This window comes from Arachis ipaensis, chromosome B9, assembly GCF_059453495.1.
Source record: "Arachis ipaensis isolate K30076 ecotype BB chromosome B9, ASM5945349v1, whole genome shotgun sequence".
NCBI classification, from domain to species: Eukaryota; Viridiplantae; Streptophyta; class Magnoliopsida; order Fabales; family Fabaceae; genus Arachis; species Arachis ipaensis.
Genome location: NC_142444.1, coordinates 159370758 through 159441523, shown reverse-complemented (window position 1 = coordinate 159441523; position 70766 = coordinate 159370758). Strand labels below are relative to the sequence as shown.

Here is a 70766-nt window from a genome sequence, read left to right as displayed (position 1 = left end):
AAGCTTTTCTTTGTTCCCTCTCCTCTCTCTTTCGGTCATGTCTAGCAGGAAAGGAGGGTTGAAGCAAGCTATCAGTAAAAATCACAAAGAAGCTAGAAGTAAGGAAATGGCCATTGTGATGATGCCGTTATCAGAAAGAAGATCCACATTAGGGTGTGGCAGAGATCTTTGCCACTAATGGTAAGATGTGGTAAAGAAGTCTCAAACTCTCCATACCCGAAAATGGAAGAGATCCAATTCGGTCAGAGAAGAAGATCCGTTAGGCATGGCTCGTCTCTACTTTTGATCAACCATCACAGAAAGTAGCTACTGTAGCTACGTGGAGGAAGAGGCAGAAGATAGAGCAGATGGAGCTGTCAAGCATCAAGGACTCATTAAGGGTCAGGAATCCTTCTTGGGGAGCAAGTCAAGATGGAAGGCCCGAATTGATGAAGCTTGGTGAGAAGGGATGAGGAAGAGGTAATTGCATGTTGGATTTTGCATTTTGCATTCGGTTCTCTCTCTTCTCTCTCTGACCGAACCGGTTTGGTATTGAAGAAGAAGAAGATTAGCTCGGTTCAACCGTTTCAACTTTGGAGGCTTCTCCTTCTATAATAAGGGTGAACAGCCAAGGCTTGAAAAAAGGAAAAAGGAGTGTAAAGCACATAGTTCTCATAGTTACCCAAGCTAACAGAAGTTCTTCTCCTTCAATGTTCTTCATGTTGTATTTTTCTGTTTAGTTTTATCTGTCTTGAGTCTCATGGTGAAAAAGGCAAACAGTGTGAGGTTTGTAAGAAAAAGTCAGTGAGTGAAAAAAGGCAGAGGATACAAAATTTAAAAAAAAAGTCATAGGTGTTTTAGAGGTCCTTTGTACATCTGTGTTGTGTATCATGGTTCTGTGGAAATCCCCTTGTAAGTTGGGTTAGCACTTAGCAATTGAAAGTTTGGTAGGTGATCAAGTCAAGTTTAGGATTGGGGATAGATTCTGGACTTGTCCCGAATAGGAAGGGTAGTTGCTAGGGAGAATTGGTGTCTGTAATCAAGATGATTATAGTGAAATTCCATCATGGTTGTGAGACTAAATGTAGGCTGCATTGCACTTAGCAGCTGAACCATGATACTTCTGGGTGTGATTCTCTCCCTCTTATACTCAATTTCTGATTCTGTTCGTAGGAGACAAAATTGAAAAATATCTCATCATTGGTTACGAGGCAAAAAGAAAATATCTATTGACTAGTGACGAGACGAAAAGAAGAAATATCTCCTCAAAGCATTTTAAAAGGGCAGCAAGTGTTATTCAACAAAAAAGGGCTAAGATTTAACCCCCATTCTCTTAGCCACTGATAACCATCATAGTTTAATAGCTAATTTTTTTTAGAGTAATGTTATATGACCAGCAAATATTATTATTTTTTACTAGTAATAATTTGTACTCATATTTACAGATATTTTGCACACAAAAAGCATATAATTTACACCTATATTTATCACAATTTTGCACATATGAATTAATACAGTTTGCACCCACATTTTTTGAGTTTGCACACATAAATTAATAAATTTTATTTATTAAAAATAATTTAATCTTTATGTTGGACAAATAATGACAAAAAATACTAAAAATTGTTGCCCCAAATTTTTTTTAATAGAAAGTATTGGTTTTGATAAGCAATAGTTAACAATACTAAAAAATATTTGTTAAAAGTCGGATATATGACTACTAGCTAAAAGTATTGGTCAATATAAACTAAAATTACTTAGTCTTAAATTCTTTTATATATACACGAGTTAGCATGGTTGCATATTTTAATTAGGGGTGTTAATGTGTATACTTTAAAGAGCAAGCACTAAGCAGGAGTAGTGTTTAATGTGTGAAAATAGAGACAATAATTGAGGTACGAAAATAGAAATAATGGAAAAGAAGGAGAGTGATGATGAGAATTATTGGAGATGGGGATGGATGACATAATAAGAGATATGATATGAGTGCTGGAATGGTTGGTTCGATGAGATGATTATAAGGGTTTGGTCCAAAAAAGAGCAGAGGAGACGCACGAGGGGGTGAAGGCCTTTTCTCTGTTGAAGAGATCAGAGATACACAGTAGTTTCTATGGCTTCTTGGGTACCTAGCTAGCAATCCATCCAGCCTAGGGTATGTGTTTTCTTTGTGTCACAGTGTCAGTGTTGCCTGTGTCAAATGTGGTAAAAGGTTAAAATCAAAAACACTGCCACAAAGAAAGCCTCCACTCTCAAACAACAATAAGTCACCACTAATATCACTAGTCTGTTTGCATTCATTTATTAGTTACTAATTGCCTCTATAATACCCTCCATTAGTAGGGGTGAGCATGGTAGCGGGTACCCGATTACCTGTCCAAATCTGAACCGAACTAATTAAATTGGTTCTGGAACCAACGGGTAATCGGGTTCAACTTGAACCAAATTAATGATTTTTGTTAGTGATTGGTTCGGGTATCGATTTTGGAAGTGCGGAATCCGAACCAACCTGTAAATCCAATCATATATTAATTAAATAAAAAAATAAAAATATATATATGACTTTTAGTGATTTTTAGTGAGATTATTCACTATTAATATGTTTGGATTTTAATGAGTTTAGTTTTTAATATATTTAGTGTTTAACATGTTTAGATTATTTATATTAATGTTACATGTTTATTGTACTTGTTGAATTTTTAAGATAAAAATTTGATTTTTTATGAATTTTAAAGTCATTGGGTACCCAATTACCCGAACTAAACCAATCCGTTTTTAATCAGTTTGGTTTGGTTCGGGTACATACACAAAAAAATGCAGATCCAAACCAAACCAAACCAATTATATTTTGATCAGTTCGATTCTAATTTCACGTTAAATCCAAACCAAACCGACCCGTGCTCACCCCTATCCATTAGCAAATAGCAAGGGAATTAAGTCAATTAACCAATGCCATGACTCATTGACTCATATAGAGAGAGAAAGAGTATTTGTATTTAAGTATTTATTGTTTGAATTTGAAAAATAAAATAGCTGGCACGTATGTACAGTCTGCTTTTTCACGAGGCGTGGCAGTGTTGTTGTTTTTCAATTGTTTGTATGTGGTTTGATGCAATTATAATAAGTCACAGTCGTATTCCCACAGAAAAATATGCGTATAGTGGTGTTATTATTCAGTATTTGATAAGACACATTGACATAAAATGACTAATAAGGGGTGGTGGGCCGCTGCTACTACCTAGTGCGTGCCTCTCATTCTCAATTCAAACTTGTGAATCCACTCAGCCTAATTCATTTCAACTAACAAAGTTTCTGAATATTTGGTGTGATTTGACAGTGTTGTTGCCATTGCTGCTCATGAACTCAGATAACTATAAGACCCAGCATTCACCATCACCACTTTAATTTGGTTCTTTATTCCCATCCATCAAACCTCTTTTCATCTTATATATAATGACTAATTTTAATTATATACATATAAATTCTTGTAAATGGATATGGATCATTTTCATCAATTTAACCAGTACTAAATAGCAAGCATGTACATTATTCTAGGTCACACACAAATATGGGGGTAACTTGGATTAGAAATTTTGCCTATTATGCATTTTATTTAGAGAAAAGAACAATGCTGCATAATACTTTTATGGTCTTATCATTTATGAACAGTGTGTGCAGAACCCTTTTTGTTAAAAAATAAATATATAAAAAGAAATACTAATTTCATTGAGATAATATACGAAAACAAACCCCTCTCTCCAGGGGTCTGGGGTCTTTTTCAACCTGCAATGCGGCAAAATATTCTAGTTGCAGTTTTTAATGGAATTCTGTTCAGATGGCTCTATGTCCAGATTCCTTTTTGGCTTCTTTTTCTTTATTTCTTTTACATTTCAATTTTAATTTTTAATAGGGTAATAAAGTAATGATTGCCTTGTTTAATTAATTTGTTGAAGCTAATTAAGAAATGGATGTAGTAATAAGGCGGATTTGGTCAAATGAATTGTGTGCATTCAAAGAACAAAAACTTGGACTGGTATCTAGAAAGTAGAAACAGCCATGAATAATAATATCTTGATTAATGATTAGTGATAACTGTTTACATAGGATACGAGTGAAAGTGATGGAAGTGTGTTAAGAAACATGCAACGTTGTTTGTGTAAGCATATGGGGGATAGGGAATCTCTGACATTCTGAATAGCATCACATTGCACCCACCACCATTCCACACTCCACACTCTTTCTTGGAACAACTAACAAGTAATAATAAGTAATGTAACACTTGTACTAATTACAGCTCGGTATGGCTTCATTATAATTATGGAATTCGTGACCCACTTCCCCTGCTTCCTGTCTCATCCCCCCCAAATTAAACACACCTTCTCCCTTTTCTAAACATGATTGCCAGAGTTAGAAATGAATGGTAACTTTTTACTAGTGTCATTATAATGTACACAGCCTAATCTGATAATTATCTTCATGATTTAAATTTGTTACACATTTAATATGTTAAAGCAACTAAATTTTTGTTCCAAATATCTTCTCCCACGAGGCCACAACAAACAATACGTCTTGTCTTGTCCATCACATTTTATTCATCATGAATGAGGGGATGGGTTACTGAGATTTTTACCAAAACTTAGTCACCAATTGAAGCCTTTCAGAGCCATATTCCAGTGTGCATTTTCATCATTGTTTCACACTGCTATCGCTGATCATATGGTACATTTGTATCATGTCATCTTAAAAGCAATTTATTCTTGAAAAAGTAGGTTCTTTCAAGTAGAGGATTATTGATGTCATATATTTAACCATTAAGATTTAGATTTTCAATGTCAAATTAACGTAACACTATATATACACATAAACACTTTCCTCGTCTTAATTTGTTAGATGCCGCTGAAATAGCTTGTATTTTTTTTTTTACTTTAATCCCGTTTAAATATTCCCCAAAAAAAAAAAGAAAAAAGAAAAACTATCATACATATATTTTTTCCGACAAATCAATGGCTAATTCGTCGCAGATCTGAGTTGAGCTCCATTTAAAGGTCTGCCGCTGGCCAATAGGTTGCTGAATCCCAACACTTACTTAAGCGGACGAGTGAACTGACCACTTGACCAACCCAAGTTGGTTGTCAGTCATATATTTTTGGTCATGAAGTAAGTCACATTTTATGAGAGCATACAAATAGTTTCTTTTCTTCTCTTTTTTGTTGGGCTGAGATTCTTCGTTTTACAAGGTGTGAAGCACAGAGTGGACAACGGAGGAGAATAAATAAACCAAAGCCCGAAGCCTGCTTCGTTGTTCCTCCAAATTTGGGCCCAAAACAAAATAGTGCTTGTGAGTTACATAATGACCAGAAAAAAGGAAAAGAATTTTCTGTGACGTAGAAAAGAAAGCATTAGCTTCTTTTTTTTTTTGGGCTTGAGCATTAGCTTACTTACTTGCATGGTTGCTCTTTTCTTAGCTTTTCTTCACAGGCCGTATTATCCCACTTTTTGTGGGCTATAATGATGGGCTTTATCTCCTTTACTACCGAGACAAGGTTAAGATTTTGGGCCAACTAGCCCATCTTCACATCAAGGATTTTCCACCTTTTGTCATCATTTATTTTGTTTACTATCACACACAGCTTTGGGTTTCATCAAAGTAAATAACAATGTTTAACCAAGATTCGCGTTGAGAGTTTTGAATTGCCTCTTTTTAATCAATCAAAATGTTAAACACATGAATTAGATTAAGTGAAAGCTAAATTAGGGTGTTAAATGGCTGTGGTGGCAAAGGGTGTCACAAGTATCAATCAAGTTTGCTAATAGTCAAAATCAAAGGAGCAATAGATGAGTTTGATCTCCCTTGTCTATTTCACCGACTATAGGTCCACTCCTATTAATGCTGAAAACTATAGCATATTGGTGCTACATGATTTTCTTAGCCCAACATGGTATGGTACCACTAACTACCAAAAAACTTTGATTTCTTACTGTTCCTGCAGATCTACTGAATCTCATTACTTGTATTCAGGTCCAACTACCCTGCCTAACCAACCCAACATGATTCACCGTAATATGGAACTCAATACATTTATATGCAATTTTATTAAAACGGAAAAGACGAAACAGTGTCGTACTCACGGAGTAAACATAATTGACGAGGACATATATGGAATAATGGTTTTCTTTTTGGTTAAATTGTTTTCGAATATTTCTTTTTTTCCCAACAGGGCATTCAAAGTAATTGTGTCAAAGAGGGGCCGGGACATATGGATAATGGCCTTATTGTAATGTATACATTAATGTTTGCCATCTCTTGCTCTAGAATTCAGTACGAGACACGTTGCTAACCGTAACATGAGCGATAGGACTCGACTATTAATATCACTGAAAGTGACAATTCAGTGTTTTGTAGCAACTGCAATATCCAAATGCACAACATTGGTAACTGATGAAAGGTACAAAGAAAGTGAAAGAGGTTCCAGTAACATTTTGTGCTAGAATGATGAACCTCAATACTAAATATCCATTTTCCACTAAGACTAATACATATAAATTTCTCAAATAACTTTTAAGGAGTAAGGGCAAATAAACATAACAGTCACATTAGCTTTTTACATTTGATTATATAAAAAATAAAAAAAGGCAGGGCTTACTCCTTAGTCCATGCTGCGAAGCATTTAATCAAGACAAGTAGAATCCGAAGGCAATGATGACTCTCTAAGTGGAAGAAACAGTTACTAAGAATTTTAGAGAATTAGAGATCCAATCCATCAATCATAGCTCAGACATTTTTTTTTAATTGTATTTAGTCACATGGAAATCTAGGATTATGTTCACTTTCTCTTAATATATCCAAACCACATGTACAAACACCTAAGATAAAATAATAAGGATTAAGGCCTAAGGGGGTAGGTGTCTTTGTCTTCAATATATATATTAAACCTTCTCTCCTCCAATGTGATCCTTGCCTTTTTGACTGCCCCCACAGTCCAAGAGACTCATTTTTTCTTTCCAGAACAGTGTAAAAACCAAAAAAGACCAGGCTTCACATGGTGATCACTCACCAAGGTTCCAATAACTTTCACTTTCCTCATTCAGAAAACCCAAAAAACATCCAAATCCCCATAACGTATAATATATTTTTCCAAAGACTAAAGTCACCCCATCTAGCATTTTACTTTGCCTTTAGTTTCTCCCTTTTTACAATGATCAAAACCCCACCACCATGTATACCAAAAGATCCTACTATAACGTTAACACTAATAACCCCACACAATCAAGTCATAACTGAAGCAGGATCATATTCTGTTTCTGCTGTTCTTTTCTGCAGCAATAGAGAGAAGCCTTGTGACACCTTGAGTCCAAACATCATATTCCCTCTGATTTCTGCACTCAAATTCAACAACACCGCGCATTACAGTTTTCAACCCGAAGTAGCGGCGGTTCTCGCCACCTTCGAGTAAATGGCGGCCAGGCCAGGCAGGCATATCCTTGATTACTTCAAGCACCACATCTGTTAAAGGCAAGAGATGGAATTAAAGAACACCACTTTAGATCTTTAGATCCTTTTATCAACCCTTTAGTGCGCTATGGCCTTTCACAAATCCCCAAAATGGAATAAGACCCACCTCCGAATCTGATATCAAATAATTAGTTAAGAGCAAGACAAAAAAGGAATGAAAACTCACTCTTTTTCTTTTTTGTAATGGTCCCAGCAACATGCCTGCTCTTCATCTTCAGAATAACCTTCAACACAAGTAAATAAAAAGATTTTTAGAAAAAACTTCCAAAGAGGTAAAGGTTACAGTTTTCTATGAAACGAAAGTAAATCCATCCGTTCACTGCTTCATATCATCCTAATTGCCCCAACTCACAACTTCATATCATTAAAACTTAATTGAATCTTGACTAATTTAGTGATTACTTGTCCTCTAGAATTTAAAGTACAGTATCTAAATTGTAAAACAGAAAAGGGGGGAAACAAAACCCACCTGATTCATGCTGTTGATATACACAGATACAACTTTCCAATGAAGATCACCTGCATATAATTTTCAATCCATATTCACTTCAAACATAAAACAAGAAAAAGTATGTAAAATAAGAGAGTAAATTTTAGGGAAAATACCTTTGCGAGTGCGCTTAAGGAGCTCAGAGCCTCTGGCTAGTAACTCTCTACTGCAGATGCCCAAGAAATTTTCCTCCGGGGCAAGTTCACCGCTGAAGCTACTGTTAGAACTACCATTGCTACCACTACCACTATTATTAACAGAACCACCCAAATTTTTCTCAACAGGAATTACTGCTGCAATATTCCAAACTTCCTTCAAGGTTCTTGCTTTCAATGTGGCAGCCCCACGCAAAGCTGCAATTCAATTTCAGGCCACACAATTATAAATGTATAAAAAAAAAAGTTAAAAACACAATTGGCAATTTGGCATAAAGAAACAAATAAAGTTAATAAACACATGTATTATTATATTAATAAAGACAAAGGAATGTTCATTCAAAATTATGAGATATCATTATCATGTACCTGTTGCAGCTGCGGCAGTTAGAGTCATTATATCACCGGCTGACCGAACGTTCACGGCGGAGCTAACCACCGCCGCCAGGTGTTCCCTTTCGGCACCCATGGCCTCCGCCGCCTCGACGCACTGAGCCGCCACCAGCGTGGCGGCCGATGCCACCGCCATATCAGTCTTAGCCATGTGCTCATCTTTGCCGGAGCCGGATGAGGCGGCCGTGGCGGCAGCGATAGCGGCAATTGCAGCGGCTACACCGGCAACGGAGACAGCAGCGTGAAGCTGAGCATTATGAGCCCTAGTCTCCTCTTTCCTCTTCTCCTTCCTGTCCTTGAGCCACCTCCCCACAGTCTTGCCACCACCGGCACCGGAAGCAGCGGTGGTTCTGAAATAAGTATTGAAGGCGGCATTGTTGTTTGTATTGTTATTGGTTTGTCGGTTATACTGCAGAGACTAATGCATCCAACGAGTTTAGGAATATGCTTAAGGAAGGTTAGTTAGTTAGTTAGTTAGTTAGGTAGTAGTACCTTGATATCGTCGAGATCGGAGGGGGAAAGAGGGGGACTATCTGTTCCGTTGAGAGGGCCACTACTGTGCGAAAGCCTCCCTGAGGTTCTCGGAGATACTTCCTGCCAAAGAACTGTCATTATCCGAAGAAGACGAGGAAGAGGAAGAAGATGAAACGGCGGTTCAACTTACAGATTGTGACATGATGCGCTCCATGACCATGAGGGAGGTTTCTGAGCATGCGAATGAAAACGGCTTCCCTGAGACGCTGGCAGAGGACTCTTCAGACTCGGCGGCGCCATCCTCGTCTATGGCAGCGGCTGATGGCGGCTTGGAGAGGGCCTTGGAGACTTCCATGGCAGACACGCTCCATGAGCGGGACAGGTACTCCATGGGCTCGCGTGGGGTCTCCGGTGGGCGGAAGATGGGTGCGGCATGGAGCTGATGAGGTCCCCAGGGTTGGGATTGGGGGTTGTCCATGGCTGTATATATTTTGTTATGAAAAGAAGAGAGAAGGAAGGGTTGTCAGTTATGATGAAAGGAGAGTGGCGCGTCGAGAGAGAGAAGAATTGTAATCGTAGAGACTGGAGAGACAAATCAGTGGATTGTATGTCAGTCCTCATATATAAGGTCAATTTTTTGGATATAAATAAACGGAATCCCCTTTTATTCTAAACTTTTTTATATGCATTATTTTCATATATTTCTTCTTTTTTATTATGACTTACTGAATATTTAGAATAATACATCCATATCTTCTACAGGTAAAGAGCTCAAGCAATTTTGTATTTAATAAGGGGTTAAATCGAAGTTTCATTCCCATCTCTGTCTTTCGGAAGAGGCACAATGTTGATTAAAATATTGCACCGATTTTCTATACGAAGACAAGAAGAAGAAAGGAGATAGGGGCTCATAGTGTACGATAGCCGATTGCTCAGCGAGTATATTGGATTTTTCGCCTTTTCTTTTTGCAGTACAACATGCAGAGCAAAATATTTATGCTATTGTGCACATTTTTTTTTGAGTAAATATTTCATCTGACTCCTGACAATTATCTCGAAAGAATAATGAGGTCCTAAAAAAAAAACTCAATTCGGTCTATGATATTTTTTTTTTGGATTGATTAGTCCCTATGTCAAAAAAATAACATTAATTTTTTTTGGCACAGGAGTCTTGTCCTTTCGAGATAATTGTCAGATGTTATTTTGAGTTTTTCTTTTTTTTTTTTATGTTCATATTATTTTGTATTTTGGTTACATCTAATAAATACAGAAATAGAAAATAAAATTAAAAAAAATCACCCAAAAATTAAACTATCTTAACAAAGTTACAGAGACCAATACGATCATTAATATTTCTCCAAAAATTTGAAACTACAGGGGATGAATAAGGAGGTAGAAGATGAATGTTAGTTGGTCCCTTTCATAGTCCATGAAATAATATAATGGTGCGGCAATATTCCATTGAATTGAATGAATTTGGTTAAAAGAAGCAAGGACCAAATAAAGGCCAACTCAATTCACACTCACATACACCTTCATTGGTTCCATTCCTTGTTTGCTTTTTTTTTTTGCGCATATTAAAACTACGCCTATTCGATATCTCCTTTTCCTTCACCCAACCAAACCAAACAAAACACGTAACAACTACTGCAAAATCCCTTTGATTTGTTTTCATTTTAGCGTGTATGAAAACAAAGTAGTTAAAAACATAAAAATATTATATACATACAAAAAATTAGCTATTAAATCAGTTAATTTTGTGACTGATTTTTAGTATACAAATGGTAAAATCATACCCCCGTCAAGGCCTTCATTTTTTACCCGCTAGCAAATTTAACAGTCGATAATGACAAAGTACCGAGACTACTAACGAACCAAACTATATTAAATTGTGTAACGTATAAATTAGCTAAATTAATAGTAAGCAATAATAATAAAAAGGAATTGTTACTATCAAGATTGCTGGATACAATGGTGTGTGGATACTTGATATTATTATTCATATCTGCAACAACGAGACGTTGAGCTCATTTGAATAAGATAGATACAAGTCACACAACCAACACATGATATCCTATTGAATATTGATTTATCTAGCTCACCACTGCAATTGTCCATTGATAATTTATCCGCAATCAAAATTTTTATTTAGTATTTGTAGGCTCTATTTGAATATTGTTACGGACCACCAAAGTCTAGCCCAACTAGTCGTCGGGTCGGGTCACTGTCTTTGACCCAAACCCAAACTACCCCTTACAAAGGAAGCCAGCCTTGTGTCGGGGGTTCGAATCACGCCTTGTGCATGCAGCAATTTATTGGCTAGCGGCAAACCCTTAAATGGAGCTCAGTACCGCGACGGATTAGTCCTTTACCTGTCGGGCTGGGGGATACCGTGGGAAACCAAAAAAGGAAGCCAGCGGGCCGGTCCTTGTACTCGACCCGGATCGCACCCGGTCTCCCCATCTGTGCAACTCAGCACACCCTGGCAAACTGGTCGGGTCGGTTTCCCCTGGGAAGCACCCGTAGCTCCGACCCGAATTCCGAAACGACCAGCATCTCTCACGTGGATAGGGGTAGCTCGCGAATATCTTTGCCAGTCGGCTAGGTCATCTTTTGGGCCCATCCAATACCATATATAAGGGGAGAGGTCAGCTCTCCTCCCGAGGTACATCACATTTTTACCTAATTCGGTCATCCTTTGGTACGGACTCTGACTTGATCGTCAGAATGTCCTTGCAGGTGGCCACCCCGCCTTCCGTTCAACCTCCGGCGTCGCCAGCACACCTCAACCCTCGCTCCACGTCCGTTCGGGGTCTCTCCCTCTCTCCTACTCATCACCATCCGACTACCCAAGAACACCAAATAACGAACAAATATGATAATTGCCTTACAAAAAATTACGAAAACACTGAAAAATACAAGCCTATTTTAAAGATAACAACATTTTTACTTATTTTCTTTATATGTATTATTTCTTCTCATTTACTCTAACCTCCTTTTATTTAATAAGATTATTAGTTAGATATGTTAGAATTATCAGATTTTTTTAGTTTTAAGATCATCAATATATAAACACACGTGATTTATGAGTATGACGGAAAGACTTCAATTCTTGATATAGATCTTAGTTTATTGTTTAAAATCTTAATAAGTGGTTCTTTGATTTTTTTTCCAACTAAAACTTACTATATTCTTATTTTAAATTGAGTAGTAATAACTTTTTGATAGAGCAAAAGTTGTAAAATGACTGATTGGATACCAATTTTCAGTGCATCGTCTATTTTTTTTTTTTTTTGGTGTTTTGACGGGGCTTAACGCCCAAGAAAATTAAAAATCAATGATAACACGAGGCAATGATACCCCTCTAGCATCATCATCTATAATGTTCCTTAGCCCTGTTGGCATAGTGTCTATGAAATGAAATCCAAGGCATGCTTGTAAACTTTCCTTCGCAAGCCAGTCGGCGCTTTTGTTTCCTTCCCTATATGTATGACAGAGTTTTACATTCCAGTCTCTTTGTATTAACTGGCTAATGCTTCTTATAATTGTTTCCGGATGATTGTCCATTTCTTCTCTTTTGCTGAGAATTTGGAATGCAATTTTTGAATCAGTTTCTAGAATGATTTTTTTGAATCCCAAATCCCAAGCTAGTTTCAATCCATGGAGAATTCCCCAAGCTTCTGCCGTGAATGCTGTTCCTTTGCCAATATTCGCCAAGAACCCCGCTACCCATCTTCCACGGCTATCCCGAATCAAGCCTCCACACCCTGCTATACGGTGCTCCTGTAAGACTGCTCCGTCAGTATTGATTTTTAGCCATCCATCGTTGGGAGGTTGCCATGCAATATGTATTTCTTTTTTCTTCTGTGCTCCTTTAAGGATATTGACTTTTTCAAAAGCATTATTGATCCTCTGCAGATATTCTTTAATCCATAAATGTGCATTGTTTGGTTTATAAATACCATTTGAGAATTGATAATACAATAAGGGTGTGACAAGTGATCTGTAACCAACCATATGGAGAATTAAATGAGATGGACCATAATTTTTTGTGAAGAAACCTTCGAAAGAGGCAAAGCCATCAATAAAAATTGAACAATGATTGGGAGTCACGCGGCCTTTTATAAATATGGTCATCAACTCATCATGAAGGCTTCGTCCATTTATCAAATTTCTCACACATTGCCAACTTTGCACAATTTTTTTTTTTTTGGTTTTCTACTGTAACTCCTAATTCGACAAGTCAAGAATTAATTTATTGCGGTACTGAGTTCTATTTAAGGATTTGTCGCTGGCCAATAAATTACTGCATGCACAAGGCAGGATTCGAGCTCCCAACACTTATTTAAACAGACTAATGAACTAATCACTAGACCAACTAACTTAGTTGCATAAGTTTTTATTACGCAACAAATTATACATATATATGTATTCACATAGTCACATCGGCCTTTTCACCACCCTGCTGGGCTACAAAGAACCAACATACATGGTGCTTATACACATCTAGGATTATGACCTTTGAACTACCTTTACTTCCTCTTCCCACGGTTTATAATTTCTTTAATGTATTTTCGTATAACAAATTAGTATTAAGTAACTTATTGAGTATGACCATGTGATAATGCTAAAGGATGATACAAGGCACTTCCAAATTTTTGGTGGACTTACTGTGGTAGTGATGCTTTTGTTTGTGGCTTATTTAGCTATTAAGACCTTTACGAGCCCAATTATGATGGGTCAACCCTACACAGTACCATTGGGGTCCATAAAGGTAACCAATGAACAACTGACACGTATGAAAAACCACCGTACCAGTAGTTGCCCTCAGGCAGTCGACCAGGTTTCTTGCTCTTCTCGGTTCTCAGCGGCAGACAACCCCAACTGAGTACTCTGACACGTACCACCCTACAAAATCTCCACCCTTTGTTGTTTTCTGCCTTTTTTTTTCATTTTTTAAATACCTAGTAAAATTTTTGAAAAGTTATATATATAGACGAATGCTAGATGCCAAAGAATTATTAGAATTGATTATTTTTTACTATATTCATATTTAAATATGGAATAAAATATATTATTAAATTAATAGATTAAAAAAATTAAATTAAAAAAAAACAAATTAATAATTAAATAATAATAAAAAATAATAAATTCTGATAATTCTTAATATTTGTCGTATATATATTATGGTAAATAAATGTCTCCAGCATTTAATATTGAATTTGTAATTTAAAAAAATATCAAATAAATTTTAAAATTGCCACATTTCATTAATTTTTTCTTCATACTTTTATCCTATTTTATTGGAGAATATCAGTCATATTATTTGTTATAAACAACTATTTGATTTTGAACGAGGCTATAAATGAAACAATCAAATATAAATATAAAATTCGCTTCATAAAATAAAATTTACGAAAAAAAATACTTGAAGGAAGAATTAATATTTATGCATTTAAATTTGAAATTTATTTAGCCTGATATATAATGAATAGATACTTATTCAAGTAGGGTTGTATTTGCAATAAACAATCAACGATAATGGCAGGGTCTGCGTTTTGTCTGAATGTTTTTCACTGTCTACCTCTATTGACAATGCCAATATGCCATGATTCCTCTTCCAACTTTTTCAAGTTTCAAGTTCCAACGTAAGCAATTAATATTTGGGTAAAGTGTACAAAATGTTCTAAAAAAAGGTTTGGTATCAATAAAATTCTTTTCAAAATATTGAAATAATAAAATATCATTTTATATAAGTAATAAATAATTGTTATATGTGTCAAATATGTGCATATTTTGCTTCAATTTTAATAAAAATATTCAGATAATTATTTAAAAAATATGTAAAAAAATTAACAAAATCAATTTACAGACTTTTTATTTTTTATTAAATATAGTGGCCATTCACAAAACTAAAATCAGAAAAAATCTACTTAATGTAAAATTATTAAAAATAAAATCATATTTTATTATATTTTTTAAATTCAATTTTAAATATTTGTTAAACATATATATATTATTTTAATCATATTTTGAAAATATTCAAAAATGTTTTTTATCTATTCAAATAATTTTTTTATAGACTTTTTATGGCGTTTTACTCTTAATATTGCTGGTTATTGATATTGAGAATTAAGATTTAGTGTTAATGTGTTATATTTGATAGTTGGAGAAAATTTTAATCCATTCAATATTTTTAAAATTACGGACACAAAAATTAAAATTTATGAAGATTGAAATTAAAATTTTTTAATATTTTTAATAATTAAAAATATTTTAATAAATAATTTTTATTTAATTTTTATATTTATTTTAAATTAAATAAAATATTAAAACATAATTTAATATTATATACTTTACACTAAATATTATAGGATTAATTTAGTCTCAATCCTTTAATTTTTTCTCCTAATCTCTGTCACTCGATATTCTTTCGAAAAGTAACCTAAGGTAGCGTTTGATGGAGAGACAGAGATGGAAAGACTGAGACTGAGAGACAGAAACTAAGAGATAGAGATTAAAATAAATTTCAGTATTCTATTTGGTGCAAAATGGGAGACAAGAATTGAAACAAGAATAAAACTCTAATTTAATTTGCACAAAGAGTAAAATTGGAATTAATTAATTGAAATGAAAGTATTTTAGGTATAAAATGTTATTAAAGTTTCAGTTTCCATCTCTAAAAATTTTAGTCTTCTGTATCCCTACTTTTTAGAGATACTGAAATACTGAAATTTTAGAGACAAAAACAAAAATTTTAGTATCAATCTCTAAACTAACTCTGTCTCAGTACCTCAAAACAAACGCTACCTAAGTTACTAGTACTGATAGCGAGCGAGTAACGAGTGGAGGAGCGGCTATGAAAATCTGGGCGTGTTAGCATGCCTGTCTACGTCATCATCTACCTCACTCTCTCAATATCTCTTTCACATCAAAAAGCTTTCAAATGCAGATCTACCACTGCAGTATCAGTGCATGCCCCAAACTTTTCAATAACTTATTATTCTCGAACAACTATATATATTTCTTTTGAACTTGAAGTGAAGAGTGAAGTTCCAGTGGTTTTCTCAAAATTCCCCATGTTGCCCTTGCACCAACTATCTTTGTGACTTGTACGTTATTTAATGTGACAAAGGATATCTTATGGTCAAATATGTGGGGCTGTGTAATGGGAACGGTGAAATAATAAGTATAACTGGAGAATGTTTGCACTTTGTTTCTTTGAATCCCAACATATTATTGGGACTTACACCACATAAATATAATAGTTAGATTAATTATTCAAATTAATTTTTTAAAATTTTAAAAATAAATATTTTAGATTTTAAAAAAATTAATACCCAAAAATATTTTTAAAATTTTACTCTAAAAGATAAATTAGTCTTTAGTTTATTTTTTAGTAAAATAATTATCTAAATCAATTTTTTAAAGATTTTAAATGTAGATATTTTAATTTAGTCTTTAAAAAAATTTAATATACAAATCAATTTCTAATATTTTTTTATCAGACATAATAGTTTTTTATCCATAAAAAAAAGGTAAAATGAAATAAAATTTTTATTATTATTAATTACATAATAATACTTTAATATAATTTTTTATATTTTTTGAACAAAAATAACGATAAATTTATTCATTAAATTCTTATGTATATATTTATAATATAAAAGTTTTGTTGCATAAAAATATAAATATATTATATATCGTGACTCAATAATAATAATAATAATAATAATAATAATAATAATAATATTGTTCAATAAAGTAATTAGAAATTATTCTATAAAAAATTTAATATTGAAATCATTTTATATTTTTTTATTTAATATAATTTAGTTTGGTGTGATAGTTAGAAATTAAGTATAATCAAAGTTATTATGTATTTTACTTGAATTTCAATTTGATCATAAAATTATCAATTAACTTAAAAAATTAGCTAAATTTCTACTTCATAATTACACTAACTTAATACACACATTCATATATCATACGTATTATTTTTCTTTGATTTATAGTGTGTGCAAAAACTATATTAATAAAAAAAGTGTGTCAAATTTGTAACTTAATTCCATATGCATAATGTCAAATTTTTAACAAGAATTCTACAATTTTCTATTCTAAAAGACATGTTTGTATTTAAAAAAATGTTTTAATTTAGATTTCAAAACATCATTATTCACCTTGTTTATTTTTAACGAAAAGAGTGTATCAATATGCTAATGTCATCATCCACATGCACAAAGCTAAGCTAATAATAATAAATATTGACATATAATAAAAGTAAAATAGATGGAGGGACTGATATGTCTGACAAAAAAAACGTTAAAAATTAATTTGTGTATTAATTTTTCTTGAGAACTAATTAAAATATTCGCTTTTAAAATTTTTTGCGACTGATTTGGATAATAACTGCGTCGAAAAATATACTAAAAATTAATTTGTCTACTAAAATAAAACCTTAAAAATTGATCTGTATATTAATTTTTGTTAGAAACTATTTTAAAATATTTAGAAACTGATTTAAATAATTATTCTAGTAATTACGAGTATTAGTGCTACCTCTACTAATAGTCAACTATGATTCAATTTTCATTCAACTATTTTTTTTAACAAAATATGTATTTTCTAGTTCATTCAATAAATGAAAATATATATTTGTAAGAATTTAATTTTGATGTACAAATAATTTTAAAATTATATACATTTTTTTTAAATAATTATTCATGTAATTAATATAAAAAATAATTATTTTTATTAATATAATATTATATAATTAAATACATATATAAAATTATTTTATACTAGTGTATAAAAAATAAATTTTATCTATAATTGGTTCTAATTGTACAATAGAGTACAAATATAGAGACAAATAATGTATCAAATTATCAATCAAAATCAGTAGGTATAGGAGCGTATGTGTACATACGATAGTGATGGCCTTGACAGTGCATGTGATAAGCCAACGCATTAATTAATATAGTGTATGTGTTATTGGAACGCGTCATGTATATTATGTAGCGTGCTTGGTCAAGAGCTTATGTGGTTGAAAATGAGTGGTAGACCATAGTGTTAGGAGAAATTATTTGTTGCTCGATCTAGTTGGATCTTGAGCATTAACTCACTATATATGTGGGAAAGTTTGTAATCAAATACTTGTGAATCATCTTGAAATTAATTTTTGTTAAAACTTAAAAAGAATTTACATCTTTAAGATACATGATATTATTACTAATAAATAGAATAATTTTTTGAATGTGATAGATTGAGATTGAGGTTGATATATTTTAGGTTTCGGCGTTCATCTTATCCTTATTGAAGTAGATTATCTTTGAGCATGATTTATGAATATGAATCCATATCCACGTATATTAAATTATGATGGAAGAGACGGGCGCCATTACTTCATTTAAGTCAAATTTTATTAATAACAAATGGACCCAAAAAATGCTTTAAAGTTGTGGGGGACTCAAATAATCTGGCCTGGGTTCCAATTAATCATTTACTATGCTAACACTAGTCAGTAGTCACCATTTTTCGTTAATATTTTCTTTTTCATTATTTTCTATATCTACATATTCTCTTTATTTATATTGTTATCTATTTATATGTTTTTGAATATCTATAGATAGAGTTCAAATACATGTATATATATAAAATCAGTACTACTGACAGAAAAAAGGTTCAAAAGATGAGTGTCTTCTCTTCCCTCCGTGGAGTTTGATTTTGAAGGTTGGAACCAAAAAAGAAAAAGTAGCTAGCATGATTGAAGAGAGGGCCACCTTGAACAATGAACAATAGGGAGAGAGAGGAATATATATAGGGCTAATTAAGCAGTAGAAGTAGAACACAGAGTCACCAAGTCAGAGGACTACTACTACAAACACTAATATCATTCATTGTGCGGGTATTTTTTTTATTTTTTTAAATTAGGAGGGAGACCAAATGCCTAATTTCTAGATGAGTATATTATGATATTTGAGTTATAGTTTGTAGCCTTATTTTTTTTATATTGTAGGAGTGTGTGAATTTGTTTGGTTATGGTGTATATAGGTGTTAAACACAGGTGTGGGACAGATTTTTCTGAACAATGGCAGGAAAAAATTGGACCGTCTGAATTCTTTGTTAAGAAATTTATTGACTACAAATCGGACCGTCCAATTAGTTTTTTTTTTTCTTAAAATTAAAACGGACCATCCGTTTACACTTTTGTTTTTTTTTTTTAACTGAAAACAGACCGTCCCGTTTAGAATTTTTTTTTTTAAATTTTTTCTTAAAATAAAAACGGACCCTCCGTTTTTAGAATTTTTTATTTTTATTTAAAAAAAATATTAAAACAGATCCTCCGAATTTTATTAAAAAATATTTTTTTGTAGATATCCTCTAATCGGACCGTTCGAGTTTCTTGCTCTAAATTTCTCGGTCCGATTTCAGTCCCCTCACACTATATGTAGGAAAATCACCTCTATTCTCCATAATGCTGTATCACCCCACACTTTTTTCTATATTAAAAATAAAAAGTGTAATTATATACATTATGAGAAGGTGGATAATTACTTAAAAATAAATATGGATAATAATTAATGAATCATGATGCTTATTATTTAGTTTGAAAATATTTAATAGCAAAAAGAATTAATAAAAAATAATTAAAATTTATTTTCTTTAATATTTTGATAATATTAAAAAAATAAAAAATAATATTTATTAATTATTATAATAATTAATAAAAATTAAATAAAATAAATTTTAATAATTTTTAATTAATATTTTTTAGTTATCAAATATTTATATTAATAAATTATTATAATAATTAATAAATATTAAATAAAAAATTCAGATTTTTTTTCTAATATTATTATCGTATTTAGTTAGAGATTAATAGTGCTAGATTCTTGTGTAATTTGTACGGTGGGACAGGGTGCAATTTATGTGTTGCAACTCGCAACAGTGAAAGCCGAAGGAGACAGACACCTGCATCAAACTGACCAACCATGGTATTTAATAATTAATTATTTAATAATGAATATAACAATAAAAAGAATGAATTCATGATTCCTATTAACTAGGCCCCTAGCTCCTCTCCTCACCCATGACCCAATCAATTTAATGAAGAATCTAACACCGGGATACTCTCTTCTTCCTTTTCACACCCTATAACCCTCCTTGAACTGAACTTCATGCAGGCCTTGTTTTTTAATCCGGTTATTCATTTTTTATGAAACACAATAATGTGCCTGATTTATGCAGCCATTAGCAACCTATGATGCCGAGATACTGATACGGACACGGGACACGACTTGACACGGGACACGTTGACACGTGAATTTTAAAATTTTATATAACACGAAGATACACATACATATAAAATATAAAGTATTTTTAGATAAATCGTAATAATATTTTGATATTTTATTGATATTAAAATATAAATTAAAATTTTTAATTATTTTTAATGTCTTATTTTAATTATATTAAATATTTAAAATATTTTTTTGTTTTAATAAATAATAATATATACTATATAAAAATTTATTTTAAAAATATATGTTAAGAATAAGATAGGACACGCTGACACGTGATGGTATTTAAGTGTGTCCAGGTGCGTTTGAAGAAGAATTTTTTATTTTTTATTAAGACACGGTCGAGCACAGCAGACACACGTGTCAGACGAGTGTTGGTGAGTGTCGTGTCCAAAATATGTCTGACACGCAGACACGACAACTCAACGAAATGTCCATGCTTCATAGTTAACAACTAATATAATCTAAATTAAACCAATATATACGCATCAAAATAAATATAGATTGCTTCTTTTAATGACTTAGGACCTAGTACTCAATGGCACTACACAACTATTTATTACTTACCCTCTTTGGTTAACAATAATTGTTTTTCTTTTCGTTTCTTTTCGGAAAATTGACAATCAAGAAAAAGCTCCGATCCACACAACAATACTCTAATTTCCTAATAAGCCAACCCATTTTTTATAAGTCAAAACTACGGTTTTATACTATGCTCTTCCTATTTCATGCTTAAGGCAAATTGATATTAATATTGGACACAAATCATAATGATATTGCATATATGGACCATAAATTCATAACCAAGCAAACATGGAGAAGAATTCAATTTTGTAGGGTGACAAAAACAGTTACGAACTACTAACAAATACTTATTTTTTTATTTATATACTAGATTTTTTTTATTTTAATTGGTAATTATATATACTAATTAATAAGAAATTCAAAATGAGTAATTAACTATGAAATTATTTAATGTAAATAGTAATTTATATATAGTGATAATATGAGGCTTGGTTTGGTAAATTTTTTTGAAGAAAAATTTGTGCTTTTTAAAAATATAAGCACCTCATTTTGTATTTGTTAAATTAAAAATTTCTGTATTTATACTTACAATTTTTAAAAGTTAAGAATACTTTAAAAGACATCTAAAAATTTTTTTTTAAAGTTGACTTGTACTTATCAAAATTAAAAAAAAAATCTAATATAATTCTATATAATAATAAATATTTAAAATTATCTTTATTAATTATTAGCACCAAAAAATAATTATTCTTTATTATATATGTCTATTATAGTTCTTTATATTTTTAAAAATGATTTTAGCAAATACAATTATGGTACTTATATTTTTCAAAAGTCATATTTAGTTTGATTTTATCAAACGTAATTACTGTAGTTTATAAAAAGTTATTTTTTAAAAAATAATTTTTATAAGTTACTTTTAAAAAGTAAAAGCTCTACTAAACTAAATTTAATACGAAGACGATAAGAATCATTTTTCTTTTGGACATATTTAATTAATAGTGAAGACGTGAAGTCGACTGCACCTGAATTTCCACCTTAATTAATACCACCCAACCCAAGAGCATATATATATATATATATTGAGGGTCACTTAATTTTGACTTAAACATGATACATATTATCAATCACACAATTTTTTACGCCCATCCTGGGCTTCATGTTACTCATTATCTAAACTTACATGGACCAAATAAAATTTACAACCTTAACTTTGGTTTAGTTGTGAAAAAAATAAGGGAAAATGCCAAGGGAGTACGATTATCCATCTTCATTTTAAGTTGGATGTGTACATATAAATGAAGAACAACTCTATTGTCCTTGTGGGACAATGAAGAATGGAGTTGGTTCTTCAAGAGGATATCAAAAATTAAATAAATATTTTTATTGTTTATTTTTTACGTTTAAGGTAACAAATTAACTTTTTCTAACGACAACTTCTTTCACGATCCATCTTTATACTTGCTAAACTAATGGAAGAAGGGAAAAAAACCCTACGTGGAGAAAGATACTATACAACAATCGTGACACATAATAAAATGGCATCGTATAATATTGTTTCATTTTTTAACTATCATGCATTGAGTATCAACATACATGTGAATATAATAGAGGTTTAAGGAGTATTAGAGATATAATTATTAGTGTTACCCTTTTCTATTCACTAAAGCTTTTGGGATGAGTGGTATTATGACATGGTATTAGAGCTCTAGATCCGAAAGGTCAAGAGTTCGATCCTTGGTGAATTCGACTTAAATAGGTATTATTTTTGTTTTTGTGAAGCGAAGAGTCAAAGGAGCACAATCCTGTTAAGCAGAGTAATACATCCTCCTGTACGTGTTACTATTATAATTACAATTTTACTAATAATTATTTTAAAATATTTGATAAGAATATTATATAACAAAATTTAATATTTATATGTAATAAATATCTCAAACAATTACCACGCTTAACAATAATAACTAGGGGTGAATGGGATCGAATATGACTAAAATCATCTGCATTAAAATTATCGAATCGGATTTAATATCTGCAATTTTTAAGTTTGGATTCGATGATCCGATCCGCAAATACGTGTTACTATTATAATTAGAATTTTACTAATAATTATTTTAAAATATTTGATAAGAATATTATATTAACAAAATTTAATATTTGTATGTAATAAATATCTCGAAAAAATACCACGCTTAACAATAATAATTAAAGGTGAACTGGGATCGGATATGACTAAGTGTGTGTTTGGATTACAGTTTGTAAACTGGAGTTTGCATAAAATTGATTTTGCAAACTTGATTTTAATAAAAAGTAAGTTTGTGTTAAAGTGATTTATGTTTGGTAATTTTTGTATCAAAATTGATTATAGTAAAATAAATGTTGTTTGGCTTGCACGAATCAAAATCACTTTTAAATAAAAAATTACTAAAATGGACATTAATCTAAATAATTTTTTATATTATTCTATTATTTTAATTGAGATATTTAAATAGATCTTATTAGTTAATTTTATAATAAAATTAATATTTACTTCCTAAAATAAAAATAACATATAAAAATAGATAAAATATATTTTTAAATAAAAATAAAAATAATATAAAAGTTCTTGATAATCTTTTTATATAGTATATTTTTAGTATTTTTAGTACTTTTTTTTAGTATACTATAATTTCTTACTATTATTATTATTTACAGTTAATTTTTTGTTTAATTTATTTTACCTAATAGAATTAATAAATCGTATTATAAAAAGATAATAACAAACATAATACACAAAAATCACAATTATAAAAGTGTATAATGTCAAACAAACAATTGAAAAAAATATAAATAATAAATAATAAAAAATAGAGTTCATATAAATAAAAATAACAAGAATTGTATAAATAATACAATAACATACATAAAAGATAAAATTGGTAAAAGATAAATAAATGATTAGTATCCATGGCTAAAAGCCCGTTAGGAAAACGCAGAAGCTACAAATAGTTGCTTCTTGTAAACGTGGTTTTGGTAGCAAAATCATTTCTGCGTTCATGAGAAAAAAATTTTGCCAAACCAAAAGTTGAAGCTTTCAAGAAATTTAAACGTACTTCTTCCCTTCCAACGGGTTTCCAAACACACCCTAAAATCATCCACACTAAAATTATCGGATCGAATTCAATATCCGCAATTTTTAAGATTGGATTCGATTATCCGATCCGCACATTTGCAGATCAGATCGGATCGATATCAGATATATCCGCAAAATACAAAAATATTTTTTAAAAAAATTATTTTATTAAGAAAAATAATAAAATTTTTTTCTACTATTTTAAATATGTTTACTTTTAAAATAATATTAAACATATTTTTTTTTAAATAATAAATTTAAAATAATACAACATATATGATAATTATTAATTGAAATAAAATATAAAAAAATATTTATTTATTTATTTATTATTACATATATATGAATAAAATCTACAATCCAATCTTATAAGTTTGCAGATCGAATCTGATCCAATAACTTTACAAATCTATATCCATAATTTTTCAATTAAATTCGAATAAATACCGCAAATATGCATGACACCTCTCTCAATAATAACGTTGGATACTCGATCTGCCTAGTGCTGGTGGAGGAAGATAAATGGAATTGGCAGTTTTTTGCTCTTTTTCGAGGGATATATTTAATTTAACATTTAATTTTAATTTATGAGATGTGACACAAATAGCTCTGATCCATTAGCTTAGGTTAGCTTCAGTAGCTACCTGGGGATGGGATTATTATAGGACTGGCAAGTTCTTAATTTCTTTTTCTTCCGGGAAACTTTTAATTTGTGCGACCTTTGATGATGGTTTGATTGAGGGACTGAATGATTGAAATCAGTGTTGGAAAAGGACACTAATTCAACTCATGCTACCACTATCCACAGTGAGCATTATTTTGGTTAGGAAAATACTATTTCTAACAAGCTTGTATCAAAGAGTAAATTTAAAAAGTTTTTTTGTAAATAATATTCATATTTATAAGAGCTGAACTAGTATGTATTTATATGGTAGATTAAGTGGTCGGTGTTATTGAAAACTTGACATGTCATTTTCACCCTTAGTACGTGTTAAAGGAACAATAATTGTATTTCCTGGGTCGAAAATTTATTAGTATATGATTGTAGTAGGTTAAAGAATAAAGACAAATTTAAGTAAGATGAGATGAGCATGATTTTAATAATGGCATGAACAAAATCGCCAAGATCTAATACTGCAAAGATATGATATAACTAGAAAAGTTTGGAATACAAGGTGATGATACATTATAGCACATGCACAAGTTGAGACTTGGGAGTGACAGATGTAGATACATAAAATCATGGAGAAAAGAAAGAAGGTGAAAGGAATGGAGGCGGAGGAGTGTGTTTTGCTTTCAATTCCGAGGGGAAGGAAGAAGATGGGACAGAGACAAGGACATTGGAGAGAGAATAAAGAGAAGATTTATGTGATGTAAAAATGAAGATCATGTCACAATCCAGATGGAAGCCACCAACCTCATTAAATACTAGGGTACTATCATTAGGAATAGGGAATGAAAAATGAAAAAACTGCTTCTAATAATTCCAAGAAACCAGCCTGCCAATAACTAGTTAATCAAACTCACTTTACTACTTCTATTTTTATCTATTTCAAGTTTTGTTTTCATTTTGTTTTCTAGTCCACCCTTCAAGCTTTATGACCTGGGATTTGGACCTGTCCCTATTCAGATAAAGCTAAGGGTATCACAAGAATTAAATTCCTATTTTCAATCCTTAAAAAAGCTAGTTATATAAATGAGAAATTATTGAAACATATTTTATTTTTTTAAAACTTTTCCAAACATCCTATAACCAACAAAATACACATCCTTTAGAGGGTTTTTTTTTTCACATGATAAATTTTTGTGTGTAATGGGTCAAAGCCCAAAGGCCCAGATAAGAAAATCATAAAACTGCAGGTTTTTTTTTTCTCTGAGCCCAATTTTTAACATTTCACGATTAAATTATAGAGCTAACATATTATAAGTCAATGAGTTGATGTTTTTGCTCACCTAGTTTCCAATATCATAATTCTGTCAAAAAGAAAAAAATATATATAATGCACAAAGTTTGCAAGAAGGAACATATGAGCAAAGGCTCTGAATATATCTGTTTGGAATAATAATATTTTTTCTTGTAAATACTATGAAATAACAAGACAAAAATGATATGAAAGATGCAACTTCCATAACCTATAATCTTAGCTTCCGTGTCAATAACATTACAATAATCATGCGATTGAACTCTGTGTGGCATTATTCAGTGATCAGTAACATGCAGGGTTCACGGACCAAAAATAGAATGAGAGACTCTTAAGTCTTAAGATCAAGGACAAAAAGCCCTAATGCAATTGTATACTAGCCATGAACATTATCAACATAAGCAACCCAATACAGCTTCCTTGGAGAGTTGAGCTAGCTGCAAACCCAAAAAATCAAGAAGGTAATAACTGATTTCAACAAGGTTCAACAAAATTGTAAGCAGCCTAAACAACTATGTAGCAAATAGTTGCTTTAGAATGCTGATTTCAGATGAGAAAGCACTTAGAATAAGCGTTTGATTTTCCATGAAATTTCTTTAGCTGAATCACAATTGATAAAGCCAAGTTATGCAACTCCTATTTGTGATTTTACCAGAGAGAATTGACCTTAGCTTCATTCTTACCGCTCGCGGACAATGTTGGTGGCGGTGCTGTGGTAGATGAGTTCGTCATTGGAATTCCCAGGTTAGAGCAACCAATGCCAATAGCACCTTAGGAAAAATGTGAACATTAGATCATACCTTTCCACATTTCTAAACCAATGATATGAAACATGGGTGAGGTTTGTAACATTTACATTGTTTGACACAAGGGAAGGCAGTGGCATTGAGAATATTGTAATATCCGGCATCACAATGGCAACTGTAGGAGAAGGGTGATGTCTTGTTACATGACCCACCTCCACAATCAACCCAAAAGCAAGCTACATGATCAAAAAGGATATAAACACGAAAAGAAATTGAACAGCAACATTTGATGGCAGTAGTTTTTTCCGTCTGTTACCATCAAACACTGATTCATTGGATCTTCTTTCTTTGTGTGGAGAAGGGGCAGGGGCTTCCATGCAAGAGTAGTTCAGGGTACCTGCAATTACAAAAAGGTTATCAAGGAAGGTTCATAGTCATTATTAGAATTGAGCAGCTAAGTCAAAATCGCAAAAAGCTAACAGTAGAAGTGAGGGTCTAGGGTAAAGATTGGCCACATCTTGATTCTTAGCAATGCTCTACTTGTTGAAAAGTTAAAATCATCTGATTTGATTAAGACGTTTCTGATTTAATATATATCCATTAAGACTTAAAATTGATTTAATCCCTTGATTTCAAATATTAGTTTAACATCTTAGTCTAAGGAACAAGTTCAACCAGAAATGCATTCCAGTTAGTAAAAGCTTCCACTAAGCTACATCCTTTGCAGCAAGTCAATTGCTTCATATAATAACTGGGTTAAATTTAGAAAGTTGCTCATTGACATGGTACCAAATAATGACCAGAAACAAAATTAACTACATAGCATTTTATGCACCCTAAAACCACCATGTGTTAATGCAACTAGTTCACCACTTAGACAATTGAGAGTGAGAGAGAGAGAGTTCTTACAATTGGGTACTATGCAAGGAAGAAAGGTGAAAACCTGAGTATGGGAAGAGAGAGATTGCTTCCAACCAGGATTGCACTCACATTCATATAAGAAAGTGCTGTTCTTAGAAGGCTTGCAGGCCCCCTTTCCACATTCAACTCCTTTGCACACATCCTCTGAACTCAATCCACATCCAAAACAAGTAAAAAAACAAACTCAAGCTAAATATGATCAAACCAAGGGTGAAAAAAACTGAACTTGAGAAGACCCAAATGAAGAAAAGTATTGCAGGAATCTCAACCCATTAATCCCAAATATCCCAATAAACAGAGATGAAAGTAAAGTAAGGGTCAGAATCACAAACCATAGATCGGAGAGAGGAAATCAGTTGTAGCCGAGAGGGTTTGCAGAAGCAAAAATGTTACAAGTATAACACTTAGATGTCCCATATCTGATAAGAATCAACACAGAATTGACGGACCCATGAAATGAAACAGGGAAATTTTGGCGAAACGTGTGGAAACTTGAAAGTGCATCATCATTAGAGTGTGTTTGTTACTTTGTTTCGGTCACTAAACTTATAGTTAGTTACCTACTTAGTTGAATTGATCTAGTTTCATGTTCGGATCATAGCAATGTAACTGTTACACGTGGTGCTGATGTCATCTAATTCTTTTTTTGGTCGTGTGATGTCATCTAATTCAAGTGCGGAGCCGGTCAACGCAATTCATCAGATTTAATGGGCTACCATATTGGGCTTCTTTTTTTAAATTATTATTGGCCCATTTGGTATCGGGCCTCTTTAATATCAGCCTGTGTCTAAGCGAGAAGTTTCCAGAATTCATAACAATACTATTAATCCGAAAAAATATCTAAATTCAGAATATTATATATTATTTATCTTTCTAACAGGGACGGATCCAGAAATCTAAGAGTGGAGGGGCCGAAAATTAAAATATTATATAATTAAATATAATGTTATATATTTGATAATAGATATAATTATAATTAATTTTTTAATTTAAAAAATTAATAAATACTTATCAAATAAAAGAATTATCTCAATTTTTATAATTTTTTATAATTTTTTTATGATTTTATATCTAATAAAATATAAAATTATGTATTTTTAAATATTTTATTAATTAATTTATTTTATTAAGTATTTATGTGACGGTAAGTTATATTTTTATGTTTTATATCATTAAGAAATATGACATAAAATAATATAAGTTAATTGCACTAACAATTTTGTTACGTGAATTTAAAATATATTAAAGTATTTTTATGTAATAATAGGGTAAAAGTTAATTAAAAAAAAATAAAAAATAACTAAATAAAATTAGAAAAAAAATATTATTATAAATAATATTAAAATATTTTTATATGATTATAAATGTTAAAATTAATCTTAAGAAAAAAATGTAAAAAAAATTTTGAATTAAAAAAAATACAAATAATATAAATATATGTAGAAAAATTTAAACCCTATTACATAAAGAATAATAACTCTTTTATTTTTTATCAAAAATAGAGAGACTCGAACCCGCGACCTCTTAATTGAGTATGGAGAGACTATGCCATTTAAACTATAACTCATTAACAAGAATAATAACTCTTTTTACTATTACTACATTATTAAATTTTATTCTATATAAAATATCTATTATAATAGTATATGAGCTTTTCAAATTTGTTGGGGGGGCCAAGGCCACTACTTGCCCCCCCTTAAATCCGTCCCTGCTTTCTAATATGACAAAATATGTCACACCAGTATTTAACATGTCACATCAATATTTAACAGAGTAATCTAAGAATAAAAGAAAAGTACCTAAACTCAAAAAACAAATATTTTTTTACACAGTGTTTGGTTCAAACGAAAATAAGGAGAAGGAAAATACAGGGAAAGAAAACGGGTGAAAAGTCAAGTTTTTTATTGTTTGGTTTATCAAAGAAAATGAAGAGGAAAAGAAAAAAGTGGAATGGGGTCCACGAAAAAATTTTCTCTTCGATTGGGAGATGAAAACTATCAAGAAAGAGGAAATAATGATATAATTACAAATTTATCCTCTATTTAATAAAAAGATCAAAATATTTTATTTTATTTTTTTTTACATTTAAAAATTATCTCTTGTGCTCTTCTTAATTTTACAGCACTATCAAATTTCATTTTTTTTCTTAAATATAATTAAAGAGATTAATAATATAATTTATGAATAATTATTTACTTGTAAAATTATTTACTTGTAAAATTAATAAATTATAATTTATATATAATATAAGTAAGGATATTAATGTAATTTTATTCTAACATAATTTTCTTTTTTTTTACTTTTCTTTCAAACCAAACAAAAGAAAATTTTCTCTTTATTTTCTTTCCATCAATTTTCTCTTAATCCAAACAACATACAAATAACTCTACTTTTCTTTTTATTTTCTTTCCTCTTATTTTCTTTCCAAGAGAAAATTTTGGAAAATTTTGAAAAAGAATCAAGCGAGAGAACATAAGATGAAAAAACACCACATCCAACTCAAAATCTTAAGATGTTAAGTTAATGGGTCTCTCATCTTATAAACTCCTCATTTTTTCTTACTTTCTTTGATATAGGACTAACTTCAACACTTCTCACACTTACAACATTAATAATTTTTTCCTCAAGTGTGAGCCTCCACATCATGCATCAGAAATTTATTCAAGTCTATAAACTTTTATAAGTAAAAATAGTAACATCCAATACAGAATGCTTAATTAATGAGTATGTGGGTGTGCATCAACTGGGGTTCGACAATAAGGACAGTGAGGATGGGATTGAAGCCATGGGAGAAGGCATGCAGAGTGGAACTTGTGAGAGCAAGAAAGGTTCATAATCTGCTTCTCTTGCTGGAAATCTTCTAGGCACACTGCACACACTTTTCTCTCTTTCTTCTTAGCACGCATTAACCATGCATTTGATAATAGCTTCCTTCCTATTATTATTCCTGCATCTCTCTTTTCTTTCTTCACTTTTCCTTCTCTTATTGGATTCTCATTTTCCCTGTCTCATGTTCACAAACACACACACTTCAAGCCTCAAACAACCATACATTTAGAGGCAGAAACGGAGCTAGATAAAATATTAGAGGGACAAAAATATTTATACAATAAACTAAGATTAAAATAAAATTTTAAGGGGACTAAACTAAAACTTACATATAATTTATATGTAAAAAATTAAAATTAGAAGGAACAAATATTCAAAGAGTTAATTTGCACATTTTTTAATTTTAAGAACTAAGTTACATAATCAAATTTTGAGTGGTGTAAACTGTAATTAATCCATAGAAAAATAAAATTTTGTAAGTTAATGTTTGTTAAGTTATTCTTCAATTTTTTTTCCAAAAATATTTTGACATGTATCGCATTTTACTTCGATGAATTCTAGAAAGGAAGATAATTAAATGTTTTATTATCTTGGATGGTGGACATAATGATATCCTATCCAAATGAAAAAAATCATTTAAAATAAAAAGTGGACAGAATAATAAAATAAAAAATATTATTATTAAATTTATAATTTTTATTATATATAAATTTTATTATTTTAATTTAAAAGTAATTAAACATGTTTTTACTAATCACTTTAATTTAGACGAATATAGAGACAAAAAACAGGGTCATGTGCAAGCAGCATATTCCCCAGAGTAATTATTACCAACAGTGATAGTTGCAAGAAGATAACAACCTAACCTCATTAGTGGAAATAGTGGTGCTTATGTCAATTTGGAATCCGAACCGTATTTTGAATCCATCTCAAAGATGGCTATCAACGAATATAAGGAGAAAACTCAAATGAAGTTAATTTTACTGAAAGTTAATATTTGAGAGACGTTAGATGAAAATTTAGTTAAATCAGTTAAATTATTTAACGATTTTTAAATATTAACTTTATGTAAAGTCCGCTACACCTGAATTTCCACTTGAATATAATTTTCACCTTAATATAGTATTTATGTGTGCACATTGCACAAGCTAAAGTACTTGTTTATTAATACAAGAAACATCAGAGAAGTGGTAAAATTTATTATTTTTAGTTAATAATAAATTAATGATATTTAAAAATATAAATTAAATTAAAAAATTAAAAATATTAATAAAAAAAATAATTTTTCTTAGTCTTTAAATTTTTCTCGTTTAATATAATAGGACACAAAAGCCTAAACTAAGCTAAACATGGAAACCACTTAGTTAGGCACTAATAAAGAGTTAAACAGTTACCTACCTACATGGCTACATACAATCTTGGATCAGTTAATCTCCATCTATCTCCAACCAAGAATTTCATGGTTACGAGTTGATTAATTTACATATTGAAAAGTGAATCTATTAATGTATACCTGGAAGAAGGAAAGAATTGTGCAAGCTTCTTCTGAAGCCTTTGTCTGGCCTTAAGAGCAGTTTCATCCAAGGCACTTGCCTCCACTAATGATACTCTTCGGTAGGTGGCAAGATTGTAGTGGTTGTGCTCTAACAAAGAAGAAGAAGATGATGATGAAGAAGAAGATCTCTTTCTAGGGGGCACTCCAACACCAGGTAGCCTACCAGCCATGAATTGAATTAACTCTCTATCTATCTTGATTGGTGTCTCATCAAGTTTGATATAGATGAGAGGAGTGAGAGACCCACCAAAATAATGCAAAGGCTATAATAAGAAGATGTGATGGGTGGAAGTTACTAGTGATTTGATGCACTCATTACTGTTATACAGTACTGCTATTCAAGTGCAATATGACAGCTAAAATATTGGCTCAAGGAATTTGGCTCATTGCCTGTCACAGAATTTGCCAAAGGAATTTTAATTTACTGCTTTAATTATGTGACATTTTGGGATATATATAAAAATATTATTTATACATTAAAATTAATTAATAAAATTAGCTATTAATATATTTAATAAAATGGAAAGAATATAAAGAGCATGTAAAGATAATAAAATTATGAAAGAATAAAAAAAGAAAAAAAAAAGATAAAGAAATTTTATTGATTGTTGATTGATTGAAATTGTAAACTATAAAGATAAAACTAAATATATATAGAGAATTAACCTATAAAAGATAAAAACAAATAAAAAGATAAGATAAAGATAAATAAAAATAAGATAATAAAAACTAAAATTATAACTGAATTTATATATTCGAGTTAAATTTATGAGTCATAAGACTTCTTTATTATTGTCATGAATTAAAATAAAAGAATAATTTAATAATTATATTTTAATATATATTTTATAATAATAATAATAGTTAATTTTAATGATTAATTTTAATATACACATAATATTATGGGTGTTATATGTGGCGGGTAATGTATGTAGCATGTGGTTCTCGTAATAATGGACTTCTTGTCTCATCTATATATGAAGAGTAAAGAGTTGCGTTGTAGTATTGGACTCTCTCAAATGAGAATCAACTTCTTTTCTCTCTGGAAAACTTACTAGGTTATTGCCATTTTTTTTATTTATTTTATATTTAAGTTAATATTAATTATTTTTCTATTTCTTAATCAAAAATTGGTTTTTTAGCATTTCCTTTTATTGTTAAAATATATTGTCAATCATGTTTCAATAGTTGAAGAGTAAAAAATTTAATTGATTATATATATTAAATTTTAATTATTAAAAAATATTTTTAAAAAAGACGTTTAAACATCTTTATGTAAGTCACGAATACTAAAAGTAAAAGAAAAAGGCAGGCAAAAGCAAAAGTAGCTTAAGCCAAAGTGACACATTCTTTGACAAGCCGCAAAACATGGATTCTTACAAAAATAAATTAATAAGAAAAAATATATTAAGTAATTAATATTTATAATTGTTTTTCACTAAAAATATTAACCATTAACATTCCTAATAAATAATTATGTATGTCTTGCAACTTGCAAGTGATCATGAAAATTCTTAATTTTTAACGTATTCTAATCAATAGCCGCCTTTGCGACTCAAATTAAAATCCTTTATACTTTCTCTAAATAAATAACATCCCAACTAGGATGTGAAGAATGAAGATCTATGTCTTAATATCAAAGAATGCTTTATTTAATATTTTATGGTTTTATCAATAGTTACTTGTATAAATAAAAGAATTATTAGATAGATGATATTTTAATATTTTTAATGATAGTAAATATATAAATATTTATTTTTTCTATAAAAATCTCTTAAATTTATATCTTTAATAAATATTTTTAGGAAACTTTTATTTTATTAATAAAGCAAATCTAAAACCCACTTGCTTCTTCACACTGGTTTCATACTCTGCTCTGTTCTGCTCTGCTCCGCTCCGCTCCTTCTTCATCCTTCTGCAACACACACCTCTGTCCTTGAGTCCATTGTATGCTAAATCGAAGCAAAGTTTGTAGCTTGATATAGAAACAAAGCTTGAGAAGAAAAAAAAATGAGGGGTCCTTTGGGTGCAGTAATAGGAAGATACCCATCAAGTGATGGAGTCACTCAAATGGGTGCAATCATTAGCCACAACAGGAAATGCAGAGACATAACTGTTCTTTTCATCTTCATTGCATTTTGGATAGCAATGATTGTTAACTCCAGCTTTGGTTTCAACCAAGGGAACCCTCTCAGGTAAGAATAATGTCAAAGTTTCCAGCTTTATCTAATTTAGCTTTGTGTTAAGCTGTAAAGTGGATTTTATGCTGTTGACAAGTTGAGATTTTGAATGTGAACTTTGACTGTTTCTCACTGGGATTATCTTATAGCAATCCATGGTGTTTTCACTTTACTATTTTTTATTATTTAAAATAATTTTTAGCTTAGCATGCTTCAAATACAAGACAATGTGTGTGTTAATTATGCAATTTGATTTTGTAATTGTATGCTTACTTGGGAACTTATAAGTAAGAAGTGGGACTTGAATGTATAGCTGCTTGAAGTCCATAGTTTTATTCTCTTTTTTTGTTGGTATCAATGTGCAACTTATGATCACTTGCCACTGTGGTTTGCTAGGCTTACTTATGGAGTGGATTACAAAGGCAATGTGTGTGGGGACAAGCATTCAGATCCTAACCTTAGTAAGTTGGAGCTTAGATATTGGCAAAATCCTAATCAGGTTTATCAGAGTGGATTGAAGGATAGCCAATTTAAGCTGGTTGATGCACGCACTATATGCTTGTCTGAGTGCCCTATACCTTCTGATGATTCTCTAAATTGGGTGTGTGATTATCCTGATGGAGATATTCGTCTTTCCATGAAAGACTGGATTAATAGGAACTATGATTACTTTGAGTTTCTTACACCTGAAATGAGAAACTCCTCTCTTCAACTTCAAGGTCCATGCTATCCTGTCATATTTCCTAGTGTAAATGGTGAGCAAACTTTTGTTTAAGACCGTTCTTGTTTTATACTTACCAAAGTGGTTGTATGGAAGTGTTACTTCAAATTCTTGACTTAGCTGCAGGGTATGGTTCTTGTATGAGGAATTTGCTCTCTTTTTTTTTTCCCTATTATTGCTTTGTTTTTAAAGTTCTTGCTTTCTTTAGAAAAAAATTGTTGGGAGTGGAGAAGTGGGGGAGGATGTATAGATTTAGAATTTTCAAACTAATGGTTCTCAAAACATATTTTGTGCCTAGTTTACTGGAGTTGCCAGTTTATTGCTCGACCGTCAAATACTTCTTTGAAGCATTGGCAGCAGATGGGTGGAGTCAGCATAAATGAAAACATTGTTATTGATAAATCAATTCACAAATCCATTAATTCTCGGTCAGCTGTCTTGAAGGTTAGGAATTTTCACTTCCTACTATTCTTATTAGTATTTCGATTGCAATTTTTACAGGGAAAGTATAGTTGTATACCACTTACATCAGACTTCTAGCAATTTTGTGTGTATTGTAGAGTGTGTCCTATGTTACCACCATGCGCAATAGATGCATTAGTATGATTTATCGGCTGACATGTAAGAGTTATATTGTTAGGAATTGAATTTGTGGATGCTTGTAGATATGCATGTGTATTATGACTATTATCATGTTATGTACTGTAGAATGTCAACTTGTAATTCTTTGTGTGTGCAGAGATACATGGCTGATATGGGGAAGGCATGGCCTGTGCTGATTGTTTGTGGAGGAATTTTGCCTCTTTTTCTGTCTGTGATTTGGCTGATGTTGATTCGGCATTTTGTTGCTGCAATGCCATGGATTACAGTGGTTCTCTTTAATGTTCTAATAATATCAGTCACAATGTTCTATTACCTTAAAGGTGGGATCTCTGTTTGGCTATTTCAGTATTTCTTGAACAAAATATCTGTTTTTTCAGAGAAATATACATTTTTTATATTTGAAACCAATTTTGCTTATATTTCTGTTTTGAATATATAGCCATGAATTAATTATCTGTATCTATCTGTTGGAAAAAATCATAAACAAAATACTGAGTTGGTTTTCTTCCTCACGTTTAGCTGGATGGATTGGAAATGATGCTATTTCTCCTATCATTGGTGAGCATGATGCTTATACTAACGTATTTGGGAGGGTAAGTACCATCATATTTGAAACCCCGTCCTTCTCCATGTCTTTTTTCTTTTATATATACACACACATGTTTTGATCTGTGATGTTGATTTTGATTATTGACTTTACATATGTCTGATGGCAATATTTTGCTTTTTAGGAAGTAACTCATCTACGTGCTATCGCTATACTTATGACCTTTATCATGGCTGTTGCAATTCTTACATCAATTGCTATTGTTCGACGCATCCTTATGGCAACATCTGTCCTGAAGGCAAGAATTGCTTTACGATATGCAGTTACTATAATTTGTCTAGTTTTGTTTGCTAAGTTGATATCTGATAGCAATATGTCTGTCTGTTTAACACTAGAGTCAGAGATGACAGTGCAGCAGTATTTCCACTATCCTAGTCAATCAGTTTAATTGATTTTTGGCAAATCTTGCTCACAGGTTGCTGCAAAAGTCATTGGAGAAGTTCAAGCTCTCATTATTTTCCCAATCGTACCATATGCTATCTTGGCAGTGTTTTACATGTTCTGGATTTCAGCTGCTCTACATTTGTTCAGCTCTGGCCAGATTGTTCAGAATAACTGCAACGCTAACTGCTGCACATATGATCTTGTGGCTAAACGGGTGAACTGTGATCGCTGTTGTGGATATAGCATTCATTATACACCACATATTGGAGTTGCAATCCTTTTTCACCTATTTGGGTGTTATTGGGTTACACAATTTTTCACAGCATGTTCCTCTACAGTAATTGCTGGATCTATTGCCTCTTATTACTGGGCCCGAGGTGAAACATCTGTAAGTCACAATGCCTTATCCTAATTGAATATTCGATGGATAAGATAATGGTTTCTTGCAAGCAAAATAACTAAAAATGTTATTATACTGAACATGTATTGTCCAAGCCTAACAAGACCATAATTTGCAATTTGCTCAGAAATGGTTACTGATTTGTAGTAGTAGTCGGTGTAGCATGGTTAAGGATTGGTTTATCTAGATTGTCATTGTACTTGGGTCGAGACGAACTTGCAGCTACATGATATTAGTATTAGAGTGCAGTTCAAATTTGCAAACAACTATAGCTTGTTTGTTTGGTTAATTTGAATGGATTAGTTTTAGCACTTTGGTTATGATATTTACAAAATTCCTATTTACATGTTATTGATATAATTAATATTTTTCAATGCAGCAAGAAATTCCATTTCTTACAGTCTTTTCCTCCATGAAGAGGCTTATGCGTTACAGTCTTGGGTCTGTCGCCCTTGGCTCTCTGATTGTGTCATTTGTAGAATCAATCCGATTTCTGCTTGAATCCATTCGTCGCAAAATAAAAGTCTCTGATCATTGGCCTGACAACTGGATAGGGAAGGCTGCATACCAATCTTCTAGATGTTTTCTCAGGTGTATTGAGTGGACCATCAAATCAGTAAACCGAAACGCTTACATCATGGTAAATTTTGTCACTTTATTTGTGGTATCATCAACCTTAATAGAGAAAATTTTGCATATTAATTGTATCATTAAAATGTTTCCAATGAAGCTGGCTTCACTAGATTGTTTCTTAATTTTATGCTTAGAATATAATTTCAACTTAAAGTATTTTCTTGCATTCTGCAGATTGCTATTACAGGCAAAAGCTTCTTTAGTGCTTCATCTATTGCAACAGAGTTGATCATGAATAACATCCTAAAGATCGGGCGTCTTAACGTGATTGGAGATGTTATCTTGTTCCTTGGAAAACTATGTGTCAGCCTTGCAAGTGCTTTGTTTGCATTCCTCATGTTAGATACACACAAGTACAGCTCTGCTCATAACAAGATATCATCTCCACTCTTGCCTGTTGTGGTATGTTTTCTAAAATATAGTTAAGTGAGTAGATGGAAAATCATTTAGCAAAAGCTTAAAAGATGGTAATTCAGGATAAGTTGCTACCTAGAAGGACCAAGAGCTGGAAAGTAGTTGCTAACAGAGAAGTCTTATATAATTTAATGTGATTTTCACACACTTTGCTTTTCATTTTGTTTAATGCAGGTATGCTGGGCTCTTGGGTACATTGTTGCAACTCTTTTTTTCGCAGTTGTGGAGATGTCAATTGAAACAATTGTTCTCTCATTCTGCCAAGATTCTGAAGAGCACCAAGGGCTAGCCCAGTATGCTCCACCTCTTCTCATTGAAACTCTTGGTGACCACAATGAGGTGCAGAGACTCACACAAGGACCACAGTGAAGTGTGTCCATGTACGATTTTGCTTATGATGATAAGTTTTTAGATATTCTTGCTACCCCTTGTATATATGTCTTGATCATATAACATTTTTGGACAAAGGTTATGGTGGGATTATCTTTTGATAAGTTGGGTTATTTAGATTTATATATACCAAGCTATGAACACAAACATAATTATTGTATTATGTAATATAATCTTCTTCAAAAGTACATCTCAGAACAAGAATTATTAATTGTAAGCTTTCTTTGTTTAGTGTAAGTTCTACTACAAAATCTCAAATTTCTTTACATTCAAAATGCAAGTGAAAACAATTTTATTTAAAAGGTTTAAGATAGTTCTTTGCTTGTCCAAGATATGTCCATTCTAATTCCAGAAAAAGCAATATGAAACCCTCTATGAAAGCTGCAATTCATTGTAGAGAAATAGCTTGAAATATTGGTTGATTGAAGCCATTAGTTTTCTTATCTGAGAGTTACTAGTTGTATGAAAATCAGACAGAGTCATATGTAGGCCGCCAATGTAGTTGCTCTGAATCTTTGAAAAATGAAGTCTGTTTTTCACTGGGCCATCAGAGTTCGGTAGCCTCTGGTCATCGATACGTTGGTGGACTTTGAATGGGGCTTATCTGCATATGGATTAGTGTTCCTTTTTAGCTAATTAAGCCACTTTGACCATGCAACTACATAGATTTAACACCATTCATGCACCGCAAAATATACCAGTGTTAGTTTTACTTGCTTTCTTTTTTTAAGATAGGAAGATTATTATAAGTCCTATATTTTTCAATAATATGACTTCTAGCTTTTGAAGTTAAGTTAGATTTACTCAATTTTAATTTTAATATAGTATTACATTTTATTTGATCCAATATTGTTGGACCACTAATTTCACCTCCAAATGTTTATACTTCAGATTGTTATTTTTGGACATGAAGAGACTGTATTATAAGTTTTACGTCCCTTGTATGCTTTTTGAGACTGAGACTAGGAGATTGACTGGAATTAAATATTGTGTTTGGTAATTGAGATTGGAACTAAAATTTTAGTTGAGATATAAAATTTTTGTCTCTTTAGTACCTCAAAAAAATAGAAACACAGAAAAGGAAGAAGACTGAAATTTTAATAATATTTCTTTTTAAAAATATTTTCATTTGATTTTTAAAATTTCAAATCTACCCCTCAAACTTTATATTTATGTTAAATTAAACATGATTTTGAGACATATTTCAATCATGTATATTTTATACCAAATATAATATAAAAACGGAGAGTGCTAGGTAAATAATGACCATTTTGAACAAAATGAACAACCACCAATCAAATAAAAATACACCACATCCTAATTTAATGCTACTAATTAAATTTAAGATTAATTTATTCTTTTAATCCTATTAATTCACATTGTTCACACATTGTTCAAAAATGTTGTTGGTTACCTATACTTTTCCTATAAAAACTTAATTTAATCTCCGTCTCTGTCTCTTAGTTTCTATCCTCTTATCTTTGTGTTTTCCTTACACAGAAATAGCTTCTAGGTAATATATAAGTGTGTAACAACGGTCACCATTAGAATTAATTTTTAGAATTGAGTTAGGTAAGTATAGAAAGTCTTGATAATACTGCTTCTATGCATGCAAGCACGTACACATTCACAGGATACAAAGTTTCATTGCTTGTGAATTGTGAGGGAACACCGTAGCCTATAGGTAGGGAGCAGAGAGAGTCATGTGGCGTTGCATCCATGCACATTACTGGTGAGTTCTCTCTTTGATGAGAGAAAAGCAATCAGAAGAAAGAACAAATGAAGCATTGCATGTGCTGCCACTGCTACTACATTGGACATAAAAAGGTTAGGAAACATTTCAAGTGCACCGGAGAGTACCGGTGCACCAGTTGTTTTAATAGTTGATTTCAATTAATATATATTATATATATTTTTTATAATTTAGATCAACGGTTAAAACAATTGGAGCACCGGTACTCCCGGTGCACCTGAAATGTTTCCAAAAGGTTATAAGAATCTGTCATTAATTAAGAGTTTAAAACACTATCTCACATGCATTATTTTTTTATTTTTAATGAAACGAAACCATGTGAACAGCACTTATATATTCTTAATAAACTTGAGTTCTTCTTTGCCTTTTGTAGCATTACGTGCTGAAGAATAGAATGTCACTGAATCGATTTAGACTATATATTTTCACATGTGAAATCGAGTTCCACGTGGGACTCTAATACCATTTTCTCATGCTCATGATTAAACATTTGTCATCTATTAGTAGTTTATTAATAATTACAATATAGTTTCTAATACTATACTAAATTTGAATAAATCTAATTCAACTTTAAAAATAGTCTGTGAGAGGAGAAATATTGAAACTTATGAAAATTGTATAAGTAGTAGAAATGAGTACGAGTCGGTTTGGTTTGGGTTCATGGTAAACTTAGAATCGAACCAATCAAAATATAATAGGTTCGGTTTGGTTCGAATTTATGTTTTTTTATATATGTATCCAAATCAAACTAAACCGATTAAAAATTGATTGGTTCGGTTCGGGTAATTGGGTACCCGATGACTTTGAAATTCATTTAAAAAAACCAAATTTTTATCTTAAAAATTCAACAAGTAAAATAAACATGTAACATCAATAGAAATAATTCAAACATGTTAAACACTAAATACATTAAAAACTAAACTCATTAAAATCCAAATATATTAACAGTGAATAATCTTTGTCTAATAGAAAAGTCATATATATTTTTTTTATTTTTTTATTTAATTAATATATGATCGAGTTCGTGGGTTGATTCGGGTTCTACACCCCCAGAATCGATACCCGAACCAATCACTAACAAAGATCATCGGTTTGGTTCGGGTTGAACCCGATTACCCGTTGGTTCTAGAATCAATTTAATTGGTTCGGATTCGGATTCGGACAGGTAATCGGATACTCGCTACCCGTGCTCACCCCTAATAAGTAGCAAGGTGATGGAGATTTTCTGCATCAGAGATCAGATTAATTAAATTCTGAAAACTAAACTTTAAATTGGTTTTCAATAACACTAGATAATACAAGAAGTTTCCAAGAAAATGCATGACTTCTATCCTATGATCAAGTGTCTCACTTTATGATTTTGTATTGGATTCGGTGAATCATTATTGATTACTATTTAAACCATAAGAGGACAGCCTTCAATAAAAGACTTATCAGGAATCAAATTATTGTGCTTTTGTTTTATGTTTCGTCCATCATCTTATAAATTATTGATATATGATATTCAATTACATTAAGGGCTCCAGGATGGTTCATATTTGTAGCTGTTACTGATGCTGCTCTGTAGTCTAATCTATTAACCTTGATTTAGCCATAGTCATTATGTTCGAATTTACAAGCATCTTATAAAGTATTATTTAAGTGTTAGTTGAGAGAGAGGTTGAACTTACTCTCAGTGCTTAATAGATGTCTTTTAAAGAGTAATAAAAACATCATTTCTGTTTCAAGGGAATACCTTGATTATAACTTATTAGGAGTTGGGGTAGCTAGAAAGGACCACAGGGGAATTTGCCAATTTGGTTAAGCATAATATATCAACTAATATAAGTTGGTTAAGAGAACAAGGATAGAATTAGTGGAGGAAATAGGCCAAATCCCAATGCGTTGTTTCCTCCTGCAAAACACCTAGTCAAATGGGAAGCATATAAACATGCCATGTGAATGCCAACTAGATGTTTTTGCTTAACAAAATTCATCTTTGAAAATAAACAATAAAAATCACTAGTCTATGATGGATATAGCAAGGGGCCTAACCTTATTAATTTGATATCCCTTTATAAGCTACCACTTGGTCCCTTCTGATAATTGACCTTAGGTTGGTGTACATTATTTGCATGCAACTTATTGAGCAATTATTGTAAATTTTGAACATGTAGCACAAAAGTACTTGAATCTACCTAGCCCTTTGGTCATAGAATTATAGGAAAAAAAGGGGTAAGTAACCAAATATTTTAATCCCCATCACTAGTATTAATACTTGGCACATTAGAGTGTTAGGGTGCATGGATAGGATGGGCACATGCAGATCCTAAGGACCCTCACTCAATCACTTATTTAGTGTCCCCACTAAGGTCTTCTAATTTTCAATAGTTCTAAGGTCCCTACATGGACCCTCACTTCAAGCCAAGCCATAATATGAGTATTTTACACGGATGCTGCATGTTCTTCCCCTATTTTCACATGCTTTCTGATCCAATCTCCAACCCATTATTCCTTATTAACCGACAACTGAAATCACCATAACACCCTTTGTTTAGTGGCCTTACCTGTGGGGACTCGATTCTTTTTCAGTTTAGAGGGTAAAGAATCTAATCCCATTAGTGCTCCAGAAGAAGAGTTTCCTATTAGTTTCTTCTTAGATTTTACACACACAAGCAAGCATTTTAAGTTACATGGCATTGATCCAAACATAAGAATAAAAAAGGGTAGCTTGTACCGAAAAAAATGATGAGATGAAACAGTTAGTTTAGGCTGTCAAAGAACCTTATGCTATTCTCAGTGAGGGGACCATATATTTCAAAGAATATTTAGTATTACTGAATCACAATTACTAGGTAGTTTTTTATATTATATTTAAAAGTCTCTTATTAGTGATAATATGTGTCATTCTCAATGTAATAATTTTCCACTTTTAATGAATGTGAAGATAGCCAAGATTGAATTATAAGAAAAAAGGGAGGGGCCATATATGACTATAGTATTGAAAGCAACTTATTATTAGACATATGAAGAGATCTATCTACAAATGATTTTGTTACTGTCTTCTTCCACTAAGTTGTTGCAACAATCAACTTCAGCTTTCTAAGTTTTTGATAGAGATGGGGAAGGCAGGGAAATGGCTTAGAAACTTCTTGACAGGGAAGAAAGAAAGGGAAAAGGAGAAGGTGAAGGACAAATGTGGTGGTAATGCAACAAGTCTGAATTCTTCAAATGGAACAGAAAATCCAACCACTCCAAATTCCACAACCCCAAAGGAGAAAAGGAGATGGAGCTTTAGAAGATCATCTGCCACATCCACATCCACACCAACAACACCTTCCAAGGAATTGAACTTTGCAGAATCAAATGTCACTGCTTCACAGACACCACAAGCTGCTGCCACCACAGATATTCCTCTGGATGACGAGCAGAAGAAGCATGCCATGGCTGTGGCTGCTGCCACGGAGGCAGCAGCTGACGCGGCAGTGGCTGCAGCTCAGGCTGCGGCTGCTGTGATCCGCTTGGCTTCTGGTTCCAATGGAACAGCTGAAGAGGCTGCAGCCATCAAAATTCAATCTGTCTTTAGGTCCTACTTGGTAGGTAGCTTCCAAGGAAGCTTGTTTATTTTCTCTTTCATTTTCATATGAATATCTTTGTAATGTTTATTTATGTGACAGGCAAGAAAAGCATTGTGTGCTCTCAGAGGACTAGTGAAGTTGCAGGCTCTGGTAAGGGGTCACTTGGTGAGAAAACAGGCCAAGGCAACACTGAGATGCATGCAGGCTTTGGTGACAGCACAGGCTAGAGCTCGTGCTCAGAGGATCCGAATTGCATCATCAGAAGGGAAGTCTTATCAGAAGCAATCAAGTTTCAGAAACACTACAGAGGAAGATTTATATGCTCAAGTGTATAATGTAAGTTCCATGACATAATGGTTGAAATTTTCAACTTAGATTTGCAGCATTGAAGAGAAGAGTTGTTTGTTTTCATCACCAATAAAATTGGTTCTTGATTTGTGGATATAGGAAATGGAGAGAGGCATGGAAGAGAACATCAAGATTGTGGAGATGGATGTCTGTGAATCAAAAGGAAACTCTAGAAGCAGAAGCAGCAGTGTGCATAAATTTCCAGCATATTATTCAAAAGAAGAAAACTTGAAGGTATCACCAGCTCCATCAGCCTTAACAGAGTTTAGTCCAAGAGCATGTAGTGGACACTTTGAGGACTGCTTCAGCACAGCACAGAGCAGCCCTCAATGCTACTCGGCCGCGTCTGGAGTTGACGATTCGAAGCATCCCTTCTCCTTCCCTAGGCCAGGCTATGCTGAGGTGATGTCCTATGACTACCCTTTGTTTCCAAATTACATGGCCAACACGGAATCATCAAGGGCCAAAGTGAGATCACATAGTGCACCAAAGCAAAGGCCTGATTCATTCGAGAGGCAGCTGAGCCGGCGAAGAGCTTCTGTGGAAGGAAGGAATGTGCCAAGGCCTGTGAGGATGCAGAGGTCATCTTCACATGTTGGTGCCACTAATCCATGGTCAGCAATCAAGCTTGATAGGTCCTCAGTTTCACTCAAGGACAGTGAGTGTGGATCAACAAGTACAGTCCTCACAAACACTAATTACTGCAGATCCCTTGTTGCATATCATGTAAGTACTACCTCTTTGAAATTAAATTAGATCCATATAATGTGTGAACATGTTTTAATTGTGATCTTTTGATTTGGATGCAGCATCATGGAGATAGGTAGTGATAGTGCAACTTTGCTGAGTGTTCCTCTTCTTCTACTTTGTAGACTTTCTTCCTGTGTCTTACTTTGTAAGAATTCATTGTAACGGTTTTGTGGACTGTGTATAAGTTTTTAACAAGCGATGTATTCCCTAAATAGATTCAAGTTTACTAAGACTAAATTATGTGAGGCTTTCCAAATAAACATCTTCACCTTTAGAGGAACATTCATTTCCATAACTCCCTCCTATCCTCACTCAGTCACTTGTTGAAGCTGCATTTACATTCACTGCCTGTTTTCCAATTGTTAAAATACTATGTACTATGGGCTATGAATCAGATTTGAGAACTTTACGCTTTAGCCCATTACATAGTTCATTTCAAACTACAAGGTGGTCTAAAATCAGATTTGTAGGGCTTCATAAGCCCATTACCACAAAAGATAAGAATATTATTTGTTATCCATTATCCATTACACAAAAAATCATTCTAAAAACTTATTCCAAAGCAGCATTCCAAATTCTTAGCAACAGAGAAGAAAGGGGCAATCACCAGGAAGCAATCATAGAAAGCATTAGTCAGTTAATACAAAGAGATTGGGTTATCAAGCCCGTCAAAATACCAAAAAAAAGGGATAGCCAGATAGCCCAATTAAATTTGGTTAATCTAGTGGTTAACTCACTAGTTTGTTTAAACAAGCGTGGAGGTTCAAATCTTGTCTTGTACATACTGCAAATCATTAAATAGAGTTCACCATTTGTAAAAAATATTAGAATTAATAGAACATATTTTTCACAAATTGAAGGTATCTACAATTGAGAGTCTAATTAGATCTTTAACTACATATTTTTTAGGAGAAATATTTCATTAATTTAAATATTTTTTATACAGAAAGAACATAATTACAAAATTAAAAGTAGTATAGAGACTCAATTATATATATTTAATTAGAAATTTTGTAAAATTATAAAGACTAAAAGAATAATTAAATTTATAAAAATATATATATTTTTGTTATTTCAAAGACTCACCTCCAAAATCTTTTAATTAGAATATAGGATATTTGGCATCTTAATTAACTTTATATTTATTATTATTATATATATTTAATTTATAAAAAAAATTGAACTAACAGGCACCTTAGTGTATCTTTTTAGACCGTTTTTCTTATTTACTATGTTATGGACATGCATCTAATCTAAATAACATGTGATTTAGGATAACATTTTTATGACTATAATGATGAAAAAATGTTATGTGTAAAAAAAAATAATTATTATATATTTGTGAATAAATATATATTATTTAATTTATTTTTAATATATATTTTATATTAATAATTAAAATAAAAAATTAATTTTAGTGTATAAATAACATGTTTAATATCGATGTGGTAGAAACAGATGGAATATATTTTATTATTTTCCTGGAAGCTATTTTGAGTCAATGTCTCAAATGCAGACCCCTTATCTGTCATATAATAGGGCATTGATTAAACAAACATAATCCGAAATTCTCAACACTCTTATGGAGTATTCTGATTAAGTTAACTATTTAAGTATACAGTATTCCTTGAAAAATTCTCAACATGCAACCATTTGACATAAACAAACGGCATATTGCAATCATAATTACAGCGTGGCAAGGTTTACATTACATAGTTAAATGAACGGTGAAAACTCAGGTGAAGTCGACAAAGTTGATACTTCAGAGTCGTTAGATTAGATGAAAATTTAGTCAAATCAGTCAAATCATCTAACGGTTCTCAGATATCAACTTCACGTGAAGTCAACTGCACCTGAGTTTCCACCTAAATAAATACATGATAGAGGGTAAACGCTAAGCTTATACATGCAGATTTCAAACCCTCCCTAGCCAGAAAAGGAGAATTTATCGAATATTAAAAAGTTAAACAACAAATCAAAGCGTAATAAACAGTAGTTTACACTTATTTTATAGATTTTGACAATTCATTTGACATTGAAAGTTTCTCGTACCATGATAAATGTGTGAAAAATCAAACCAATTAATTATAGTCCTATTTTTACTTGATTCACTTCCCAGCCGAGTTTTCATTTTTCCAACCTTCTTTACGCTTTAATTTTCTCCAACTCAGACAACGACAACCTTATTGCACTCAACAAACACACATATCAATATCAATCTGCCACGAACCTTCATATATACCCTTTCCAACATCCATGATTTTATAAAATTATTTAATTTCATTTGTCAATGGTTAGGAGCGACACATTGATATTTCTATTAAAAGGAAACTTATTTAAAGATGTATATATTGCTGACATCATGTGTGTGTTCTGTGTTTTAATTACTTTTACTTAGTCTAGTTAAGTAGTTTGGTTATGGTGCTTTGACTCCAGCAAACGACATTCTAGAAAACCAAAAGTACTATTATACTAGCCTCGTTTTCTCGTTGACGCCCTTGTACTTTTTTCGTGCTTGTTCCAAACTATATACATACATAAGCATTATCATGGTTACCCTAAGTTTCACTAAACAATAGCATAGTTAAACTTAAACTGATTTTCGAGTTCATCAAATATCGAACTTTTGACATTTCGGATCTAGAGTTCTAATACCATGTCATGATACCAATCATCCCAAAAGCTTCAACTGATAGGAAAAGGTAGCACTAATGGTTATATCTCTAATATTTCCTAAATCTCCATTGTACACATTGTACAAATATTCCATTGACTCCCCATACTTTTTCATATAATAATGTTCGTCAAGAGCCAGCACAATTTATTGTTTTTTATTATTATTTTTAGTTATTAATTAATTTTTTTAATTTAATAATTTAATAATATACTAAACATTCATAATTAATTATTGGTTATAAATAATAAATTTTATTGATCTTCTAACATTTTTTATACATTATTTTGACTTTTTTTTTTCACAATCATACACTCTCACAAGAAGATTATTTAATTTGAGGGTGATGGATTTAATCTGACGTTTCTTGTTTTCTCTTGTATAATTAACGATATTCATTAAATATTTGCTCTTAGTGTTTATCTTTTTCTTCTAAGTTTGGTGTTTATCTTTATCTTCTAAGCTTCAAGCATAATGTTCCCCCTTTCTTTCCTAATTAACTATGATTTGGTTAACGAGTCTTGAATATAAAAATAATTAAATAAGGCTTTCATTGTAAATTAAAATAGATAACATTTTCATATTTTTCAATAATATTAAATATATTTTCTTCTCAGATTAATCATCTATCTACCAATCTCATCATAAATCAGAAAATTCAACGATAATATTCTAATACTGATATTAAAAAAAAAGGACCTTTGAATAGGATGATGAAATGTCTCTAGGGTTTGGTGGAGAGATATAGACGAAAAGATTGAGACTGAGAGACAGAGATTAAAGAGACAGAGATTGAAATAAATTTCAGTATTCTGTTTGGTGCAAAGTGGGAGACAAAAATTGAAACAAGAATGAAACTCTAATTTAATTTGTACAAATAATAAAATTGAAATTAATTAATTGAAATGAGAATATTTTAGGTATAAAATGTTATTAAAGTTTCAGTTTCTATCTCTAAAATTTTAGTCCCGTCTGTCCCTACTTTTTAGAGGTACTGAAATACAGAAATTTTAGAGACAGAAACAAAAATTTTAGTATCAATCTCTGAACCAACAAACATAATACTGAATCTCAGATTCAGTCTCTCAATCTTCACATGTTGGTGCCACTAATCCATGGTCAGCAATCAAGCTTGATAGGTCCTCAGTTTCACTCAAGGACAGTGAGTGTGGATCAACAAGTACAGTCCTCACAAACACTAATTACTGCAGATCCCTTGTTGCATATCATGTAAGTACTACCTCTTTGAAATTAAATTAGATCCATATAATGTGTGAACATGTTTTAATTGTGATCTTTTGATTTGGATGCAGCATCATGGAGATAGGTAGTGATAGTGCAACTTTGCTGAGTGTTCCTCTTCTTCTACTTTGTAGACTTTCTTCCTGTGTCTTACTTTGTAAGAATTCATTGTAACGGTTTTGTGGACTGTGTATAAGTTTTTAACAAGCGATGTATTCCCTAAATAGATTCAAGTTTACTAAGACTAAATTATGTGAGGCTTTCCAAATAAACATCTTCACCTTTAGAGGAACATTCATTTCCATAACTCCCTCCTATCCTCACTCAGTCACTTGTTGAAGCTGCATTTACATTCACTGCCTGTTTTCCAATTGTTAAAATACTATGTACTATGGGCTATGAATCAGATTTGAGAACTTTACGCTTTAGCCCATTACATAGTTCATTTCAAACTACAAGGTGGTCTAAAATCAGATTTGTAGGGCTTCATAAGCCCATTACCACAAAAGATAAGAATATTATTTGTTATCCATTATCCATTACACAAAAAATCATTCTAAAAACTTATTCCAAAGCAGCATTCCAAATTCTTAGCAACAGAGAAGAAAGGGGCAATCACCAGGAAGCAATCATAGAAAGCATTAGTCAGTTAATACAAAGAGATTGGGTTATCAAGCCCGTCAAAATACCAAAAAAAAGGGATAGCCAGATAGCCCAATTAAATTTGGTTAATCTAGTGGTTAACTCACTAGTTTGTTTAAACAAGCGTGGAGGTTCAAATCTTGTCTTGTACATACTGCAAATCATTAAATAGAGTTCACCATTTGTAAAAAATATTAGAATTAATAGAACATATTTTTCACAAATTGAAGGTATCTACAATTGAGAGTCTAATTAGATCTTTAACTACATATTTTTTAGGAGAAATATTTCATTAATTTAAATATTTTTTATACAGAAAGAACATAATTACAAAATTAAAAGTAGTATAGAGACTCAATTATATATATTTAATTAGAAATTTTGTAAAATTATAAAGACTAAAAGAATAATTAAATTTATAAAAATATATATATTTTTGTTATTTCAAAGACTCACCTCCAAAATCTTTTAATTAGAATATAGGATATTTGGCATCTTAATTAACTTTATATTTATTATTATTATATATATTTAATTTATAAAAAAAATTGAACTAACAGGCACCTTAGTGTATCTTTTTAGACCGTTTTTCTTATTTACTATGTTATGGACATGCATCTAATCTAAATAACATGTGATTTAGGATAACATTTTTATGACTATAATGATGAAAAAATGTTATGTGTAAAAAAAAATAATTATTATATATTTGTGAATAAATATATATTATTTAATTTATTTTTAATATATATTTTATATTAATAATTAAAATAAAAAATTAATTTTAGTGTATAAATAACATGTTTAATATCGATGTGGTAGAAACAGATGGAATATATTTTATTATTTTCCTGGAAGCTATTTTGAGTCAATGTCTCAAATGCAGACCCCTTATCTGTCATATAATAGGGCATTGATTAAACAAACATAATCCGAAATTCTCAACACTCTTATGGAGTATTCTGATTAAGTTAACTATTTAAGTATACAGTATTCCTTGAAAAATTCTCAACATGCAACCATTTGACATAAACAAACGGCATATTGCAATCATAATTACAGCGTGGCAAGGTTTACATTACATAGTTAAATGAACGGTGAAAACTCAGGTGAAGTCGACAAAGTTGATACTTCAGAGTCGTTAGATTAGATGAAAATTTAGTCAAATCAGTCAAATCATCTAACGGTTCTCAGATATCAACTTCACGTGAAGTCAACTGCACCTGAGTTTCCACCTAAATAAATACATGATAGAGGGTAAACGCTAAGCTTATACATGCAGATTTCAAACCCTCCCTAGCCAGAAAAGGAGAATTTATCGAATATTAAAAAGTTAAACAACAAATCAAAGCGTAATAAACAGTAGTTTACACTTATTTTATAGATTTTGACAATTCATTTGACATTGAAAGTTTCTCGTACCATGATAAATGTGTGAAAAATCAAACCAATTAATTATAGTCCTATTTTTACTTGATTCACTTCCCAGCCGAGTTTTCATTTTTCCAACCTTCTTTACGCTTTAATTTTCTCCAACTCAGACAACGACAACCTTATTGCACTCAACAAACACACATATCAATATCAATCTGCCACGAACCTTCATATATACCCTTTCCAACATCCATGATTTTATAAAATTATTTAATTTCATTTGTCAATGGTTAGGAGCGACACATTGATATTTCTATTAAAAGGAAACTTATTTAAAGATGTATATATTGCTGACATCATGTGTGTGTTCTGTGTTTTAATTACTTTTACTTAGTCTAGTTAAGTAGTTTGGTTATGGTGCTTTGACTCCAGCAAACGACATTCTAGAAAACCAAAAGTACTATTATACTAGCCTCGTTTTCTCGTTGACGCCCTTGTACTTTTTTCGTGCTTGTTCCAAACTATATACATACATAAGCATTATCATGGTTACCCTAAGTTTCACTAAACAATAGCATAGTTAAACTTAAACTGATTTTCGAGTTCATCAAATATCGAACTTTTGACATTTCGGATCTAGAGTTCTAATACCATGTCATGATACCAATCATCCCAAAAGCTTCAACTGATAGGAAAAGGTAGCACTAATGGTTATATCTCTAATATTTCCTAAATCTCCATTGTACACATTGTACAAATATTCCATTGACTCCCCATACTTTTTCATATAATAATGTTCGTCAAGAGCCAGCACAATTTATTGTTTTTTATTATTATTTTTAGTTATTAATTAATTTTTTTAATTTAATAATTTAATAATATACTAAACATTCATAATTAATTATTGGTTATAAATAATAAATTTTATTGATCTTCTAACATTTTTTATACATTATTTTGACTTTTTTTTTTCACAATCATACACTCTCACAAGAAGATTATTTAATTTGAGGGTGATGGATTTAATCTGACGTTTCTTGTTTTCTCTTGTATAATTAACGATATTCATTAAATATTTGCTCTTAGTGTTTATCTTTTTCTTCTAAGTTTGGTGTTTATCTTTATCTTCTAAGCTTCAAGCATAATGTTCCCCCTTTCTTTCCTAATTAACTATGATTTGGTTAACGAGTCTTGAATATAAAAATAATTAAATAAGGCTTTCATTGTAAATTAAAATAGATAACATTTTCATATTTTTCAATAATATTAAATATATTTTCTTCTCAGATTAATCATCTATCTACCAATCTCATCATAAATCAGAAAATTCAACGATAATATTCTAATACTGATATTAAAAAAAAAGGACCTTTGAATAGGATGATGAAATGTCTCTAGGGTTTGGTGGAGAGATATAGACGAAAAGATTGAGACTGAGAGACAGAGATTAAAGAGACAGAGATTGAAATAAATTTCAGTATTCTGTTTGGTGCAAAGTGGGAGACAAAAATTGAAACAAGAATGAAACTCTAATTTAATTTGTACAAATAATAAAATTGAAATTAATTAATTGAAATGAGAATATTTTAGGTATAAAATGTTATTAAAGTTTCAGTTTCTATCTCTAAAATTTTAGTCCCGTCTGTCCCTACTTTTTAGAGGTACTGAAATACAGAAATTTTAGAGACAGAAACAAAAATTTTAGTATCAATCTCTGAACCAACAAACATAATACTGAATCTCAGATTCAGTCTCTCAATCTCTACAAAATACCTTATAAAAACTAAAAGAACTAAACTAGCTCCACATATATGTTTTTTTTCCAAAGAATAGTGAAATAATACTCTTTAATGTAACTTATTAATTAAGTGTTAAAGTGCTTTTTTTAGATATTTGAGCCGCTGATCTATACTTTTGTTCACTCCAAAACAAATTCATTATAAATCAATTAATGAATCTAAACAACATATTTATGTAAATTTTAAAAACAAAAGGTAAATTGGAAAAAGAAGAAATGTAGACAAAAATTATTTTTCTATAATAAAACACTTATTAATAAAAAAATTATATAAAACAATCCAAAAGTGAAAACCTGAGTTGCTGTGCTTGACTTTGATTGGCTCTCTGTCCCTTATGATAAGTTTCCTCTACAAGTGGGATTAAATTAGTTACAGGTTTCAAATCACAAGATATTGATCACCTGCCTTAAAAAAAGATTTTCATTTATGTCCTTTTTATTTTTTATCTTAAATTTCAAGCATACTTGAATAGACCCTGTAGCTAAGTTTGATCCTCCCCTTAATCTCACCTACTCTACCGTCTTTGGCTTAGCTCAATTTGAAGACCTGGTTTCATACACTGTGATTCTGAAAGAAACTGAATTATAAACAAATTTTAGTTATAATGACACTTTTATTAATGCCACTTGCATTAATACATAAACTGATATAACAACTAGGCAACTAACTAGTATATATCAGCAGGCGCTACTATAATTTAATTTTGTTAATAGACGAAGAAAATGAAACGACTGAAAGATACTTGCACAAAAGGGACGTATGTAATTGAACAATGATGGGTGTTAATTGATCGCAAAATTTATCCAAAATATTGAACAATGAAGGGTGTTAACATGAAAACAATGATTATGGCCATTTACTCGGTCAATAGAAAGAAACGAAGAATAAAACATGAAAGTCAATATGATAATTGCTAGTTTAATTTATAGTCAAAGGGAATAAAAAGCAAAATTGCTTACATAAAAAACACCAAGTATGGTAAAAAACCGTGTTTTTGGTGAGATCAGCGACCAATTTTTCTTACAGCCATCTACAAGAACCCAACATGAGCATTCCCATTAATCGTTTACAATGCTTGACAGTTCATGCTAAGTTGTAATAAAACTACAAAAGAACATAAAATAGTACACAGAATAAGAAGAAAGAAACGAGTAATACATTCACACTCTAGAATAATCTTAAATTGAGATTATAGTATTATAATATATATTCATAATTATGTATAGTTGCGAGCGCTATCCAATTTTTGCGTGAGTACGTACGAAAGTATGTGCGCCAAAAAGGCAGAGCAAAGTAGCAGAAAAGCCAAAGTATGTGCCAAAAACTAAGGCCATTTATAGGAAAGTTGATGCTAAATAGGGGTGAGCACGGATAGCGAGTACCCGACTATCAATCCGAACTCGAACCCGAACCAATTAAATTGGTTCTGAAATCAACGGGTAATCGAGTTCAATCCGAACCAAATCGATGGATTTTGTTAGTGATTGGTTCGGGTTTCGATTTTGGAGGTGCACAACCCGAACCAACCCGCAAATCCGATCATATATTAATTAATAAAAAAATAAAAAATACATATATGGCTTTTCCATTAGACAATGATTATTCATTGTTAATATGTTTGGATTTTAATGAGTTTAGTTTTTAATGTATTTGGTGTTTAACATATTTGGATTATTTCTATTGATGTTACATGTTTATTGTATTTATTGAATTTTTAAGATAAAAATTTGTTTTCTTTTTATGAATTTCAAAGTTATCGGGTACCCAATTACCCGAACCGAACCAATCCGTTCTTAATTGGTTTGGTTTGGTTTGGATACATGTACAAAAAAATACAAATTCAAATCAAACCAAACGAATTGCATTTTAATTGATTCAGTTCTAATTTTACCATAAATCCGAACCAAATCGACCCGTGCTGATCCTAATGCTAAAATCCAACTAGATAGGTGCATTCAAAGAGATGTAGAAGAGCTAACCTAATTACTGTAATTTGAGTGATTAGGTAATAGCCAATTCAATATGAACATAAAACAGATCAAATAAAGAAATTAATTATATAAAGCAAGTCAAGGATATTATGATGTTTAAGTCACATTTTTTATTTCCTAAAAAATATAAGTAGATGTTCATTTAAATGTCTAACCAAAAGAATTACGCATTATTTAATTCTACGGGAGCGAATGCGAATTTGCAGCCCACCAAACTAAAAAATTTTCTCCAACGACAAACTCTATATATAAATCAAAGTTTCTCTCCAATATAAACCAAACTAATTAATGGCCTCTCATTGTCCGAAAAGAGAATTAGGCCCTTTCCTGAGTCATCTCATTCTGATTCTGATATCCATCAACCCTTCACACCAATTTGAATACAAGGAAGAGCACAGCTCTTATCGGTTCCTCCCTCAACTAAATCCGAGGCTCTCAAAAGCCTACATAGCACTCCAAGCATGGAAGCATTCAATAGTGTCAGACCCAAAGAACATGACCCTCAACTGGTGTGGACCCCACGTGTGCAACTACACCGGAGTCTACTGTGCACCAGCACCAGATAACCCCCACATATACACCGTTGCAGGAATTGACCTAAACCATGGCAACATAGCTGGTTCGTTACCACAACAACTTGGCCTCTTAACTGACCTGGCACTCTTCCACATCAACTCTAACCGCTTCTGTGGCTCCGTCCCAACAACCTTCAACGGCCTCAAACTCCTCTTCGAGCTTGACGTCAGCAACAACGATCTCTCTGGCCCCTTTCCAGAAGTTGTTCTATGCCTCCCTTCGCTCAAATACTTAGACATAAGGTTCAACAACTTCCACGGCGCTATTCCCACGCGCCTCTTCGACCTCAAACTCGACGCGCTCTTCATCAACAACAACAACTTCCAGTTCTCCTTGCCGGAGAATTTCGGAAACTCAACGGCCTCGGTTATTGTGTTCGCCAACAACAATCTGAGGGGATGTTTCCCGTCGAGTGTGGCGAAGATGAAGGACACGCTGAACGAGATCATAATTACGAATAGCGGGATAACGGGTTGTTTACCGCGTGAGATAGGGTTGTTGGAGAGAGTAACGGTTTTCGATGTGAGCTTCAACAAGATCGTTGGGGAATTACCAGAATCAATTGAAGGGATGAAGAAGTTGGAACAGTTGAACGTGGCGCATAACATGCTGTCTGGCATCATTCCCGAGAGTGTGTGCAACTTGCCGAGGCTGCAGAACTTTACGTACTCCTATAACTACTTCTGCGATGAATCTCCGCTGTGTTTGAAGCTTCCGGATAGTGATGATCGCAAGAACTGTATTCCTTATAGGCCGCTGCAACGGTCCCTTCAGGAATGTGCCGCTTTTTATAAACATCCGGTTCAATGTGCTGCCTTTGGTTGCTCAACAACTGCACCGCCGCCGCCAGCACCACCTCCACCTCCACCTCCACCTCCACCACCGCCTCCACCACCACCACCTCCTCCTCCTCCTCCACCTCCACCACCACCGCCATACTACCAGTATCCGTGAAGGCGTAAACAAGTATTGTAAATTCTATGGTGTTTTTACTGCTATGCCTAAATTACCTATCTTAGTTTTAAAAATAAAAAATAAAATATTTAAAATTTATTAAATATTATTTATTTATTGTTTGAGTTAGTTAACTTAAACACCAGGTTAAAAATAACATAGCATTCACCATAAGTGTTTAGTATTTTGCTATTTTCGATTATTGTTTTGGAAAAATGAATTTCACCTCGGTGAATATAGTTATTTTTAGTTAGAGTTGACCTTATTTGATCATACGTGAACATTTGAAATAAAACTATATATTTTAATTTTTTTTCCCCATCGTTGAAGCAATGTTGTTTTAGCTTGTTTTTTTTGGTTTGTTACTCCGTTTTTACTTTTTAGGGATGGTTATGGGGCTTGGTTGTTTTAGTTAGTTATAGATTAACAACTTTTTGTATGAATTTAATTTTAACGTAATGTAAAATGTTTTAGCCAGTTATATAATTATATTAATTTTTTTAGATTAGCATTCACATAATTAATATATAGTTATTTTTATTCACATGACATTATGTTATTAAATATATATTTAAAATTATTTTATACTAATAATATATTAAAATCTATTTTTTTAGTATGTATTTTTTTTATGTTTTTTATTTTTAATATTAAAAGTAATCTAAAAATTAGAAAAATAAAAAGTTTATTTTTATAATATATAAAAAAAGAAAAAATACAAAAAAAACTGTAAACAAAGAATAGAACAAAATTTTTTTTGATAATTTATTTATTTAAATTATATAAATATCAAAACTACCAAATTATTCTAGAAGCAATATGGTTATTATTTGTACTTCAGCATTTTATGTATACGTTTTTAAAAAAAATATAAAATTTATTAAAAAATAATGACTTACCTAGAAACATATAAAAATATGTATACGTTTTTTAAAAAAAATATAAAATTTATTGAAAAATAATGACTTACCTAGAAACATATAAAAATAAATTGTAGCTTATATACTGCTTAAATTATAAAATTTAGGCAAAATAATTCAAATATTACTAAAATTATGAAATTTAAACAAAATAGTTGAAATACTACTGGAAGACAAAATAACCTATTTAAAATTATAGAATTTTAAAGCTCTAAAGTATCTTATGTCATCTGTCTTTAAGATCATAGAGTGTATCAGAATTACTAAATTATTCCAGAAGTAATATGATTACTATTTCGCACTTACAGCATTTTATGCATAAGTTTTTTTAAAAATATAAAATTTACTGAAAGAAATGACTTACCTAAGAAACATACAAAAATAAATTGTAGCTTATATACTGCTGAAATTATGAAATTCAGACAAAATAGTTGAGATATTGCTAAAATTATGGAATTTAGACAAAATAGTTGAGATACTGTTGGAAGATAAAATAGCCCATTTCATCTGTTTATGTAAAGGTGGAATTATGGAATTTTGAAGTTCTCACAAACAGTATCTTATGTCATTTGCTTTTGAGATGATGAAGTGTATCAGAACTACTAAATTATTCTAGAAGTAACATGATTACTATTTTGTACTAAATAGCTGAGATATTGTTAAAATTATAGAATTTCTACAGAATAGTTGAGATACTGCTAGAAGATAAACTAGCCTATTTCATTGTAGGGCTGAAATTATGGGATTTTAAAGTTCTGAAAAATAATATCTTATGTCATTTACATTTAGACTACTAAAATCATAGAGTTTTAGATAAATAATATGAATATCAAACCTACCAAATTATTCTAGAAGCAGCATGATTACTGTTTCTGTGTGGATCTGGATAATCTAAAGAGACTCCAACGTTCAAGTAAGAGTGTAAAGTAATTCAAAGTAAAAGTGAATGTATTGCGTATCTGTGACTAGACTAGTCATCTATATATATATATATATATTAGTAGCTTGTAGACGGTTATTTGAACTTCCGTTAAATTTGACAAAGTCATGCTTGCTATTATTCTGATTCCGGAGTCATTGGTATAATCCAATTTAAAGGGGACGGATCAGTTACAATTTTGTATTTCAGCATTTCATGCACAAATTTAAAAAAAAAATTATATAAAACATATAGAAAATAATGACTTACTTAAGAAATATACAAAAATAAACTGTAGTCTATATATTGTTGAAATGATAAAATTCAGATAAAATAGTTGAGATATTGCTAAAATTATAGAATTTAGAGAAAATAGTTGAGATATGGTTAAAAGAAAAAATAGTCTATTTCATCTGCTTATATACGGCTGGAATCATGAACAATGTAAAATTTAATTTAAATAAAATCTGATTAACAATGTACTTATTTTTCTTACTTAAAAAAAATAGGAGATTGACTCAATAAAAAATAATTAAATAATACTATTAAATTAAAAGATTGGTTAAAGACTAATTTTAAAATATAATTAGTTGTTTCGAAAGTTATTTAAAATTGAGTTGCTTTGAAATTGAACTTGAGATTCAAACGTTTTTAAGTAATTTGTCTTTATAGTACTTTTACTTTTACTACTAAAAAAATATTAGACACTCTAAAAAATTATCCTCAAATAAAAATTATTTAATTTTTTAAAATATATTTTTAAAATGTGTCAAAAGAAAAACACATATAAAAGTTATGTATTATGTACTTACCTAGAATTTACCAATTTACACTAAAAGAAATATAATTCTTCATACTCGACGAAGAATAAGGTCTCTATGCGTTAAACAATATTATTCCACTCGAATAATTATCGAAAACATCATAAATTCGTGACTAATATTATTGTTCATTTTTGAATTTGGTACGAAATTTACCAAACTTGTCTTTTAAAATAAGTATTATATTAAATATTTAAAAATGATTTCTTTTTATATTTTTTGAATTAAATATTAATTTTTAATTTTTTTAATAAATTAGGCAAATAAGTACCATAAGTCCATAACAATCATTTTTATAATTTATATTAAAAAAGATTAAAATATTTTGATATATGACGTATACAAAATTACAAACAATAAAAAATAAAAAAACACAAAATAAAAAAATTTGTAGCTTTTGGGCCTGGCCAAGAAAAACGAAACGTAGCCCAAAAGAAAGAGAGTCTATATATAATAAAATCTAGGGTTTTGGGTTTTCATCTGTTGAGTGCCATTTTGCGCTTTCTCTCTCTGTTCGCGGAATCAACTCCTTCAGCTGCTGCTGTGTACTTCTGCAAATCACTGATCCATGGCAGTTGGCAAGAACAAGAGGATCTCCAAGGGAAAGAAGGGTGGAAAGAAGAAGGCGTAAGCATTCCTCCTACCCCCAATTCTATAACCATTTCAAAAAATTCAATTTTTGCACTATCCTTTTGCTGTATCTATGAAGATTCAATTTGGTCATTGTTTTGATTTGGTGTTTTTTTGAGTGTGCAGTGCTGATCCGTTTGCAAAGAAGGATTGGTATGACATTAAGGCCCCTTCCGTTTTCCAGGTCAAGAATGTTGGCAAGACCCTTGTGACTCGTACACAAGGGACAAAGGTATTTTAATGGTTTCTGTCTTGCCTAATTTCATTTCATTTCTATTTTCCTTATTTGTTATATTTCTGGGACTATTTAGTTGAATAATAAGTGGAACTTTTGTTTTTAATCTAAATTTCGGTCTGTTTTGTGTATTGTGTCATTTGTATGGGTCATCAAAGTGAGAATAGTTTTTTAGTTTGTTCGTGGGTAAATCTTTGAGCTTTAGGTATATGCTTGTATCATTGGTGCGTTGGATCTACTTTGGTATGTTCTAATTTCTGCTTGTGATTTTTTCTTTTGAGAAAAGAAAGGAGTCAACTTGAATGTAGTGAAATATAATATTGATTATCTTGGTTGGGATTGGACTTCTCTTTTTCATATTGATTTATTGTGGGCGAAAGATTCCTTAAGCTTCCTAGGGGTTGCTGACAAAAATTTCCATATTATTATGGCATGTGATTTTGGTGTTCATATGATCTACCACGATGAGACATTGGGATGCTTATTTAGATATTTTTAATTTAAAATAACAGATTGCATCCGAAGGGCTCAAACATAGAGTGTTTGATGTCTCATTGGCTGATCTTCAAGGGGATGAGGACCATTCATTCAGGAAGATTAGATTGAGAGCTGAAGATGTTCAAGGGAGGAATGTTCTGACCAACTTCTGGGTATGATTAGAAGGCTGAAACTTATCTGGACTGTAATTTTGGGTTGTAATATTTTTTTGCACTATACTAAGTTTATTTTCCCCTCATAGGGAATGGATTTTACGACTGACAAGTTGAGGTCGTTGGTTCGAAAATGGCAAACACTCATTGAAGCGCACTGTGACGTCAAAACAACCGATAACTACACGTTGAGGTTGTTTTGCATTGGCTTCACCAAGAGGCGATATAATCAAATCAAGAGGACTTGCTATGCCCAAGCAAGTCAAGTAAGACAGGTATGTTTAGTACCATGTTAATTAGGTTCTTACAGTGGTATGTCACCAGTCCTCTTATTTTTATGTGTAGTTGTATATGTTTAGCATATTGTGATTGGTTTTATATTTTAAATTACTAATTAAGACTACTCTGTTATCTTTTTCAGATCCGTAGGAAGATGAGAGAGATCATGACAAACCAGGCTACATCCTGTGATTTGAAGGAGTTGGTCCGCAAGTTCATTCCTGAAATGATAGGAAAGGAGATCGAGAAGGCAACATCCAGTATTTATCCGCTCCAAAATGTTTTTATCAGAAAAGTCAAGATCTTGAAGGCTCCCAAGTTTGATCTTGGAAAACTGATGGAGGTATTTTTAAAATAACTTTCAACAATCCCCTCCTTCACATGCAACATGAAACAAGTTCAATAGTTTCACATCTTGATTGATTCATATTTTCCAGTGTTTACTAAATGAAGCTGCCAAACTAATTTAGCTCTTTACCTTGATAGTTTGACATGTTTTGATATAACCAATTATAACACCAATTTTGCTCTTTACCATTTGTTCTTTCTGCTGTTCAAGTTCTATTTGATAAATCGCGAACAAAAAATGTGTGCTAATATAGATGTTTGGTGCTGTAGGTCCATGGTGACTACTCCGAAGATGTTGGTGCAAAGGTAGACAGACCTGCTGATGAAACAATGGCAGAGGCACCCACTGAAGTTATTGGAGCTTGATTGATTCATAATGCATCCCTAGTTTTGCTTTAGAATTGGTGTTATTTTGTTTTACTGAATATTATTTAAACTTACGTCGGTTCCTTTCCATGTAAAACTGAGAAACCAGTTTTGTTTGACATTTCTAAAAACCGTATTTTTCTCGGTGATATATATTTTGGAGATTGTTTACACCCATGCAAGTTTATATTGCATGCTATAATTTATCCGTGAGGATATTGACAATCTGCTGTGTGTTCTCAAGATTTTGTATTAGGGGTGCTTTCTCCCATTTTATCCACCCGAAAAGCAAGTAAAATTTAGATTAAAATAAAATAAATAAAAATAACAAAATTCTTAGATTAAGAGTAAAGTTCGGCGAAGAATAAAATTTCAACTAAATTTTTTAGTGTGTTTATTGCATATAATATCTTTTTTAGAAATGATATACAATTCAATCTTTTTTATTTAAATTCAATCAAGTCCAATTTATATACAAGTGTGACGTTTTTGTTATTTTTCAGCTTGCTTTTCTATTTTCATTATCATTATTATGAATTTATGATTATCATCATTATCACTATCTCTTCTTTCTTGTTTTTTATCATTTTTTTTATTATCATCTCTTTTTTTCTTAGTTTAATATCACGCAATTAGTTTAACGATAAAAATGACAGAAAATTTTTGTTAATGACACAATTTATTAGAAATGACACCAAATTTTTTGATAAATGACACACAAAATCTTTAAAGAACTACATATTCAAAATCCTAACTCAACAAACAAAAATACAATAATTTATTACAAATAATTCATAAATAACTAGACCTCTTATATATGAATTTAGTATCACTTAATTAGTTAAATGATTAGAAAAATTAGTTAAAAAATGTTGTGTCTCGGTGAACTCTATAAAATTGACACTTATTATACTTTTACTCAATTTATTAAAACGTATTTTTCTATTCGTGTCTTTAATTTTTTAGAACTTCCAATCATTTCTCTATTGTCATTGTAGGTTTGTAGTTGTGTGTTGTCACAAGAATTAAACATCTTATATAGTTGAGATATCCAATGATATAGGTGCATGTTGAGTATTTTGAAAAATGTTTCTTGAGACATAAGATTTTTTTATCTTTTAAGTTTTTTTAAAGTTAATAACAAGTACTATAAAATACAAACAACTATAAAAAACAAGAAAGCCTATAATTAAAAAAATTTAACTTCTTTAAAAGTTACAACAGCAATTTGCAGGTTAAAGGGGAGAATTTTATAAAACAAATTTTCCCCGCTGTAAATAAATAAAAAGTTGATAGAATTTTGAAAAAACTTGTAACTGATGGATTTTTACGTATAATTTTAGGTTGTTATATATATAGTTTATAATTAGCGGTTCTCAATGTTAATATGTAATTATTATATATTAGATAGCACTCTACTTCTAATGTATAACAATAGTTCAACTTAAGTTTATTTTATAATGGTTTTACTAATTTAAGTTTATTATGATAAGAGGTAATTAAATGGATTGGGTATTAGTTGCTGGTCGTTATGATTGCCATAATGCCATTATTCCAATTCATCTCTGATGCTATCTGAGTACATAAAAACAAGCTTATAGTTACATGATCACAACTCAATAATGCCGAAGAAAAAGTGATAGATATGGTCTTGTAGAGTGCATGCTCTATAACATAACAGGGAAGCTCCTTTCTTTGCAAAAATGGCACTTAACATGGATCCTTTAGGAAGCTAAAAGATAAATATCTGAGACAGGTTTCTATGATAAGTTAAAAGTCTCTAATAACACCTTAATTTATGATAAAGCTTACACATGTACTAGCTAAAATATGCTAGTTATGCTTAATTAATTACTTACTTACAATATACTGAAACTAGATTTTCTGGCTTACTCAGTTGTTGAAGGCTTTGAGCATCCACAAAAGCATCCTTTTTTGTGCTTTTTGCTGCTGCTTTTCTTGCCACTGCGAATGAAGTCCCTCAACAACACCACTGTTTTCCCTGAGAATCTGCTTTTCCCTTTGCTCTTCTTTTCATCACCTAATTTCAGCATAACATATTGGATGTTCTGCACCTCGAACTGCAACTGTCCGATCTCTTGGGAATCTCTTCGTGCCTGCTCTGCTACTCTCTTTCTCTGGGTTTGTCTACTCTTTTCTGCTTCAGCTGACACCACCTTGTTTAAAGACGGGGTGCTCTCTTCGAGATCCTTCATGAGCTGATCATTAGTATCTGATAATTTCAGGACAGCCCCTTCAACATCTTCGATCTGTCTCTTGACTGTGTCGCATTCGGCATCATTTCCCTTCTTAATTCCCTTCACTGCCTCCATTTTCGTCTTCAAATCCAGCACATTCATCTTAAGAACGGTTAGTTTTTGTGCATTTGAATTGAGCTTCTCCAATATCTTTCTCCTCTTGCCATCTTGAGTTCTCTCTTTTATACTTCTTGACAGCTGGAGCTTGTCAATACCCAACTCCCTTTCTACATCCAATTCAGAAGAAGTGTTTTGGAATTTTCCAGAATGATCCGATGGATGGTACAAAATGATATCTTCTGCTGGAGCAGAACTCTGTTTTGTTGCTTCATTAACCATTGAATTATCGTCGCCATCCTCCTCTGCAGCTTCCCATAATTCAAGCATCTGATCATCCGTTCCACCACTATTATCTCTCCTGCTTTTCTTAGAGGCTGGATTATCAGAGATGTGATCAAGAGGAATGTCTTTCATCAATGATCCATTCTCAGATTTTGTTCTCCATAAGTTGAGGTTATCCTTGAGCTCCTTCTCCAATTTTCTGTAGTCCCTTGAATCTTCTGTCACTTCAGTCAGATGAGCTCTGGCATCTACTTTTGTGGTTTGATCTTCCTCTTTGATTCGTCTCTCAATTTCTTCCAACATTGCCCTTTCAACTGCTCTAATCCTTGCTTTCATGCTCAGCAAATCTGAAACCCCATCTGGCATCACAGTACTATCTTCAGGCATGTTTTGATCGCTATATTCTTCAACACAGGTCTCAATTACTACATCCTGGACAAAAAAGTAGAATTCTTGTCACCAGCCTAAGCTCATTTATAGCAAGTGGAAAATGAAGAAGTATAAAAACAGAAGCAGAATAACAAGTTTAAACTTAATACTAACCTTTTGCTCTTGATTGCCGATATCACAAGTTTTGTTGATTTGAACAAGGGCAGTATGCTCTAAAGAAGCAAAATCCTCTTTCAAAGAACTAATGACTGGAATATATGCAGATAACTGCCCCTTCAATCCTCCAACTTCAGTTTCCAGTAGATTGACTCTCTCAGTCATCTGTTCAATCTCCAAGCTTTTCGCAGAACTTTCATTTTCAAGCCGTGAGCAAACTCCAGTAAGCTCATTGACTTTGTTTTCCAACAATGCTTCGCTTATGGACGAAATCTGAAGATCAAAATAGAATGTAGCAGCTTCAGCCTCCCAAAGTGCAAATTCATTTGTTTTATCCATAAGCTCTGAGTTCAATGTTTCCTCCCTAGCCCTGTGTTGTTCAACTTCATCACGTAATAATCTCATCTCTGACAGCAAACTTCTATTTTCTTCAGTAAGTTGTTCAATTTCCTTTTTGTGCAACAAGCACCCTTGTGATAGTTCAAGGATCTGCTTCTCTAGATTTTCGTTGACCAGACTTGATTCTTCTTGTTCCATCTTTAAGGTCTCAACATTTTTGCAAAACTCTGCATTCAACATCTCTGCATCCTTTAGCCTTTCCTCCATTTCTAACAACTCTGTTTCTTTCTTCTCAAGGAGATATTCTGAACGTTCAATTTGTTGAGTTAAACAATCAATTTTGTCATCGGCTTCATTCAGAAATGTGTCCTTCCTCTCAACTGACTCTTTCAGATAAACATGCTCTGCTTCTTTCACCTCAAACTTGTCCTTTAGCACAACAAGCTCATCTTTGAGATCACTGTTCATATGCCGCAGATTGCGGACATGCTCAGCTAGTTCTTTTAGTTCCAAGACCTTCTCAGCGACAAAGCTTTCATAAACTGAAGTGAGATTTTTCAGAGCCAGTGCTTCACGAAGGATTTCGCCGTTTTCAGCTTCAGCAGCAGATTTTGCATCTTTGAGCTCCAAAACACTCTTAAGCAGCACACTTTTTTCCTCAAGTACTTTAGAATTTTCTTCCTGAAACATCAACTTCGTTCTCTGCATGTCTTCCATCTCAAGAAGTAGAGCCTCCAATTTGGACTTTAATGTATTCTCCCTTTCCTCTCCCTTGGTCACTTCAGAACTCAGTTGGTTGTTCAGCTCCAGAAGTTCAAGCTTATCTTTCTGCAACTCTGCATGCTGCTCTCTCGTGTTCTCAAACTCTTCCTCCAGATTTTTTTTTATCAACTCCAATTCTACTCCCTCACATTGTTGTTCTGAGATTAAAGTTAGGAAGACAGAACTCTCTACAAGTAGCCGCTGCTTCTCCTCTTGGCTTTTAACAAGAGAACCTTTCAAGCCCTCAATGTTATTCAAAATATGGAATATCAGCGCATCCTCTTGCTTGATCCCTTTGCTATGCCCCCCATCTGGATCAACCTGAAAAGCCCCTAACACTTGATAAATCCCCTTTTTGAACTTTCTAATTTCATCTAACAAGTACTCTACCTCCATCTGCTGCATAAGGTTTTCACCCTCCAACTCCGAGATTAGTTTATCAGAAAACTTTGATGCCTCAACATGCTTTTGGCATTCAACTAATAAACCAAAGTTCTTCTGCTCTAAGTCTTCAATGCACTTTTGCAAAATAAACATCTCAACCTGAGCATTTACAGCTTTATCAAGTTCTTCTTCAAAGTCCCTTTTCCCCAACCGATATTCTTCTCGCAGCTGAAGGACAACCTTCTCCAAATTTTCTAATCGAGCTTCATTTTCATGTTTATCATTAGAATGCTTTTCCTTTTGCTTCACAAGCAATGCATGAAGGTCTGCTACTTGGATGACTCTGCTTTCTTTGTCTTTCTCCATATCAGAATACTGCTCTTCTAATTTTGTAAACCTTTTCTCGAGGCTACCGAGTCTTGCTTCAACATTCTCTAATTGAGATACCAGGATGCTTCTTTCATTTAGAAGATTCGCCTTCTCATTATTCAGTGAATTGCACAATTCCTCCATGCTACTTGATTTAGCCCTCAAACCCTCAAGCTCAATCTTTGCATCACAGAGGGACTTCTCCAGCAAGGCATTTTTCTCCAACAGCTTCTGCATACTTTCAGTGATAATTTGTAACTGTGACAGTAGAGATGATTTCTCAGACACAAGAATGGATTTTTCTTCCTGAAGAGCATGGCAAGATTCCTGAAATTTCTTCACCGTATTCCTCAATCCATCTAGCTCCACATTCAAGCTTGACAAGGAACATTCCAAATTGACATTTTCCCTCAAAATTTTATCCATGTCCTTTGATCTTTCATGGAGGGCTTCTTTCTCTTCTTGTTCCATTTTGCAAACCTCCTTTAGCTTCAAGTTCTCATTTTGTAAGTCCTTCACAGATGCCGCAAAACAGTTGGGATTCAAGCCTACAGACCATAATTCTTCCAGTATTGCCTGATATCTACTACTCAAGCCCTGGATTTGATCCTTTATGTGATGAGATTCACGCTGGAGGGCGTTGCTTTCTTCAACTTTTACAGCAAACTCTCGCTCGAGATTCTCTTTGATGTCCTTCAACTTGAAAATTTCGATTTGCTGGTTTTTTAACAACGTAGTGGAAGAGAAATTAAGTTTATTCAGTGTCCTGTTTTCTTCAACAATCTGTTGCATTTCTTCCCTATAACCTTGTTTGGAAAGCTCCAAGTCCTCCAAAAGCTGAAGGCCATGTTTAAGCTCCAAGGCAAGAGATCTTTGCTCCTCTTGTGATTGAGAATATGACTTCTCCAGAGTTTGCAGAGTAGATTCAATTTGAAGGAAGCGAGAATGCTCTTCATGCATCACACTCTGTAGCCTCTCTAACTCGGCTTGCTTCTCTAAAAGCTTTTGGTCTTTTACAGAAATTTTCTGCACCAGGTTGTCAGCCTCCAGCTGAAGAGATCGGTTTGATTTTTCCAACATACCACAATGCTCTTCAGCAGTCCTTAGTTTTTCAGCCCCGATTTCAATTTCTCTATTCAATCGATCAGAAGTTTCATGGGCATGCAGAATTTCACTCCCCATTGTAGATATCTTCTCCAAGCACTGCTTGTACAGAAAAGCTACAGCTTCTTTCTCTTCATTCAGTTCAGCAAGACTTTTCCTCAGAGATTTAGCTTCCATTTCTGCTCTTTCAATTTGCTCATTCAGCATCCTGCTATTCTCCTCAGCAAGTGTTATCTTAGCCTCCAAGACAGAAATCTTTTCAAGGCATTTATTATATTGATAAAAACAAGCATCCTTCTCAGCCTCCAATATGCCAAGTTCCTGCTTTAGATTTTCTGCTTCGGTTTCTGCTTTAGCAGCTCTCTCATCATGCCCCTTTGCATCTTTCTGGGCCAGAGACAATGTAATTTCCAAGCAAGCTACCTTTTCCAGACACTGATTGTACTGAACTAAACCAGCATCCTTCTCAGCTTTTAACTCAGACAGAGCTTCCTTTAATATTTTGATTTCAATCTCAGCTTTGGTTGCTCGATCATCAAGTCCTCCAGCATCTTCTTGAGCCTCATGAAGCTCTTTTTCCATTTCGGATAACTTCTCCAAACTCTTCTGATACTGAAGCAAGATGGAATCCTTATCAGACTGTATTTCAGCCAGGGCTTCCCTCAAGTTTTGAACTTCATTTTCTTCTCCCCCTGCATGCTCAGACTCAGAATGGCTCTCTGTCTTCAGATTCTGCTTTTCAGCAGATAACTGAGAGAACCCAAGAAGCTCATTCAGCTGCTTTAGACCCTTTCTGCTTACACCATCTGGCCCTAAGAATGCACAAATAGGATGATGCATTTCTGGTGTTCGTGGTTCACCCTCAGGGCCAGAAGGACCACATGGTGAATCATCGTTTAACAAGTAAGGTGCTTGGTTAGGGAATGCTTCTGCCATGGTCTTATGGGCATGGCGTAGCTCCCCCGTCGCATGATCATACCTCTCTGCCAATGCACGATATGCTCGGTAGAACTCCTCAACTAATTTCATGAGTTCTGGGCGCTTCTTATAGTACATTTCTGCCCTCCTTGCAAATGAATCCGCATCCTCTTCGATAAGCTTGATCATTGCTTTGACTTTGGCATCCATGTCTATAAAAAACAGTTAAGAGTGTCAGTTAAAGGTTACAGAAGTTATCCGACTAGTGGGTATGAGAGAACTAATTGTATGGACCACAAATGTGATCTCAAATTCACAATTGCAGCAAACACATCCTAATTTTAATTTGAGGTTCCTCTAGCACAATGGTAAATACCAATATATAGAAGACAACAAACCTGTAAGGTTTTCCTGAAGCCATTTGGAATTCTTTGGACTAATGTGACTATCCCACCACCAAGAATACAAACGTCTGGACTCGGAATGTAACAATGATGCCATGACTCCTGCCAAGAACAAGAGCACAGCTGGTTTTGATTTGGCGAAAGCCTGATAATGGATCCAGGCCAGACTAACAGTCTATAGATTTCCACCCTCCACAGTTGATCTAGTTGGAGATTCTTTAGGTATATTTCCCTCTTCTTTTACCTTACATCCAATCATTAAATATATGCAGCACATTTTAGAAAAATAGCCCAAATTCATGAAGTACTCCGATGGTTTAACTTATAAGAAACTCAGAAACTCATTAAACATGGCTGCTGTATTTACCTGGTGAATTGGATACAGCTCCAGTATCTTAATCCATGTACAGCTTATTGTTTTATAAGCTCCCACAATTTAAAATCAGAAGCAGCTGCACAAATAATAAAAGGGGGGAAAAAGGAAAAGACAGCTCAAAAATGTGAACAGAAAAATCAGACATCAGAAAACACCACCACCCTCCTTAAATCAAAGAACATTTGGAGCATAATCTTTAAAATATTAAAAAAATCTGGAAAATATTTCACACCTGTTCTCTTTCTTTTGAAGGCCAAACCAGTACGAGGTAGAAACCAAGAGATCCTGAAGGTGAACTGCAAAAACCACTCACAAGGTGAGCCACGGAAGGAAGAGTTTACAATAAATAGTAATAATAATAATATAAAGAAAAAAGGTGCCAAAGTGATAGAAATGCATTGGTATGACAGAATACAAAGTTTTGCAAATGAAGTAACAATGCATACCATCCAGAACATGAAGATGTACATAATAAGAAGAAGAGGAGGAAGAAGAACAAGAGGAGGATGTGGAGGAGTGTGAAAAGAAAAAGGTCCAAGCACGGAAAAAGCAAGTAATAGTGACATAGAGAAAAAAAATAATAAAAAAGAAGAAGAAGAAGAAGAAGAGTTCACGAGCAAAACAATGGTCAATCTCAGTAAAAATGGAAACTTGAAATAGAGCTAGAACGAGATCAGGAACTTACCAAGTGTAATGAACTTGGAGCTAGCAAGCACTCAGAAGAGACAGAGAATCATAAAAAAAACTAAGCAAATGGGCATTAAGAAAATCACAAAAAGAACCTAACTTTAATCCATTTTCGGACCAAACCACACCCCCACAAAATAGCACTGGAATCCAGCAACGGGAACACCATTACCCCATTCTCTCTCTCTCTCTCTAACACCTGAATCACTCACTCTTCTTCTATCTCTCAAATCTCTATAGGAGATGATGGGTTCTGAGAATTACAATGTGGTGTGCTGGTCCTGACACTCAATGACTCACCAACTGTCAAAAAGGAGCCACTTTTTCAGAATGAAAAAGAAAGCTGTGTGTGCTGATGAATGATTTCTCTTTTTGTTATTTAGAGAACACTAACTGTTGCATTACGGGATCCTTGAAAGTGAAGGAATGCAATCTCAATCTGAATCTGAATCACATAAACAGCAGCTATAATAGGATTTTAAACTGTTATCACTTATCAGTTAATGTTAATTATTTTCTAATTATTTGGTTTTCATATTAAGTAGCAGCAACGTATTCTTCAGGGTTTTCATTGTCTGACATCGTTATTTTCAAAAAATTAGTTTAATTGTGCAGCTGAAAATACCAATATACCCTTGGCTGATTTTTCCATCTTGCAGCTATTACTTTACTTTTTCAAACCCTCGTGTGTTTCTTCTTCTTCTTATCTTCATTGTAATTTGCAAACTAACGGCTCCACCCGTGGTTTCACACTTTCACAACGTTTAATTTGATTACGAGTTTGTTTGGGTCTAAAAAAAAAATTTTTGAGTTATCTTTTTTAAAAAGATCTTATGAAAAAGTAAAAGTAATTTTATGTTTGTATATTTTATGTAAAAAAATTTTTTTATTTATCAATTATATTTGGATATAACGATATAAAAGTGTTTTTTTGTTTATTTATTAGATGAAAAACATCTTTTTTTAAGAAAAAATGATCTTTTAAAAAAAATATAAATTACAGTTTCTCAAAAAAAATATATTTTTTATTTTTTTAGTATTTTTATTTTTACTATTAAAAATTTGTCAAATATATTAAAAAATAAAAAAAATCTTTTTTTATTAAAAAAAATTTATCAAAATAATAACGACCAAACAAGCACTACACCATGAATTAAGATTCCTAATTTTGTGTGGGCAAAACAGGATTTATTTTCAACGGGT

The 70766-nt window shown here is 32.0% G+C and overlaps 8 protein-coding genes and 1 long non-coding RNA gene across 11 annotated transcripts; 5 read left to right on the top strand and 4 right to left on the bottom strand.

Annotated features, from left to right (window-relative positions):
• Positions 1–6371: 6371 nt before the first annotated feature.
• On the bottom strand, positions 6372–9646 carry LOC107618880 (VAN3-binding protein). Of its 2 annotated transcripts, none has more exons than XM_016321056.3 (7): positions 9192–9646; positions 9020–9121; positions 8504–8936; positions 8096–8332; positions 7959–8008; positions 7656–7713; positions 6372–7480 (listed from the first exon to the last, which is right to left on the bottom strand). In XM_016321056.3, exons 1-7 carry the CDS (start codon positions 9477–9479, stop codon positions 7266–7268), a joined length of 1383 nt encoding a protein of 460 aa, XP_016176542.1. In that variant the 5' UTR covers positions 9480–9646; the 3' UTR covers positions 6372–7265. The 2 variants fall into 2 exon arrangements, with proteins under 2 accessions (XP_016176542.1, XP_016176541.1); XM_016321055.3 differs by having other exon boundaries at positions 8504–8945; positions 9192–9625.
• Positions 9647–25913: 16267 nt separating this feature from the next.
• LOC107619584 (uncharacterized) lies at positions 25914–28085 on the bottom strand. The gene is made up of 6 exons (XM_016321875.3): positions 27863–28085; positions 27519–27674; positions 26926–27006; positions 26720–26845; positions 26547–26633; positions 25914–26300 (listed from the first exon to the last, which is right to left on the bottom strand). Exons 1-6 carry the CDS (start codon positions 27945–27947, stop codon positions 26224–26226), a joined length of 612 nt encoding a protein of 203 aa, XP_016177361.1. The 5' UTR covers positions 27948–28085; the 3' UTR covers positions 25914–26223.
• A 2045-nt stretch (positions 28086–30130) lies between these two features.
• LOC107624711 (uncharacterized) lies at positions 30131–32230 on the bottom strand. The gene is made up of 2 exons (XM_088498005.1): positions 31873–32230; positions 30131–30533 (listed from the first exon to the last, which is right to left on the bottom strand). Exons 1-2 carry the CDS (start codon positions 32082–32084, stop codon positions 30248–30250), a joined length of 498 nt encoding a protein of 165 aa, XP_088354131.1. The 5' UTR covers positions 32085–32230; the 3' UTR covers positions 30131–30247.
• Positions 32231–33717: 1487 nt separating this feature from the next.
• Positions 33718–38480, top strand: LOC107618626 (choline transporter protein 1). The gene is made up of 10 exons (XM_016320736.3): positions 33718–34109; positions 34491–34849; positions 35114–35259; positions 35555–35738; positions 35938–36011; positions 36150–36263; positions 36441–36797; positions 37189–37449; positions 37617–37844; positions 38031–38480. The coding sequence occupies exons 1-10, from the start codon at positions 33925–33927 to the stop codon at positions 38223–38225; spliced, it is 2103 nt and encodes a 700-aa protein (XP_016176222.1). The 5' UTR covers positions 33718–33924; the 3' UTR covers positions 38226–38480.
• A 4093-nt stretch (positions 38481–42573) lies between these two features.
• On the top strand, positions 42574–44933 carry LOC107619603 (protein IQ-DOMAIN 19). Of its 2 annotated transcripts, XM_088500602.1 has the most exons (4): positions 42574–43574; positions 43656–43892; positions 44004–44630; positions 44714–44933. In XM_088500602.1, exons 1-4 carry the CDS (start codon positions 43098–43100, stop codon positions 44729–44731), a joined length of 1359 nt encoding a protein of 452 aa, XP_088356728.1. In that variant the 5' UTR covers positions 42574–43097; the 3' UTR covers positions 44732–44933. The 2 variants fall into 2 exon arrangements, with proteins under 2 accessions (XP_088356728.1, XP_016177388.2); XM_016321902.3 differs by having other exon boundaries at positions 42726–43574; positions 44004–44866.
• A 3489-nt stretch (positions 44934–48422) lies between these two features.
• Positions 48423–48842, top strand: LOC107624712 (uncharacterized). The gene is made up of 2 exons (XR_001616947.3): positions 48423–48558; positions 48642–48842. It is a non-coding gene; the product is annotated as an uncharacterized LOC107624712 (long non-coding RNA).
• A 5727-nt stretch (positions 48843–54569) lies between these two features.
• On the top strand, positions 54570–56012 carry LOC107617384 (leucine-rich repeat extensin-like protein 6). Its single transcript, XM_016319142.3, has one exon. The coding sequence runs from the start codon at positions 54665–54667 to the stop codon at positions 55904–55906; it is 1242 nt and encodes a 413-aa protein (XP_016174628.3). The 5' UTR covers positions 54570–54664; the 3' UTR covers positions 55907–56012.
• A 3016-nt stretch (positions 56013–59028) lies between these two features.
• On the top strand, positions 59029–61245 carry LOC107617385 (small ribosomal subunit protein eS1). The gene is made up of 6 exons (XM_016319144.3): positions 59029–59193; positions 59323–59428; positions 59944–60081; positions 60171–60356; positions 60503–60703; positions 60979–61245. Exons 1-6 carry the CDS (start codon positions 59135–59137, stop codon positions 61072–61074), a joined length of 786 nt encoding a protein of 261 aa, XP_016174630.1. The 5' UTR covers positions 59029–59134; the 3' UTR covers positions 61075–61245.
• Positions 61246–62764: 1519 nt separating this feature from the next.
• On the bottom strand, positions 62765–70133 carry NET1A (Kinase interacting (KIP1-like) family protein). Its single transcript, XM_016319145.3, has 6 exons — positions 69562–70133; positions 69109–69172; positions 68868–68952; positions 68495–68744; positions 64218–68308; positions 62765–64106 (listed from the first exon to the last, which is right to left on the bottom strand). The coding sequence occupies exons 4-6, from the start codon at positions 68595–68597 to the stop codon at positions 62964–62966; spliced, it is 5337 nt and encodes a 1778-aa protein (XP_016174631.1). The 5' UTR covers positions 68598–68744; positions 68868–68952; positions 69109–69172; positions 69562–70133; the 3' UTR covers positions 62765–62963.
• Between the last annotated feature and the right edge of the window lie 633 nt (positions 70134–70766).

Coding starts and splice junctions, on each gene's coding strand:
- LOC107618880 (XM_016321055.3), bottom strand. CDS start 9,479: ATGGACAACCCCCAATCCCAACCCTGGGGACCTCATCAGCTCCATGCC. Junction 8,009..8,095: donor CCTTAAGCGCACTCGCAAAG/GTATTTTCCCTA, acceptor AATTATATGCAG/GTGATCTTCATTGGAAAGTT. Junction 7,714..7,958: donor ATATCAACAGCATGAATCAG/GTGGGTTTTGTT, acceptor CTTGTGTTGAAG/GTTATTCTGAAGATGAAGAG.
- LOC107624711 (XM_088498005.1), bottom strand. CDS start 32,084: ATGGCTGGTAGGCTACCTGGTGTTGGAGTGCCCCCTAGAAAGAGATCT. Junction 30,534..31,872: donor CAATTCTTTCCTTCTTCCAG/GTATACATTAAT, acceptor AACATGAGACAG/GGAAAATGAGAATCCAATAA.
- LOC107619603 (XM_016321902.3), top strand. CDS start 43,098: ATGGGGAAGGCAGGGAAATGGCTTAGAAACTTCTTGACAGGGAAGAAA. Junction 43,575..43,655: donor CTGTCTTTAGGTCCTACTTG/GTAGGTAGCTTC, acceptor TTTATGTGACAG/GCAAGAAAAGCATTGTGTGC. Junction 43,893..44,003: donor TATATGCTCAAGTGTATAAT/GTAAGTTCCATG, acceptor TTGTGGATATAG/GAAATGGAGAGAGGCATGGA.
- LOC107618626 (XM_016320736.3), top strand. CDS start 33,925: ATGAGGGGTCCTTTGGGTGCAGTAATAGGAAGATACCCATCAAGTGAT. Junction 34,850..35,113: donor CATATTTCCTAGTGTAAATG/GTGAGCAAACTT, acceptor TTTTGTGCCTAG/TTTACTGGAGTTGCCAGTTT. Junction 36,012..36,149: donor ATACTAACGTATTTGGGAGG/GTAAGTACCATC, acceptor TTTGCTTTTTAG/GAAGTAACTCATCTACGTGC.
- LOC107617385 (XM_016319144.3), top strand. CDS start 59,135: ATGGCAGTTGGCAAGAACAAGAGGATCTCCAAGGGAAAGAAGGGTGGA. Junction 59,429..59,943: donor CTCGTACACAAGGGACAAAG/GTATTTTAATGG, acceptor TTAAAATAACAG/ATTGCATCCGAAGGGCTCAA. Junction 60,704..60,978: donor ATCTTGGAAAACTGATGGAG/GTATTTTTAAAA, acceptor TTGGTGCTGTAG/GTCCATGGTGACTACTCCGA.
- NET1A (XM_016319145.3), bottom strand. CDS start 68,597: ATGGCATCATTGTTACATTCCGAGTCCAGACGTTTGTATTCTTGGTGG. Junction 68,309..68,494: donor GCTTCAGGAAAACCTTACAG/GTTTGTTGTCTT, acceptor TGTTTTTTATAG/ACATGGATGCCAAAGTCAAA. Junction 64,107..64,217: donor TCGGCAATCAAGAGCAAAAG/GTTAGTATTAAG, acceptor TTTTTTGTCCAG/GATGTAGTAATTGAGACCTG.
- LOC107617384 (XM_016319142.3), top strand. CDS start 54,665: ATGGCCTCTCATTGTCCGAAAAGAGAATTAGGCCCTTTCCTGAGTCAT.
- LOC107619584 (XM_016321875.3), bottom strand. CDS start 27,947: ATGGGACATCTAAGTGTTATACTTGTAACATTTTTGCTTCTGCAAACC. Junction 27,675..27,862: donor TTTCCTCTCTCCGATCTATG/GTTTGTGATTCT, acceptor GATTGAGTTCAG/AGGATGTGTGCAAAGGAGTT. Junction 26,846..26,925: donor CAATGAATCAGTGTTTGATG/GTAACAGACGGA, acceptor TTGATCATGTAG/CTTGCTTTTGGGTTGATTGT.